We start from the raw sequence: 69,074 nt of genomic DNA, 5'->3' as shown, positions 1-69,074 counted from the left end.
GCTAAGATTTTCAGGAAAGGAGTGAAAGGGAGGGGAGGGATGATATGGACAACTGTCTTCACTAAGACCAGAACCACACTACATTTCACAAAGTGCTTCCAGACAAAATGAGCGAGATTGGGCAGGGATTGCTATGTGTGGCTATGTGTGGTCCCAGGGGAAGAGTGGGAAAGAGCAGAGATTTGCCACTATACAGAAACGCGTTTGTACTTTGGCTTTGAGGTTTTCTAGTTGTGTGATCTAGACAAACCCCACAGACTCCAAGTCCTCATCTATAAGCTGGAGTTAATGGTATTCAAGTATGCTGTGGGGCGTGAATGAACACGGGGCACGAAACGTTTTGTAAAACTGGAGCGATCTGAGGCATTTCCGCACACGATCCCGGTCAGATCCTCGAGATCCCGGGAAGATGCCATCACCTTCCACGCGGTTCACTGTCTCTTTCCTAAAAGTCGCGGAGCTCTAGGGGAGCAGGGACCGCCCTGCGGGCAGCAGCCCAGAGCCTACGACGTGCCAGGCACAGGCAGCCGCTCCGTGGACGTGCTGGGCACACGAACCACCACCTGCGTCCCGGTGGGCAGCGGCGCTGGGCAGTCTCGGCCAGGAGACGCTCGGGCGCCCTCCCGGCTCCTCCTGGGCCCCAGGGCTCGCGCGTCGCCACCCGAATGCACGCGGGGAACGTGCGCCGTGGCTCGCGGCCTTACCCCGGCCCTGCTCCCGGCTCCGCCTCGCGGGGCCCACACCGGTGTGCGGACCCTGGGTCACAGAGGCCCGGCCCACCCCGCGTCTTCGCGACGCGGTTGCCAAGCGACGAGCACCCTCGCCAATGGGGCAGTGGGCCTCCGCCCTGAGAAGAAAGAGAGCCGCGATTGGTGGAATGGAGGGCAGCGCGCGGCGAAGGGGGCGGGGCCAGGGAGGCGGGTCCGCCTCCGAAAGAACATCCACCGGAAGTTCCGCTCCCGGGGAAGTGGAAACCGGGCGACCGGCATCGTGGCGGCGGGTTTCTGTTACGTGGGCTTTCTCGTCAGGTGAGGCCCGGTCACGGCGAACTGCGTAGGGCCGTGTGGCCTGGGGTAGCGAGTTCCCGTCTCTGAGCTGCGGAGTCTTCGTCTGCTTCAACCGAAGCGCAGCCTCGTGGGGCAGAGGCGAGGCTCCCAGCGCCCGGTTCCTGCTCGTGGTCACGCGTGTCCCCCGCCGAGCGCCGTTGCCCTCCAGCACCCCGCTGTCACCCGGGGCCCCTGCGCCGCACAGTGAAGCCGCCCGCGTCCCCGCCCTGCCCCACTTCTGTTCCTGGCGTCCTCAGCGGCCACCGCCGCGTCCCCGCCTCCGGGCTTGCGGGGGCCCCATGTGGGCCGCGCGCCCCAGCTGCATCCGCGCTGTCCCGCTTTGAGGTCTTAGGACACGCTCGGACGGCCACCAGGACCGTTCTTGATGACCTCGCTGTCCTCCCGCGGTCGCTGTGGCCACGAAGCACGGAGCCAGCTTGAAGGCACCCAGCTGGCCAGCTCGGGCTGGTTTCTTCCCAGGCCTCTCTGGTTGGCTTGTCCACGGCCCCTGTGTTAGGACCTGCTCTTGTCCTGGCACCAGTCGTGCTGCATTAGGGCGACCCTAGTGACCTCTTGTTAATTTCCTCCTTACGGCTTTGTCTCTGAATATGGTTGCATGCTGAGACCGCCGGGTTAGGGCTCCAACGTGTGAATGGGAGATGGACGACACAGTTCAGCCCTTAAGGGCATACAGGTGTTGTGTACAAATCATATTCAAAATTTTTTTGGAAAGTTTGAAATTATTTCCAAATTTTAAAAAAGCATAAAAAATCTGTGGGTTTTCCTCGTAGCAAGTATTTATTTTGTTTATAGATTTTCTGTCGTAGTCCAATATCATATTGTCTTAATTACTATTATAGGAATAATATTATCTTGGGTCGTCTCTACATTTCTCTCTATATTTTAAAATAATTTGAGATGACTGATATGAAGGAAGAGATTTAGACTTGCATGTCCCCAGAAACAGGAGGCATAGCATGCTACACAAGGCCACCTGGAGTCAGGAGGCAGAGGGGTGAGGAGAGATGTGGAAAGGAAGCTGGCAGGTTAGCCTTGGCTGGTTAAAGAGAGCTCTGGAGCACTGGGGCAGGAACCTGGCCTTAGAGAGAGAGTGGCAGCCCTGAGGGTAAGAGCTCCAGAAAGGAGGTAGTCTGGGTGTGCACTGGGATGGGGTAGTTTTCATATGAAAACAGGACTTTCTAGGATTTGGCCAAGCCCGGGAGGGGCAGCTGCTCCTTTGTTAACAAGGCCCCAGATGTCAGAGTTTACCAGAAAATACAGAAAGTTAAAGCCTTGGGGAGTAACACATGCTATTTATCCATTCATTTCTTGATAGATGGTTGGGTTGTTTCCACCTTTTGGCTGCAGTCAATAATGCCACTATGAACACCAGCTCACAAGAATCTGAGTTCCTCTTTGGAGTTCTGTATGACTAAGTGGAATCGCTGGGTCCTGTAATCCTAAACGTTCCCCTTTGAGGACCCACTAGACAGTTCTCTACAGCAGCTGTATCCCTTCACATTCCCACCAGCAACCGATGAGGGTTCCAATTTCTCTACTTTCTTTCAGTTTGGGCTTTGAGGTTTTGGTTAGTATGAAGTGGTATTTCAGTGTGGTTTGATTTGCATTCCGCAATGACCAATGATGTTGAACATCTGTCTTTTCATTTGCTTATTGGTCATTTAAATGTCTATTCAAGTCTTTTATCCATTTTTAAATGAGGCTGTTTGTCCTTCTGCTAAGTTGCAGGAGTTCTTTATATAATCTGGATATTAAATCCTTATCAACTATATAATTTGCAAACATTTTCTTCCATTCTTTTCACTTTCCAGTTTTTTGGAGGTTTTTGTTTTTTTTTTTTTTTTTGGTCCCAGGGATTGAACCCAGCGGTGCTTAGTCACTGAGCCACATCCACAGCCTGTTTTTAAGTATTAGAGACAGGGTCTCACTGAGTTGCATAAGGCCTTGATAAGCTGCTGAGACTAGCTTTGAACTCACCATCCTCCTGCCTCAGTTTCTCGAGCTACTGGGATTACAGGTGTGCCACTGCACCTGGCTCCCTCTCCTAGTTTTTATGTTCATGAAGTGTATTGATTTTTTTAAAATTCCTATTCCAATTAGGCATTGCTAGCATATAGATATGTGATTGATTTTGTATGCTGATTTTATATCCCATGATTGATAAATTCATTAATTTTAATTAATAAGCTTTGTACTTTCAGACTTACCCAGTCTTGTCATCTGCAAATAATAACTTTTATTTTTTATTTTATAATCTTTATATTTTTAGAAAGCCTTGTTGCACTAGATCTCCAGCACAGTGTGAGTGGTGATAGGGCAGACACCATTCTCTCCTCAGCTGCTTCAAATATTTCACCACATGATATGTTGTTTCCTTTGGGGTATAGGAGTTTTTGTTTGATGTTTTTATAGATATCTCTCATCAAATTCAGAAAGTTCCCTTCCAGTCTTAGTTTACTTAGAATTTTTATTTATAACTGGGCATGGTGGTGCACACCTGTAATATCAGTTACTTGGGACCCTGAGGCAGGAGTATTGCAAGTTTAGGGCCAGCCTCAGCAACATAGAGAGACCCTGACTCAAAATAAAAAATAAAAAGGGCTTGGATGTGGCTCAGTGGTAAAGTGCCTTTGGGTTTGATCCCTAGTACCAAAAAAAAAAAGAAAAATTGTAAAAACTGTTTGAATTTTACCAATTTTTCTACATTTGCTGAAATGACCCAATGTTTTTTCTTCTTCATTCTGTTAATGTGATGATTTTTTATCATTGAGATGACTTTGAATTCCTAGAATAACTATTTTATATACCACTGGATTAAATTAGCTAATATTGTTTTGGCCATTTGTCCATTTATTGGTCCCAAAGTCTTGTTAGACACTCAGCCATGCTCACACATTCATGTTGTGCCTATAGCTGCTTCTGCATCACAGCGACAGAGCTGAGTTGTCACAGAGATCAAATGACCTACAAGGACAAAAATTTTACTCTCAGGTCCTTTTACAGAAGAGGTTTGCGTCCTAGGTTTTCTCATAGGAGAGACTGACCAGCATTTTCCTTTTTTGTAATGTCCTTGTCAAGCTTTAGCACTGAGGTTATCCTCACCGCACAGGGCACACTGAGGAGTGCTTTCTTTCTTTCTTTCTTTTCTTTTTTTTTTGTTCTCTCAGTTTTTATAATATTTGTGTTAATTTGTTTTGTTTAAATGTTTAGAAATTTTGACTGGCAAAGGCATTTGGTCCTAGGGTCTTCTTTGTATGAAGTGCCAAAAAATTGATTCAAGTTCTGTTTGTGTCTCCTTGTGTCTCCCTGGATAACTTGTGCTTTCCAGAGAATCTGTCCGCTTCATCTCAGTTGTCAAGCATGTTGGCCTAACACTGTTTTCAGCACCCTCTTAGCACCAGGTCTGGTGGATCTGGGTGACCAACTGTTCTGTTTGCCAGGAAATGAAGGGTTTCCTAGTCATAGTCTTTAGTGCCAAAACCAGGACTGTCGGTCACCCTGGATCTGCAGTGACATTGCTTCCTGCCTTCCTGTTAATGGTTTGTCTATAGATTTTCAAATAGATCTCCTTCTCATTTTCCTCTCATTGATTTTTTTGCTCTTTATCACTTCCTTATTTCTTTTGGGCATAATCTGCTCTTTTCTTCCTGCCATTATGATATGAATATTGAAATCACTGACTTTCAGCCTCTTTTCTTTTCTAAGTCAGGTATCCCACGCACTGTTGTGGCTGCATTGTCATAGTCTGATTTGGAGCATTCAGTTAAATACCTTGTTTTAATTTCCATCTTTTTGGCCTATGGCTATATAGAACTGTCTTAATTTATTCACATTTGGGGGGTTTTCCGGCCATATTTTTGTTGTCAATTTTTTAGCTCATGTCCATTGTGGTCAGAGAACTATAAGATTTTTATCTGCTGAAATTTGTTGAGACTCATTTATGGTTCACCATATGATCAGTTCTAGGAACTATTTGACGTGCACTTGAAAATAGTGTGCATTTTGGAGTTGTTTGTCAAGTTGTTGGGTCAGGTTTGTATGACTGTTGAAATTCTCCATCTCTTCTTTCTGTTGTTGTTCCAGTTCGTTCTTTCCCGGAGAGAGGACACAGTAAAAGTTGTTTAGTTGTGAATCTGCTGCCAGGGAATCAATTCAGTTTTTATTCATCTGAAAATGCATTAGTCACTGTCCTTGTTAAAAGATGTTTTTGCTGAGTATAGATTCTAGGTTGGCAGTTATTCTCATTCAGCATTTTAATGATGCTGTTTAGTTATAGGTGGCTTTTGTCCTTGAGTTTGCCAAGTCTTCTGTCTTTGGAAAGAATGTGTCTTTCTTTTTTCTGGAGTTTTAAAGGTGGGCCTATGTGTGGTTTTGTCTTTATTTTGCTTAGGTTTGAATATGTGGCCTCATGTCTTTCATCAGTTTTAGAAAGTTCTTGACCATTATCTCTTAAAATGTTGCTTCTGTCTCATATTCTCCTCTTCTGTGACTGTCATTTATAAGGACTATTCACATAACATTGGAACAGTTGTGTTTAAAAAAAAAAATCCTGTGGCTATTTATAATCTCAAGGGTTATCTCCACTGTATTTTTTTTAGCTTTTTTTAAATTTTATTTTTTAGTTAGCTGCAATACCTTGATTTTATTTATTTTTATATGGTGCTGAGGATTGCACCGAGGACCTTGTACATGCTAGGCAAGCGCTCTACCACTGAGCCACAACCCCAGCCCCACTATATTGTTTTTTAAAGTTCACTTTAGAAGAGCTATTTAAAATAACATCTAATATATCCAACATCAGAAAAAAAAAATGACATGGCACTAGGAATTCACTGAGTCTGTGTTAAATCAGTCCCTTCCTCCCCCTCTGCCCTTCTTCTGTCTCCTCCGCAAGGTGTACTCCAATTCATATCCAGATAGTTAAAACAAATACACAAACAAAAAAAGTCAGGGTTATTTGTTGAATAAATAAAAAATAAAGTAAGTATGAGAACAGGCCTTTATGTGGGAGTCTTTGAAAGGATTCTAGTTTTAACAGTATTCTTCTGAGAGAATTTTAGATGAAAACTCTGATAATCTGGCTATGTGAGCAAATAATATTTTAGTAGGGACTTAGTGTCTTTTGAACTGACCTGAAATCAGCAGGGAAGCAGAGCAGTGTACATCTGGGCCAGTGTAGCTACCAATCAGGAAACTCGAAATCCTTCCTTATTTCCTTGAATCCATATACAGTAGTCCTCCCTTGCTAGCAATTCTGCTTTCTCTGATTTCAGTTACATTAGGGTCAACCTTGGTCCAAAAATATTACATGGAAAATATCAGAAATAAACAATTCATGAATTTTAAACTGCACCCTATTCTGGGTAGGGTCATGAAATCATGTGCCATTCTGCCCCACCCTGTCCAGGATGTGAATCATCTTGTCCAGGGTATCCACACTGTATATACCATCCACTACATACATTAGTAGCCAACTACATACTGGTCTCAGTTATCAGATTAACAGTCTCTCAGTGCTTGTGTCCAGCTAACCTTCACATAGTAGCCTAACACTACATCACAGCACCTACGTCATTCACTTCATCACAGGCATAGTAATAACAAGGATGAGGACAGTACAATAAGGTGTTCTGGGCCGGGTGCACCCCTGTAATCCCAGATATGCTAAGGCAGGAGGATCTCAAGTTCAAGGCCAGCCTGGGCAGCTGAGCACGACCCTGTCTCAATATTTTTATAAAAGGTTGAGGTGCAGCTCAGGGCTAGAGTGTTTCCCTAGCGTGTACAAGACCCTGGGTTCAATTCCCAGTACCATTAAAAAATTAAAGATACTCTGAGACTGAGAGCATACTTACATAACTTTTATAATTATTCTGTTTTATTATTAGTGATTGTCATTAATTCCTTTACTGTGTATATTTTTTAAATTGAACTTTTCCCATGGGTACATATGTTAGGGAAAAAAAGAAAACTATAGGCACATATAGGGTTCAGTCCAATCCTCAGTTTCCAGCATCATGGGGGTCTTAGGGTGCAACCCCAGAGTGAAAAGGCAGATGACTATATTCAAAGGACTGACAAGGCTGTCACAAGGGTTACCAGGGGTGCTTTTGTGTGTTTGAAGAGCGTCTTCACTCTGAAGGATTTCCTTGCTCCTGGGAATTTCTCACTTCCATGAGAAGAGTTAGTTTTGTTGTTTTTTTTTTTAACAAGATCCTAAATCCATCTCACTTGTATCTTGGTGAAACCATAATCTCTATTAAAGTAGGTTTGATCTTTGTTCAAACAGCCCAGAGTTCTGTAATGTGACAGTGGCTGCAAGGGACAGTCTTCAGGGATTGATGCTTTGAAGGAACAGCTTTCGCAGTGCCTTGGGTGCCCTGCAGTGGGTCTGCTTTCCCAGGGAGCCCTGGATCTTGGGGGTGCTTCCTGTCCTCTCCAGGATACCCATCTGCATCACTTAAATGAGCCAAGTGAGTCACACTCTCCACTCCTCCTACCCACTGCATAGATCTGCTGCCCAAGACCTTTGATGATGTTGAAAAGCAACTGTGAGGAACAGGAGAAAATATATTTACGCTTAGGATTGCCAACAGACAGCCCATTCCCTCATGGATGCAGACAAAGTTGGGATCTTGGAGAACTGCATGGCAGTGACCCTCTGTTCACTCCGAGGGGCTGAGTCCTGAGTGGGTTTTCACCACTGTTCTGTGCACCTGGGAGATGGGGCAATAAGGTGAAGCATGTGACTATCAGTCATCACTGCTGATGCTCCAAACAGAGGTTATGCCTGTGTGTGTGAGCAGCAGGGACAGACTGACCTGAGACCTGAGGGACCAGCCTCCCCCACATCTGTTAATAAAAAGGGACAGAAGAGCAGGCACTGGCCAGGTGCACGCTGCCCAGAGCGCCTGTGGGAATTCTGACTGCCATCCTTTCTGCTGCCTCATAAGAGCTGCCTAGCTATCCTCAGGGGAAGAGAAATTAAATAAAAATAAATGAGGTATAAGTAGCTGTCTTGGAAAAGCTATTGTTATTTTTTCTCTACTAAAATAGATGCTTCCTCCCTCTGATGTGTACCTTGACAGAGGCAGCTGCTCGCTTCCAGCCAGCCAGAAACAAAACTGCACTGTTCATTTGTCACTATAAGTAATTGATCACCATTTGTAAACAGGCCATTTCAGTGTCTATTCTAGGATCCCACGTTCAGAGAGACTCAACACCGGCTCGGTGCAGTCCCGTAGAAACTTCCACTCCTTTAATGCACTAATGTACTATTAAGCTCTTGATTTCCCTTATAGCTGCTAGTTGTCTCCTTTCATGGAAATGGAATAAAAAAATGCACTTACCTTGCTCCTGAACAAGATTCCACAGTGTAGAATACAGAAATTTTGAGTTTCAATGAGTCCTGCCCTCTCAACATTGTCTTGCAGCCATCTTAGAAGAATGGCCCTCCCTCTGAACAGAGAAGCAGTTAGAAAAGAACAATTTCATGTTTCATACACCTGGGCCACAAGCAAACCCCTGGCAATCACAAGTAATTCTCTTTGCTGAGAGCCAGGATCTTGCAACAGCTTGCAATTAGTGCTGTTTAGCATTTAATTTGCCTTTAGTTAGGTAACAAGCGTCTATTGATTACCTGACAGGAGCTGGGTGCTGCACTAAGCACAGAGTGGGGAGAATGACAAAGGAGGCGCTGCCCCTGTTTATGGTCTGCTGGGGCTGAAAACATCTACCCTGGAAAGGAAGACAGCTAACAAATGTAAAGCAATATCCCGTGACTGGGGACTCTCAGAATCCCAGGATCTAAGTCCTGGCACGCTACACAGAGAAAGGCGAGCTGCTGCGTCTCATCTCACAATGGGCGTGGGCATGCAGTCACCCTCTCTGGGGAAGGAAACCTCAGCCTCTCCCTCCTCTGGAGGGTCCCAAGTGTGGTGGGACCCAGGGCAGAGGTGGTCGCTAGCCACTGGAAATCGGCCAGTCTACCACATTTGGTGACTGCCTAAGGTCTTAGGTAAAACTGCAGCCTCAGTGTGAACTTTAAGGTGAACACAAGGTGGGGATGTGGACCTACAGCGCTGGGAATGCAGAGGCCAGGGATCTGCTCCAAGCAGAGCACATGCTTAGCATTCTTGAGGCCCTGGAGTAAATGCCAAGCAGCAAAAAACAGCAGCAGGGGACTCCAAGACAGTGTAGGAGCCACCAAAGTCAGGGCCTTGGCGTGGTCGGGGCCAAAGGGCAAGTACCAGATGAAGTGCTTTCAGGGTCAGGGACACTGGCATCCCAGTGCTACCAATACGACCCCACCGAGTGGATCCAGCAGGCATCAGGAATGTCCTGCCAAGACTCCACTGACCAAGGCCTCTGTGCCAACGTCTTGACCCCAGGGAAAGTGAAAGGCATGCTCATGGCCCTCCTCTGATGCTTTCTGCAGTCGGTCCCTGGGTCCCGGTTATGTGATGGGAGGTGCAGTATTGACCAAAAGTGGAGCTTGCAGCCCCCACACTTTGTACCCAGCTCAAAGCTGAATCAGTGGAAGCTGGGTTAAGTCAGGGAACAGTAGCCCAGGTGGGGCATGGTGGGCACAAGAGCACAGAGATGGACTCTGAGCCGCCAAAGGCATCTGAAGGATATACCCCCAACACCTGGAAACAGAATGTACTACAAAGTATAAAGGGGGGGCTGAGACAGGAGCACCAAGAATGGCGATTGGGCCATTCACTGAAGTCTTCTGAGGAGGTACAGACGAGTCAAGTCCCTGGTGACACGGAGGGAGTGGTCCTTCTGCAGAGATGGCCTTGCTCACAATATTCTCAGACTCCTGTTCCCAGCTGGTGCCCGATACCATGCATATATGTAAAGATGACAACTTCAAAAAAGATACAATGCATTTTCTGGTTGGTTTTTATTTTTTAGACACACTTAGCATTCTTTGGTTTAAAAAAAAACTGCTTTTAATAAGCACAGGCTCCTTTCCTCGTGGCAGGAGACAGATTTAAGGACTGCAGCTCAGACGCTCCATGCCAACCAGCACGCAGGAATCCAAGTGTGCGAATCAAATTGTCATTTGATGTGCAGATTTGGCAAGAGCTTAGCACGCCTTGGAGATGGGGACTGCAGGCCAATCTGTGGCAGGTGCTTCTGCGACTGATTCTCTTGCTGGCCCGTCCCTCCTCGGCTACAAAGTCACTGGCTTCATTAGCTCCTCTGTGGAGCTGGTCGGTAGGCAATCTGACCACACAAAGGAGTCTCCCAAGGCTCTGGGCTGAGACCTCTTCACCTTGGGATGAAAGGACCCTGCTTGAGTTCCTGGATGTGGACAGAGCTGGACCTGGCACTGCAGGGGGGACTGGGCGAGGCTGCCTGACCTGGCATGGCCTGCTGTATTTCTGTCCATGCTCCTGCACGCTCCCTCTGCTTCCTGCCCTGTTTTTAGACCCAGCTCCCACTGGGTTTCTCACACAAGCAGCTTTTCTGCAGCCCTGAGGTTGTCTGCTCCCAATCTCTGCAGAGGTCACTCTCCACCATTCCTGTTGCGGAGGTGGGGACAGTCCCTCAGCCATAAACAGACTACAAGACTACAGTGAACAAACGGAGGCCCAGGCTGGGAGGGCAGGCGCCTTGCCCAGTTCCAGCACCTAGACTTCAGAGCCACCTCTGCCCCCCACCAGGCCCTTTTCCATACTGATGGGGTGATGACTCAGAGCAGAGCCCATGGAATGGAATGGTGGGTCCCCAGCACCCAGCACCAGGCCTCACAGAGTAGGTGCTCGGTAAATGCCAAGAGATGAAGAAAGGAGACAGGCGTGACCAAGGAGGGACGCCGGCAGCTTCATAGGCACCACGTGCCTCAGCTTGAGGGCAGGGGCAGAGGAGAGGTGGGAAAGGGAGCACCAGGAACAGCCACCCTGCGATCCTGCCTGGATCCATACAGCCAGCGACTTCCAGGCTGCACCTCAGGAATAAGCAGGGTCCATGGCATGGACAGTAAAGGAACAGACACTCAGAACTGGGGCCAGGGCATGGGGTCATCAGGTGACGGCTCAGAAGATGCAGCCTCCACCAGCCAGCCAGTTGCAGTGGTACAGGGTGGGCAGCTTCCAGAAAGGAAAGCAGCGCTGGCAGTTGGAATGGCCTTTCACTCACTAGTCACTGACCATGTGCCCACCTCTGACCTAGGAAGACAGAACCTTTGCTGCTCTCAGAGCATGGCTGTTCATTGAGGGACACGGCCACAGGACACCGAGGTGGGCACAAAGAGAGGACAGTAGGGAGCATGAGGGATTGCAGACCAGGGAAGGAGAGGGTCTCGCCCCAGGCGGAGGCAGCAGGGCTGGGGGCCCAGGGTGAGGAAGTGAACATCCCAAGGTGCAGAGACACAGCTGGCAGGGACAGTGCCTCAAGGTCACTAGAGACTGCACAGCATCTGGAGGCAGCAAGCTTACCAGGGACCCCGCATCCGGCTGCTGGGGATGTCAGAGGCCGTTCCTTGCTGGGCAAGGCTGGACCCTGACCAAGGTGCCATCCCCGTACTGCAGTGCATGCTGTGCATGGAGGAGCTCAAGGTTCCGAGTGGGGAGGGAGAACTCCAGAGAACAGGGCTGGTGCCACAGAGCCCAGGCACCAAGACTCCTCCAACACTAGCTCCATCCCCAGCCCAGGAAGGTGGGGCCTGTGCGCAGTAGGGTCTGTAGCTGACTGGCGTCCCTCTGCAGTGCTGTGACCACCACTGTGCACTCCTCAACCACAGAACTGAGGCCATGAGCTGGCAACAGCACCCTGGCCACCAGGCGGAGCTGGCGCAGGGCAGCTGGGTAGGGGTTTGAGTGTTGTTTAAGGGCCATGGTGGTGTCATGACCATTCTGAAAGTGAATGGGACAAAGGTGACTGTCCTCCTGCACATGACGATGCTGGGTCAGAGGAGCATCCGGTGGAATGCCATGGAGCCCATGCTGGTCCCCACTCAGGTCAGTAACCGTGCCAGGAGGGAAAACAGGATAAGCTCCAAACACCTGGTGTCGGAGCAGGGCCCCAGCCTGGGGAGGCTGCGGTCACACACTCTGCCCAGGGCTGCAGCACCAACTCACAAGTACACATACACCTACGTCCACCCAGACGCATCCCAGCACCTTCCTGGCATGTGAAATAAAGGGCAACCACTGACGGACACGAGCTCCTAGTGGCCTGTTTTCACAGCAGCCACCTGGGCACCCTCACCCTCTGCCTGTCCAGGCTCCTCCCAGCAGGCCCTGCTGGACTCCAGCTGCGCTCAGCACACTAACTCCTCCAGCCACCCACGCCACCCTCACACCTGTTTCTACCTGTGTCCTCATGGTTCCTCATGGCCCAGCTGATAATCCCTCATCACAGCTCGGAGGCAGCAGGTAGGAACTGCAAATGACACTCAGGACCCATGAATGCCGAGACCAGACTTCCAGGTGGGGAGGGACCCTAGAGATGTCTTCATGCTGAGCCTGCCTGCGCCACAGTATGGGCGGCCCCACAGGTGACTCACAGGGCAGCCAGGGAAGCCTTGGAAGGTGCAAAGCAGGTGTCCTCTCCTATGAAACAAACCACCCACGACTTCTTTTTTAGTGCAAAACCCCTTCCAAAGCAAGCTCCTGCCATAGGAGTGCCTGGGGCCCGCGGGCACACTGCCGCCACCCAGCCTTTCCTCAGTGGCTCCCTGAGGGGGCGCCTCCCACTCCTCCACAGCCTGCTCCCCAGCTCTCTGCCAGCACTCTGGACCCTGACCTGGCCTCAGGTCTGGCTGACTTCTCTCCCCACTGGGACACACGTGCCTGGAGGCTGGGCTGTCTCACTATTCTGCTGCTGCTCTGCACATGGCCCAAGACAGAGCAGGTGCTCAAGTATCTAGTGGATAAAAGATACCCTGAAATGAGGGGACATCAGCAGAGCAGGTGTGGGGTGGAGCGAGCCCACCATGCACTGCCTTTGGACTCCACAAGCTCCCTGCGGTGTTTCAGGTGGGTGCATGCCCCAGGGCAGACAGCAGGGCAACGCAGGAGGGACATGCAATGAACCAACCAGACACGGGAGAGGGTTTCACCTGTGGCCTGGAGGGAGTCACTCACCTGACAGTAAACAAGATTCTCCAGGAAGCTTTTGCTTTCTCAAGAAAAAAAAATGTCACCTTCCCTTTGATAAGGACCCTGGAGAGGCCTTGGAATTCACGGGGGGCAGTGCAACCCTGACTGCTTAGAGCTGTCCCTGGCAAACCCCAGGACACAGTGCTGACTGGCAGGCTGCAGAGGCGGAGGCCCACCCCACAGGTGCATGGAAACCTCTCCTCCCTCCAGCCACCTCTTTATAAAAGGTGAAAGGGATCCTAATTATCCACACACGGGGTTGTACTCTGTGAATAAATAAAAATACACCAAAACACAGGGAGCCAAACCTTGGAAACTGTGAGTTAAACAGCCTGATTCTGGTCTCAAGGCAGCCAGTTCCCCTCTGTAATCAACCTCAAGGAATGGGACATTTATGTGGCTCACCCTCCTGTTGTCCCACAGTGCTGAGGACCCACAGGGACCGTCCTCCACCCCCAGCACACTCACGACAGAAGGCAGGGCAAGTGTCTTTATTCAAGATGCAGCAAGCACAGCAACACCAGGTGGCGCTCGGTGACACCACCCAGTGCAAAAAATAGAAAAATAGAAATGAAATTTCACAGAACGCAGCCTGTCCCGGACACACAAAAAAGGCGCCACCACCTCCGCGTAGCGCCAGGTGCCCCATCAGGAACAGAACCACCAGCCTCCCGCTGCACCTGCTTCAGACAGCCTCCGCTGCAGAGCCCCTTCCCCAGCAGCGACCCCATCGGGAGTCAGAAACCATGCAGCCCCCTGTAGTAGCAGGCTGCACGCCACCTGCAGCTGGCAGCAGCCCACCTCTGAGTCTCCATCGCCTCCAGCTGAGTGTGGGCCAGAAGATTCAGGTGGTGGGACAATGACACATCACCTTTGTTCCCTCAGATACCCCAAGGTGTGGGGTAGACAGACAAGGGCGGCTCGCCAAGCCCTCTGGTGAGGGAGCTCAACTTGCAGGCCAGCTCATGGCCCTTGGTTCACAGCTCAAGACCCTTGGCCCTGGGCCTCACGTACAGCTGGAACAAGCTGAATGCAAGTCAGGGGTTTTGGGAAACTGACTGCCAGCACAGGTGTGCCACTGCCCCAGGGACAAAAGGTTAGACTACAGTTCGAACGTGACTCCAGAGCATCCAGGTCTCTCTGGCAGACCCTCCACTCACTGCTCTCGAGCGCTGCTGACCTCGCAGCCACATTTCCCCACAGAAACTTCCATGGAATCCTCTGCTCTGGCCTGAGAACAGGATCTGCCCGGTGTCAGGAAGGGTCAAAGGACTCACCTCCACCCAAACCAGGCAGGTTCCCCCCACCCCACACTCTCACCATTGCAGGCCAGGCAAGAGCGGAACGGAATGGCTGTGGCTTAGGTGACCAGACTAGAGGCAACCCTGAGATCTTCCTGCCGTTTGGGAGTGGCTCACTCTTGCTTCCCCCCAAAAGTGAACTTCTATTTGGTTTACCGACATTTATTCAGACTTCCAGTGAAAAGCTCTATAAAACACAGTAAGTGGCACAGGGTGGTACAGGCAGCACTTGGCCACCCGTGGTGCAGGCGCCACACTTAGAGTGGCACAGCCACCAGGACTGCACTCCATGAGGTTTGTACACAGCAGAGACTGCAAATGCTGAGGGCGAGACGCCGCCTGGTGGGCATCCGCACCCTTCTCCGGGTTCTCCGCTGGGTTCTTCCCGTTGTTTACACGCTGCTTCCAGAGTGTGTCCAGCAAGGAATAAATGAATGCATACGGACTTTTAGCTAGCAGAGCGTCTGGGTACTGAGGGCATGCAAGTTTGCTGTTTCTGTTACTATAAATAAAAGTCAAAGGTGAGGTTGCACTTCCCCATCTTCTGTTTATACACAAGATCGAACTTCTCGTTCATGGAGACGGTGAAGATGTCCTTCCACAGCCCGACCCGCCCTGCAACAGAGCAGAGCAGAGCGTGTGTACCCACCTGTTGCTGGACCAGCTAGCAGACCAAAGGAAGCCTTGGAAATTGATCTGGAAGGCTCCAGATCTATTCCTGGACCCCTCTAAACTTGGCCTGTGGGGGCAGGATGGGCCATCTGAGCTACAGCCCAGCTGGGTCCCCTGTGTTTTTGAACTACTGTGTATGGCAGGACATACATGGAACCAAATCCCTCTGGGTCTGGGAGTGAAGTGGGCCCAGCCAGCTGCTGCCACGTACTGTGCTGGAGAGCCTCACGGACCTGAGGCCCGCCAGGAGGGACGCTACCTCTTGTTCCTGGCTGACTCCCCAGCACCTGTAGCAGCATGCGGCACAGAGGGGAGCTTAGTAAACACCCAGAGAGCAATGCCACCTGTGGGGTGCATGCGCTGTGGCGTCATGTGGAGTTGGGGTCCTCAGGACACCGTGACTCCTCAGAGCTCAACAGCACTTGCCTCTGGAGAACTTGAAAAAGAAGAAAAAAAAAAATCATTCAAAAGGCAGGAAATATCTTGGCAAGGAGCAAGCCCTCCTGGCGGTCCCAGGAGTTTCAGGAAGCACACTCAAGAGCCCTGGGGACTCAGAGGGAATGACACACTCACGGGCAGAGTGGCTTCTGAGATTAGACAGGATGCGAGAGGTCCTCAGCTCAAGCCTAAGTAGGTATCGCTCCACCTGGTGGTGGGAGCCAGACCTCTGCCGGGCAGCTGGGCGAGGCTGGGGTTGGACAGGCACTGGGCAGGCTGGGCACTAGCAGATGAAGGCTTGGTGAAAGTCTGCTAAAGACAACAGGCTGGGCAGGTCTAAACAGTTATGGGGGCTCTGAAGTGCCGAGTGGGGATTCGGAGCTGCCACCTGGGGGAACAGGGCCCTGGCTGAGTCACGCCGAAGGACTGGCCGAGAAGGACTGGCCGGCTCCGTCAGACCCTTCGGCTCTCCGCCCCTGACGTCTCCAGCAAAGCTCTGCTGTGAGCTCTGCCATGGGCAGCGCCCTTGCCCTGGCAGGACCTCAGGTGGGAAGATGCGGCCCGGCAGGTGCTGAGCAAAAGCCGCCCGGCAGTGTTCTCTTTGGGAATGAAAAACTATCAGCATTGGAGAGGAAAAAAATAAAAGAGAAATTGTTCGTGTTCCCTTCTAATTGCACCAAAAGGACACAATTAGAAGCTTCTAGACCAACCACTCTACAGTTACATTTTTCCGTGACTTATTTTCTCAGCCGAGGCAGCTGAGCTCTGGTTGAAGGATCACCCACCTGGTTTAGGATTTGGAATCAAGACAATTTATGCTGTGATATGAATCAAATTTAAGCAATGCGGCTGGCTACCCGAGCCCTGCGCTCTCACCAGCTCAAGGAGATCTTCTGAGCAAAGAGGCAATGTGCTAAAAGGAAACAAAACCACAGAACTGAAATAAAGCGAAACCAAGGCAGACAATGACCAAGCACACAGTCAGGAGGAGCCCAGGGCGCGGCGTCCCCACACGCTCACCACACACACACACACACACACACACACACACACACACACAGAGGGCCAGAACAAAACAGCAAATGCAAAACTGAAAACAGCAAACAAAGTTCAAATAATAGATACTCGTGAAGATGCAGCCAGGAATACATCAGGGTGCATTTGGTTTGGTTGGCTTCTTCCTGCAGGGCCAGCATGGCTAGAGGCGGGGGCACACCCGGCACCACACAGCCCACAACCTGCCTCCCCTGCCTCCTACTGGAGCCGCAGCCTTCCCGGGAGGCCCTTTGTGCTTGGCTCTCTGGCCTCCCCTGGTGGTGTCGACCCCTTTTAGACAAAGGACAAGGAGCTTTGGGTGCTGGAGGGCTGAGCCAGGTCTCTCTCCAGAGACAGCCGTGCTGGGACCCAGCCAGCTCTCATCTTCCCCACGGGCACCTCCCACACCACCTGAGGCTCTGTGTCCCCCTTGAACCTTCTTGCCCCCTGCAAGTTCCAGTTCACACTGCCACCAGCTTCAGGTCTACACCCCCACATGGATGAGAGTCATACTTACCAGTAAGGGGCTTGGGTGGCCATGGCCACCACCCCAGGATTCATCCTGGGGACTTTAGTGCCCAAACTCCCTACTGCCGAGCAGAGTCGGATGCCCATGGCCCTATGGATAGGGGGGCAACGCAGGCAGCCTTGGGGGGACTCCTGCCTGGACTACCTTCCCCATCTCCTGCTGCAAGGGCACACACCTGCCTATACACACTGCTCACCCCAGGGCTAGGTCACTCCTCACCTGTGCCACCTGTACCCCAAAGACCCTGGGACAGTGTCCCCTGGGTGAAGGAAGGAAGGCAGGGCCTCCTCCCTCGGGAATTGCTTCTGCATGACTTGGGGCTCCTCTAGCCAAGCAGAGGCTGCAGGGCCCGTCCACACCTTACATTTGTCCTTTCCCGGCACTGAAGCCATCCTGGGGGCTGCTCTGCAGGGCCCTGGATGCCAGCCCTCTGGAAGGCTCCCTGTCTGAAAGCATCTGGCCTCAACACCCCAGCAGCCGCCCTCCCATAAGCAACACGGCTCATGGTCCCAAGCAATGGTGGGCTCGGCACTGACTGCTCAAGCACCACGCCACCTGTGGGCACTGGCTGGCAAGTGAACATCTTGCCCTGGCAAAGCAGATGGCACAGCCAGAAAAGCACTGTTGTAAATGGTCCAGAGCCCGAGGGCAGCAACAGAGGGGGGCGGGGGTCCTGAGCAGGGAGGCGGGACACATACCCCGGCCCACAGGCAGGGCCTCCGCGTTGCAGCACTGGTCCACCAGCTGGTGGCAGTGCTCGCTCAGGGACTCCAGCTGGGCCTTGTCACAGGACACACCCAGGAATCTGGCCAGCTGCTCCACCATGGTCACCAGGTCCTGGAAGACAGGGCAAAGCAGAGCAGCCATCAGGGCAGCACCTTCTGCTGCAAGTGGCCCCGGACCAGTGACACTCAGGACTGTCCACTGTGTCCTCACTCAGTGCCCAGGTCCACCTCCTCTGGAAGGAAACAGGAGATCAGGAAGCCACCCGGGCACCCCACTCTCCCCTGGCAGGTGTGACTCAAACCCATGCCCACGGGGACCTGGGAAGCAAAAGGGAGTCCTTCAGATTGCTGAGCACCAAACACGTGTGACCTTCAGCTGCAAGAAGGAGCGAGTCCCTTCCGCCTGCCCCCAGACTGACCCTAAGAAGGACCAGAGGCCCCGTAGGCCCCCCCGCCAGCCTCCCCAGAGGAAGGCACTAGCAGGAGGCAGGACCTGCTGCCCCGCCCCACCCCACACACGGGGACACTGCTGACACGCGCCCTGCCCTCCTCTCACGGCCAGTCAGAACCCTGAGCATGGGCTCCTGGTGGAGACTGGGGGGCGCTGGAGGCAGCGTCCTCTCTCAAAGGCTCAGAGCAGATGAGCAGACGGGGCCTCGGGCAGGACTTGGCCCAGCCTGGAAGGGGAAAGTCCCTGAACGCCCCAGGGGCGCTCGCGCCTCTGGAGTCCCATAGCACTGGCACCCACCCAGCGGCCTCACAGGGCCGGGTGGGCTCCCTGCCCTGCCACCTGCACTGTATGTAAAAGGAAAATCGGGGACTGCAGTGTGGCTCAGAGTGGGGCACCTGCCTGGCCCCTGGGGTCCTGGCTCCACCCCAGCTCCATCCCAGCGAGCACCTACCCTTACCCAACCTGTGTGCATACCTCTCCCTCCCTCCCTCACTGTTCCTCTCCCTCCCTCACTGTCCCTCCCCCTCACTGTTCCTCTCCCTCCCTCACTGTCCCTCTCCCTCCCTCATACTGTCCCCCCCCTCTCACTTTCCTTCTTTCTGTCCCCCTCCCTCTCACTGTCCCTCTCCCTCTCACTGTCCCTCCCTCCCTCTCCCCGTCCCCCTCCCTCTCACTGTCCCCCTCCCTCTCACTGTCCCCCTCCCTCTCACTGTCCCCCTCCCTCTCACTGTCCCTCCCTCCCTCTCCCCGTCCCCCCCATAAGGAACAGAGCACTAGGGAGGAAGAAGAGATCCTGGGGAGGCTGCCCTGGCTCCGCCTGCTGGAGCATCAGCAGGAGCCTCGGCCACCGCACCCGTGTGGCCATCCGTCCACTCGGGGCACCTCTGCTGGCCTGCATCCAGCTAAGGCCGGCGGCTGCTCTGGTACAAAGCAGAGCGTGGGACAGTGGGGTCGGGCAGCCTCCGGCTGCAGCAGCCCCGACGCTCACCCCGCCAGCTGCACTCCCCACCCGAGACCAGGGATGGGAGCACCCGCCACCGTGGGCTGCAGGAAGAGGCCTGGCACCTGTCACAGCACCCTGTGTCGGGGTCACTCCCAGCACTGCTGGCACTAGCTCGCCACCTGATCCCCGTCCGGAGTGTCTGGCCACACCTGGTGAGAATACCCCGCAGAGTGACTGCATGGGTGGGGTGGGGTGACACCCTGGACACCTGTCCCAAATGCCAGGTACTCAAAGCCTAAAAATCATGAGGTGGTGGCGGCAGGCAGGGGACGTGGGGTCCTGGGCACACAGTGAGTGCTCTGGCACGACCTTACCACTGAACACACGGGAGAAAGGCCAGTCTCGGGTTCGTGGAGTAAGAAGTGAGCAGCGCTGACCCTGACGTGTGACCACGGACTCCCAGACCACGACTCGGCTCTGGGAGAGGCACCACCACACGCCAACCGGTGGCTGCAAGTGCCACCTGCGGTGGCCTGAGGGCATCCTCCGGGGGCCTGTGTGGGGAGCTTGGGGCTCAGTGAGTGCTGGGGGCTACGAGGTGGGCTCAGGAGGAAGTAACCAGGTCACGAGGGTGCTCTCCCCAGAAGGAACCGAAGCAGCTCTGGCAGAACTCCCGTCAGTCCTAGCAAAGGGGTCACTGCCCACGAGCAGGCCAGAGCCCTAACTCTTGGGCCTCCTGTCCTCCCACATGCGCCCTTCCTCTCACCGCTGCCACGAGGCCTTCAGAGCCACACCAATGCAGGCGCTTCACCCTTGAACCGCCAAAACTGAGCTAGGCTGAGCTAGGAGCTGAATGGCGCCCACCCATGATCCCAGCTACTCGGAGCTGAGGCAAGAGGACTTCGAGTTCACAGCCAGCCTCGGCAATTTAGTGAGATCTCAAAAAAGTAAACAGAAACAAGTAAACAAACCATGAGCTAAATAAACTTTTTTAAGACAAAATCCCCAGTCTCGGGTATTTCATGACAGCAACTGAAACCCAGCTGACAGACGGACCCTCAAGACCAGAGGAGGGCACTGGCTCTGCCAGAACACCCTGCCCGTCAAGCACAGGCAGGAGGTCTCAACCCTGATGGGCTCAGAGTGGCACTGAGATGCCCGGGAAAGGGGTATTTGAGCAGCCTCGGGCAAGGTCTGCATTTAGACTTCAGTTCAAAAGAACTTGCACTGTTCTCCCTGGGGGTCTGCGGCTAAGGGGCTTTCAGTGCTCACCTCTGAGGAGCAAAATCTTCAGGAAGAATCTGCCGGCCACAGCCACCCCGCAGATGTGTGTGCAGCTGGCCGAGCTGGGGCTCTCCCTGCACCAGGAGGGAGTCCTCTCTCCCCAGCCTGGGTGTGTCCCCAGTGGCACTGGGAGAAGCAGCTGGCAGACACAGGCCCAGCTCCCCACGAACCCTTCCCTAGGAACAGGCCCCATGACAGGAGCACTGAAGAGCAGCAGCCACACCTCAGCCTGTCAGCCTCCCCAGAAAGGAAGCGCTACAACGCTGGGCCAGGCTGAATGGTAGGACACGGAGTGTCCACACCGACTCGGACACCGCGGGGGTGACGGGATGAACGCCTGCCACTCACACAGGGCCCAAGAACCAGACGCTGCAGGGGTTCAGAGGCAGGAAGCCAGGGTGAGGAAGGCCAGATGGTGCTCTCTCTGGAAACACTGGGCAGTGACACCGAGGTCACATGCAGAAGCTGGCAAGCTGTGAGCCAGGATCTGTAGATCTGCTGTACCCAAGTTACTCCTCAGGAAAGGCACTCGGAACAGTGGACATTACCTGAGTGGCTGACGGCTGCCAGGCAGGCCCTGCAGCACCCTGCACGGAGATGAGGCCACACACCATGCCACAGGGGTGACGGGGCCACGACCCGGGCCTGAGCAATCCGTGTCCTGTGTCCAGGCCAGTAGTGGGGTGGCGCTTGGTCCTCGCTGCCCACCACCACCCCATCCTCACCCCAAGAGGGAGGGCGCTTCAGACTCCTCGGCTCAGCTAGACCCAGCGGCCGGCCTGCTCACCAGGACTCGGGAGGTGTGCGGGATTCCGTGAGGGGACCTGAGGGCAGCCCCAGCAGCAGCAGACGCACCACGGGCTCCTCCCTGCCAGCCAAGCGAGCCTCAAAGGCCATCTGGACCACGGGCCTCAGTGCCCAGGGGCACGTGCGCTGAGGACCCGGGGCTGCGGTGCTGATGCACGGTACGCTCCCCTCCCACGCCCACTGTGCTCTCCCACGGTTCTGTTCACAAGCAGCTCCTGATCCACCTGGAACCTTCCCGTAAGTAGGCGGTAAGGCCTGGTCTGGCCCAGTGCCCTGGGATTCCAGACCTGGCCCTCGTCACTGTCCCTCACGCTGGTTCAGCCCTCAGACTTGGCTCTCCTCTCTTGGCGCCCAGTGGCCTGCCCTCCTCCCTGGCCCCAGCCTACTGCCCCTCACCCTAGACCTGTCTATGGGTCCTGTCAGCTGTTGTCACGAGTAGGCCCTACAGCCTGGCCCTGTCTGTCCACTGCACCGACATCATGCCCAGCCTTGGCTCAGGCTGCGGCCCACACCTGCACCCTGTCCTTCCTCTGCTCTCCCAGGTGACGGTGTCTCCTGCCTGTCCTGCCCCAGACAAGGGACATCCCCCTGCACAGTCCTTCTCCACCCCTTCCTCTCCTCCTGCCTCTCCTGACACCTGGACTGGAGTACAGCATATGACAGACACCCCTGACCCAGGCTCCACACAGGCCATCAGCCGCCCTCCTCCATGCCTGTCACCACCACGGCCAAGTGCCCAGGCCCCAGTCACCAAGCCACACCCTCCGCACACACCACTTCCTGGTTCCCAACTGCACCGCTAACCTTGCTCTCCCCTGGCTTCACGAGGCTGCTCCTTCCAGAACTGTCCAGCTCCTGACCACACCTTCTCTGCACACACCAGGGTCACAAGTAGGCCCTACAGCAGTACATACTACTGCCTCACAAACCTGTCCCACTCAGATCCTACCACTGGCTCACAACTCTGCAGCGTGGGCTCACAACTCTGCAGCGTGGGCTCACAACTCTGCAGCGTGGGGCCTTCTGCTGGTCTCTGCAGCCCCTGGCTGGGGTGCAGTTGTCCAGCAGGGAGTGAGGGCTGTCAGCCTGGTGCCCTGCTCTGCGGCCTTCCCAGGACAGGCTGGTGGCCCTCTGTAGGGGCAGACCCCAGCACCCAGACACCGACCCCACTTCTGCAGCAGCCTGGTTCTTGACGCCCAATGACCCCAAATTCATAGGGCCCAGGCCAGAGTCACTGGGGAAAAGGACAGGTGAGGGCAGGGGCTCTGGGAGGCAGACGGACACATCACTGGTCCCGCCAATTCTCAATCTCTGCCCAACCTCTTCCCAAGCCAAGAAGCCACCTGCAGTGCCATCTAGTGGGGTCCCACAATCCTCCAAACTCAACACAGCCCAAAGTGACAGCCTCACCTTCACCCAGGGCCCCTCCTCCTCCTCAGTGTTTCCTTCCAGAACTGCCAGGTCGGGTCCAGTTCCACACAGGCCTCTCTAGTCCAGCCTCCTCCTGCTCCAATCCCCACCACTAACCATGGGGACCCTTCTGAACACAACAGGAAACGCACCCCTCTGCTCAGCCTGGTCGCCTGGCCCTGCGCACCCCGCCCAGATTCTCCGCCAGCCCCAGGGGCAGCCGCGTCCACTGGAACACACTGGGCTGTGGGGCAGAGGTCAGGAGCACACAGGTCAGGCCGGGCAGCACAGCCCACCCTCATATAGCCCCTCGCCCCAGGAGCCCAGGGTGAAAGGATGAGAGCCGTCCACCTGGGAGGGCCACGCGCTGGCTCCAGATACCTTAGAGAGCTGCCATGTCAGATGACGCGAAGACCCACAGAACCCCTCCCCACCTCCAACTGTAACAGACACTGGGGAAACTGCAGGGGACCAGGAGGGTCTGGGAGGGAGGGGCAGAAGAGCAGCGCCTGTCAGAGGTGAGCGTGTGGCACGTGAGTATCTGAAGAACGTTCTGGAGGGGCTAGAGCCACATAAAGACCTCAGAATGGCAGCTGGCGGAACAGGTTGGAAGAACAGCAAGGAGTCGGTGTAGTTAGACATGCAGGCAGGGGCCTGGCGAGCATCCAAGGGGACAGAGCTGAGGGACATGACGCTGGCCGTGGCAGGCTGGGGAGAGCTGGCCGCATGAGGGCAACGGTCCGAAAGAAACAGACGCAGGGAGACGGACCTGGAGGGCGGCCCGGTGCAGACTCCTATCCCACAGGTAGCCAGGGCCAGCTCCGCACACCCCACAGCCCCCGCGGGCTGCGGCCCCCCCCCAGCACTCACCCGGTGCATGTCTTCGTACTTGAGGAAGAGCACGTTGGCGTCCATGCGGTGCTCCCAGAACTCCTGCACGTGCTCAAACCAGGAGCCGTAGCCCACTGTGGACACAGGACATGTGAGCTCAGCTGGAGGGGATGCAGGCCACGCCCCCCACACCACACAGACTAGCAAGGGCAGAGCAAACTCTAGGGGTGACAGTCACCCGCGGGCAAGCCACCAGGAGCCCCTGGGCCCCATGTTCTAGGCAGGCTTCTCCTGCCACACCTGTGCCTGCGCTGCCTCTGTAGGCTGGGGACCTGGCTGGGAGTGGGGACTTGGGACAGGGACTCCAGCCTGGGAGCCTCGGCAGGAACCCTGACCCCACCAAACACATGTCAGAAAGAGGACGATGCCAGGAAAGGAAAGAGAGCCGGTCAGAGTCGCTGGTAGGGTAGAGCAGAGAGGGCTCAGACACAGGACACAGACCATGCCGCAGGCTGAGTGCGAGGGAACACAGGAGTCCTCAAGGGGTCCTCGAGGACTGAAGAGGCAGAAGCCCCAGCCAGCCCACACCGTGGTTCCGCTCAGGGGCCGAGCACTTCTGGGCTGGGCAGGGCAGGGCAGGGCACCAGAGGGGTGAGGGATGCACCACTGTGCACCAGCCACGGTACATCCCCGTGTGCACAGAACCTGAACGCTGCCCCACCCGTCCCTCCCGGGGTTTCTGCAGTACACTTCCAAGGGCACTGATGTCGGAGCTCAGCCTGGGAGCCTCGGCAGGAACCCTGACCCCACCAAGCAGTAGGAAGCAGCTGCAGAGGGAGGGTCTGTAGAGATCCCTCCTAGCTGACCCCGGCCTCCAGGCCACCTGCGGTGGGGCAGCTGCCCCGGGCCCAGCACACGCTGGCAGACACACAGGGCCCACCGCTGCTCCTTCTACAGAAAAAGAGGTGAGTCCTGGAAAAGGGCAGTGACATCACTGTCACAGGAGACAGGATGCAGGAACCTGGTCACCTAATCTAGGCCACTAGCTGGAACTGAGTCAAGGCTGAGCAGGTGCTGGGTGGAAGGAACGGCCAAATGACTGTGAAAAGGGCAGATGGAGGAGACCCTCTTCTGTCCAGGAGAGAAGGTGTGTGAACTCTGAAGAGCCCACATCCGCTGCACAGAAGCCCCGGAGAGGCCAGCACAGTTGACTGGGACCGGCAGCCACGGGGCAGCCGAGAGCTCGTCCTGCTACTCCACGCTGCTCCAGGAGAGGGAGCTCCGCCACACAGGGCCTCCCAGCTCCCCTCCCTCTGCAGTGCAGAGAGCCAAGACTGGCGGGAAGTCACCATGCACCACTGTCTCCACCCAGGAAAATGTCCCCACTGCCCCTCAGTGACCCTGCCAGCGTCTCCACATTGCACCTCACAGTGACCCATCCAGAGCATTCTCTACACTGCATGTGTCATGGTGGCCGTGTCCTGTGTCCCCAAGCAGGTGTCCCTGTCCAGCATGTTCCCCAGAATGTCAGTGACCCGGTCCACAGTGTCCCCCAGAACATGTGTCACGGCAACTGCAACCACAGATCCCCGCCTTGTGAAACAGGGAGCCCATCAACAGAGCCTCCACACTGCACACCCCCCGGCCGGGACCCTCACCCCTGGAATCTCAGGCCACAAATCCCTCGTGTGGGGCCTTTCTCAGGGACTGTCTTACCCTCACACGATGCTTGACCTCTGCCATCTGTCTACCAGGGAATGGTGTCATTTTAATGCCCCGCACATGTGTTTCCAGCTTGTTTAGAGCCCAGGGGAAACCTGTGTGCCCTTGTCTGCGTACCATCTGGGGATCCGAGTCACTCGATGGCGTGCAGCACCAAGCGTGGCCTCGAGCTGGGTGCGTGGGGCAGCCACCTGATATGGGAGGTCTGCATCGGGACAGCCTCTGCCTGCTCTGCTGGGCAGTGGCCTGAACTTGGCAGGCTGTCACTGGGGCACTGTCCCCAGGCTTCTACAGGACAGGGCTACGTGCTGAGACCAAAGCGCGTGTTGCTGGGGTGGCCACTCAGCGAGCAGCTACTCAGATGCTGGGCAGGCTGGGCCCAGGAAAGCTAAAGGAGGCCCTGTGGCATGCTCAGGTGGCCTTGGGGCGCAGGGGCTGCCACCTCCTACCCTGTCGGGCAGGGACCCTGCTACACAGGCGTAGTTGAAGCAAAGATTCATTGGGAAGAAACAAAACCACTCTACACTTTCAGGCTCCAGCTGCTGTATGCTGAGCAGCAGGCTCAGAGGGACTCGCCCTCGGCCAGGCCTGGGGACGATCCAGGCCTGCTGCCCCAGGCTCCAGGCCCGCTGGGCTCCGTGTTCCTGGATTCTGTCACATGCTTCATCCTGATCTCGTCAGAACCCCCACATGGGGCTCCCAGGTACTTCTGCTGGAAACAAAGAGAGAGGGTGCTCTCTGCCTGGGGTCCAGCACCCCAGTGTGAGTGAATCCAGTGGGAGCTGGCCCGGCTCCAGACTTCCAGGTACACAGTCCCAGGTGGCCACCTGCTGGCCCCCAACACCCAAAGAAGCTGCCCGTGCTATGGAGGCCTGGGCAGGAGGGAGCGCATCTGTACCAGGAGCTGCTGCTACCACCCCAGGGGACAGGTGGCCCGACAGCAAAGGGAAGCGAGGTCAGGGAGGGGCAGAGGAAGACAGTGAAGACAGGGCTGCTTCCTCCCTGTGCTCAGCCGTGGTGGGGTCACAGCCCCACTCCCCTAGCCCTGCACACCTGCTCCCTGGGGACACCAGCTTTCCACACAGGGCACTGTCCCACCACGGGGCCTACTCCATCACCTGCCTGTCCCTGAGGTCCAGCCGAAGGCCACATGAAGGTCACATCTAGCTGCAGCCTTCTCCAGGGCCCACGGCCAGCAGCAGGGACACTGTAGCCTCTGGGTTTGCTGTTTCTGTTCCCGCCCGTCTGGTTCCCACGCAGGAAGAAGGGGTTTTGAGCTGGGGCTCCCGGAAGCGCCAACAGGGTGGTGGGGAGCAGGGCTCTAGTCCCAGGACCCGCTGCCACATCCCAGCCCCGGCATCTCAGCAGGCGGCCGGCGGCCCACCCGGCAGCTCCACCACCATCGGGAGACAGGCCACCTAAGGTTACCAGGGAGCTGTGAGCACTGGCACCCTCCAGGGTGACCGACCCCAGGCACTGCACCCCGATGGGGACACGTACGCTTGTCGTTCATGAACCTCCGGCAGAACTCCTGGAAAGTGCCCCGGTAGCTCATGGTCCGCAGCGAGCGGTGGAACTGGTAGTAAGACACCACCAGATCCTTGGGGTTCCGAGCCATGTAGATGACCTGTGGGCAGAGGAACATGGTGAGCGGAGGCCCCTCCCAGGCCGACAGCACGTTCTGAACCGACACCACTCCGCCGGCCAGGGTGGGGTCCTGCCCGCGAAGTGCTTGCCGGGTAAGTACCGAGCACCGAGCACCGGCTGCCCTTTTGTCCTCCAGACCACTTTAAAACAGAGGACAGGAAAGTTACAATGTGAGGCTGGCCTCGGAATGCAGTGCGCTAGGGAGACTGGAGGCAGGGAAGGGCGCAGGGCGGCAGCCGCCATGGGACACGCACTGCTCCGCTGTGAAGGCAGAGCCAGCTAAAACGGGTGAAGGGCTGTGTCCCCGGATGCAGGTGGCTGAGGTTCCGAGGGGAGCCCAGGCCAGTGGGTGGCGTGGCTATGGCATGACCCACAAGGAGGGCATGGCGGGTTACCTTGGAGTCACCGTTGTGGAGGTCGGAGGGCAGGAAGCGGTAGGGGAGGTGGCTCTTAATGAGGCGTGGAGATGTCAGTTCCTGCGGGCAGAGGAGAGGTTCTGGGGGAGGCACAGCTGTCGTTTGTCTTTTTTAAGGGCCCTTCCAAGGGGACCAGGAGGAAGGGGTCTCCAACAGAGCAGGCCCCACCACATCACCTGGCCAACTTCCCTCCCAGACATGGCCCCCATCAGGCTGGACCCTGCGGGCATAGATGAGGGCCCCCACCTCAGCCTGATGACTTCTCACAGCCACAGAGGTCACGCAGAGACCCAGGAGCGGCCCACCCAGCCCGGAGGGGCCACCGACACCCCACCAAGGAAGGGCATAGGACAGGCCAACAGGGCCAGCGCCAGCTCAGGCAGCAGCTCCCGAGACCGGAGCCTCCAGCCAACAGCCCGGCGAGGCCACCTGCCCCCAGCCCTTCTCCACACAGTGGGCAGGTCAATCCTGGAAGCATCTCCAGCTCCCGTGCCCATGCAGGGACCCCTTCCCTGTCACCCCAGGAACAAGACCAACCCCCTACAGGCTCTCAGACCTGGGATCTGGCACCCACAGCCCCCCAGCCTCTCCCTGCTCAGGAGCCAGGCTCCTGGGGCCATGGGGTCTCTGTGCCCCTGGTCCCTCTGCTCCTCTCTTTCTGGACCATTCTAAGCAGCCCCCAAGGAGACGCCAGGCCTGTCCCTTCCTGACCCACTGCCCTCTAGTGCTGATGACCATGGTAACTACTAAGACTTCCTGTCCCTTCCTGCATGAGGCCGTGAGCTGATCCAGCCAGCTCCCAGCCACAGCCCAGTGCCGGGCAGGGCTGGCTCCCAGCACGGCCACCTCCCAGCACAGCCGCCTCCCAGCACAGACGCACTGCGCGCCTCCTGGACCAGTCAGGGAGAAGCCCACGCGGCCAGGCCCACGCCACAGGGCACAGAGGGATCTGCGCGCAGTGGGGTTTCTCTGAGAGCTGTGTTCCACCCAGCAGGGGGCAGAAGGTCCACCCAGCAGGGGGCAGAAGGTCCACCCAGCAGGGGGCGGGCAGGCGAGACCAAAGCTGCTGCTGTAGTGCTCAGGGGATGGCGCCGGAATTCAAAGGTGGCTGAGAGGTGGCGTGAGGAAGACCCAGACCCGTGGGAGGACAGAGGCACAGGGACTGGAAATGCATACACAGACACACTACAGACGTGTACACAGTCGGACATACACCTCAGGTTCCCCCCCAGAAGCACTGGGGGTTGAACCCAGGGGCCGACTACACCAATTTCATACCCAGTCCTTTATTTCTTGTTTTTTATTTTGAGACAGGGTCTCACTAAGCTGCTGAGGCTGGCCTCCTCGTGCCTCAGCCTCCCAAGTCACTGGGACTCCAGGCTTGTGTTGCCACCCGCTGGCTTATTTCATTTTCAAAACAACACATTTGATGCAAACCCATCCTCCTGGCTCCCTTCACAGACGGGGCAGTCGGGGGAGGCCAGAGCCTGCTTTCCGCTGGTGGCCCCATATCCACACCCTCCCTGCCCCCCTTGGCATCTGCTTCCGTCTCTCTCGCGCACTCCCTGACCTCAGGGGACAGACACCCTGCTCCGGTGCAGGGTCACAGTAATGGGCTCAGACCTATGGGTTCTCTCCTGGCCATCTGGGGCCACCTGGGCTCTCTCCTCTCCTCCATCCAGAGCCCTCTGAACCCCCTCAGCATCCACTGCCACCAAGCAGGTGTGACTGCAAAGCACTGGACGTGGTCGCGAGGGGCTGGGGCCGCCAGCGCAGGCGGTACCTTGATGATGTCCAGGCCTGGCTGGGGGTACTCCAGGACCGGGAGCTGCTCGTCGATGTTCATCAGGCCGATCTCATCGGGGTCAGCCCCTTGGCTCACCAGGTAGACAACCTCCTGCAGCAGGCTCGTGCCTGGGGAGAGAGGCCAGAGGGGCACTCAGGCAAGTCCGGGCCAGCCCCGCAGGCGGGCAGCCCCTCGGCCCAGGGAGCGAGCTGAGTCTGAGGGGGCAGCACTCCAGCCCGAGCCCCACGGCTGCGGGGGACCTGGGCGTCGCCGCTCCCTTGGAGTTCAGAGGGGAAGGGTGCTCCTGCCTCTGGATGCGGAGCCTCCAGGGTGGACTCTCAGCTGATGCAGGAGTGCCCAGGGTCGGGGAGCGCTGCCAGCCAGGGTCTTCACACCCGCCGCGTGGCCACCATGACCTGGCGCCCATGGGCCACAGACTGCTGACGGACTCCCCTCACAAAGCAGCGACCCAGCATGGACAGTCCCCTGCTGGATCTGGGGACCTTCCCTCTGGGATGAACAGCACACCTCAGGTTCAGTGTCCCCGACCTAGAACCTCTCCAGCTTCCCGGTGTCCACTACCCAGGCCAGGGACCTCCTTTGCCAAGGTCCCCAGGGGCCTGGCTCCTCCACCCTGACGGGCCCCCAAGCTCCCCACCCTGGGGCCCTGGCCTCTGGCTGCTCCACTCCTGCCTCAGGCACCTCTGGGAGTGCGGCCGCAGGGACCCCGCACAGCCGCACCTACAGGCCACGCAGGCCCCCCCATGGAGCCCGGGGCAGCAGGTCCCCATGTAACCCACTTCTGGACCAGCTACGCCCACAGGCCACCGAGCAGCTCAGGGCTGGGTAGAGCAGGAAGAGGTGGAGGCCAGCCTGCCCACGTGGTGGATGAGCCCCTACTCTGGGCACAGTCCTGCTCTGGCCTCCAGGGACGGGGGACACCCAGGAGCCAGCAGAGGGCCCAGAGCCTGCCAGGGAGGAGACCGCATGTTTTCTCCAGCCTGTGTCCTCACTCCTGGCACCCTGGTCCCGTGGGCCAGGCCACCCACTGCCACCACCCCCAGGACCCGCGGAACAGATGGAGCTAGCTCAGCACTCGGTCCCTTCACTCTGGGGGTCTCAGTGCTGTCCCTTGTGCCTCCCCACCTCTGGCCCAGACCATGGCCCTAGGCACTCTCCACGATGGCCTTACCCCACCCCACTCCTGCAGGCCAGTCTCGGGCGGACCCTGCTTCCTAGAGCAGCACCAGGTGCCTGGCCACAGCCCACACTGCCCACCTCAGCAAATGGCCACCCGGTGGCAACGCTGGCAGTGCTGCTACCCACCTGCCTCTGGCCTCAACCAAGTCCACTGGGGCTGAGTTGACCCCTCCTCTCCCATGTGAACTGCTTCCTGCATGAGCCACGTGGCTCCATACCGCTGCCAGTGCGCCCTCCTTCACGCCTGCCTTCAGCACAGCAACAGACCCATGGAAGTGAGGGCACCTGCCAGGCTGTGAGCCCTGGAGACTGCACACTCCCCGAGCCAAGGTCCCGAGCTGCAAGCCTGTCTCTGCCCAAGCCCCATCCTCCTGTGGGGCTGTCTGCGTTTGGTGGTACCTGCCCGAGCCCAGTCAGCACCTCTGCCCCCTCTACGTGTCTACTGAAATGTCACCTCCCAGCAAGGGCTCCCCGACCCATCCTGCACCCCATCACAACAGCTGCAAATTCCTTCCTGTTCCCCACCCCGCCCCACAAAGGGAGGGGCCTCTGTCCAGCTCCTGGCTGCAGCAAGAGAGGTGGGACCAGGCAGGGTGGGACACGGGTCAAGTGCAGGGTACAGGCCCTGGCCTCCTGAGGACACAAAGCCAGCTGACCTGACAAAAATGACCAGAGAAAAGGAGGACTGGAGCCCGGGGGTGTCCACTGACTGATCACCTGCCCACCCCAGGTGTGTGCCTAAGCACCTGCACCCGGGGCCAGGCCCAGAGCCCAGGCGAGCCCTGCGGGGCCTGCCCAGGGCCACGCCGCAGTCCCCGCACTGCCCTCACCACCCCAGTCCCTCACCCAGCCGCAGCCGTGGGGGCTGCACAGGCTGCCCACCCCTGACCACGGTCCCTCCGGGGCCTGGGAGGCCACCGGCGCCCGGGGAGGCCTCTGAGCTCCAGCAGCCCAAGGCCCTCAGCAGGCTGCCCTCTGCCTGGCCACAGGGACTGGACCCGTGGGTCCCTGTCCTCAAGAAGGCCTCCCAGGTCTCACCAGGGGCCTGCCCTGTCCCAGAGCCCAGCACTTCCTGTCCTACCTGTCCCACGGGGTCTGACGGGGGCCCTCCAGGAGGACAACTCAATCCACTGGACAGTCCCAGGGAGAGCCACAGGCAGCTTCGGGACCAGGACAGTGGGGCAGAGGAGCGGTGGCTGCAGCCACGTGGGAACAGCTGAGGCCGACCAAACCAACGCACAGGAGGGAGCCGCAAGGGAGCTGGGCATGTGAGCAGGACCCGGTGACCTGTGTGTATGTGTGTGTGTGTGGGGGGGGTGACAGGCAGGGCTAGTCAGTGACAGAAGCCACGCACTCCCCTGGGGGTTGGCCAGGAATTGTTGGCCAGGCTGAAGTCACTCTGAGGGTGACCAGGTGGACACTCCCGGGGTGGCAGGCAGCACATTCTGACCCTGGGACCTGGCAGACCACAGGGAGTCCCTGGGATTCAGGGGCAGAAGCTCCCAGGCCCAGGGCGGGCAGCCTGTCAGCAGAGCCCAGCAGAACCTCCCGGGAAGGACGCTTGTCCTGGGGTCAGACCATCAGAGCAGGGACCTGGGGCCGGAGCCTGACCGGCACCCGCCTCTTCCCCAGGTGTCAGCGGGGGCTGTGAGCCGCTCTCTGCAGGAGGCCCGGTGTCCGAGGCCCCCACTCCTCAGGGCCACCAAGGCCCAGGTGAGCCTGTCCTTAGGGTCAACTTCTCCAGGGAGGACGCCGTCAACCCCAGGGTGGGCGCACCTGGGAGCAGGAGAGGAGGGCCGGGCCCCACCGCGCTCACAGGTCGCCCGCACCCCGCCCTCACCTGTGCTCAAGGTGCCCATGCCCACAGCCTCTGTACCTGGTCCCCAGAAGAGGAACCTCCCCCCCGACCGGCAGGCACCCCTCATGGCTACCACCCACCTGAATCCCAGAGCTCTGCGGTCAGAACTGGTCCCTGCTCTGGTCCCTGCCGGTCACCCTCCTCCTGGCAGCCATTTAGGCGCTCTGCCACCACGTCCTGGACAAACCTCATCCCTCCGGCCCCCTCCAGCTCCCTCCTGCTCAGGTGCAGGTGCTGTAGGTCCAGACCCTCCTGCGGGTCAGGGAGGCTGCCAGGCAGCTGGTCAGAGGTGAGGCCACACCCCCGTGGGGACCTGGAGGCCCACGTTTGCCAGGTGCTCCCTGTCAGCAGCAGCCCGAGGGGCGCAAGGAGGTCCCTGCAGACGCTGCCCACCCTGCTCTCCCTCCCTCAGGGGACAGCCCGCTCCTGGAGGAGGAGGCACACTGCCCACCGTCCCCAGCTCTGCAGAGTCGGCCACACAGAGGAGGATGGGGAGTGGAGGAGCAGGCAGCTCAGTGACCCTACTGCCCACCAGAGTCCGCTCACAGGCCCACCCCGGCCCGTGCCTCCCACGGGGCCCACAGCCATCCCAGCAACCTCCAGGGGCCCCCAGGACACACTAACGATGCCCGAGTCCTGCTGCTGGGGGGACGGCGCCCCACAGGTGAGGGCTGCTGACCTACAGCAGCTGGCCCCCAGGCAGCGCTAGCACCCAGGGCCAGAGCAGGACGCCTGGCCTTCCGGCCCTCAAGGGGAGGCTTCAGAGCCAGCCCCTTGTCTCGTGGTCGGGACACCAGGAGGGACCTAGGGACACTTGATGCAGGGTGCAGAAAGCCGAACACACCTGCTCCCCGTGAGCCACGAGGGGCCAGGCAGGCCACAGAAGCCAGCTCCACTCTGCAGGGCAGCAGGACTGGGAAGGGCGGAGCCTCCCGGGGAGGCGGAGGGGAGAGGCAGCTGCAGCCTCAAACAGCCTGGGGTGCACGAGGCTGGAACCCCCACAAGGGAGGTGGGGGTAGAGAAGTATTCGAAAAGATAAGAATCTTTCCAAAACAACAAGAAGCCTCCACAGATATGAAACATCCAGAGAACCACAAGCAAGACAGCTGATCAAAATCAAAATCAAACCAACAAGAGTCACATTCAAAGCACGAAGACCAGAGGTCCGGAGGAGATGTCTGCCACCAGGGAGGCACTGCAGCCCCAGCATCCCCAGGGCCCCCAGGGCCCAAGCACCTGGGCGCCAGGGCAAGGGGCATCTGGGCAGCGTGGAGCTGCGAGCAGAGAGCTCTGAGGACAGGTCCTCTGCAGGTGACGGAGGAGACAGGGAGGAGAAGGGAGGGGGGAGGAGTCCAGAGACCAGAGACACCGCGCGCTGTGGGGCCAGGGGCTGGCAAGCATGGAGGGGGCCAGATCAGGGGGGCTGGCCAAAGACCAAGCCAAGGCAGCACAGGGCCAGGGAGAGGCCAGGCAAGGAGAGGCCAGCCAGCTGTTTCCAGAAGGTCGTGCTGGCCACGGGCTAGAGAGGAACCGGGGGTCCAGGAGGAGGGCGCTGAGGAACTGAGGGGAGGGGCAGCCGGGGCGGCAGAGCTGCGGTCCCCAGATCTGCACTCCCTAAAAAAAGACCGGGGAGCCCAGGAAGGGAGGCCAGGAAGGGAGCCCAGGAAGGGAGGGCGGGGAGCGGCCACTGTCTGGGAGGAATGACGGGTGGGGAGCCAGCACCAGGCCCTGGAGCGCAGACAGGGGCCCGGGGTCTCTCCCAGAGACAACAGGGCCACAGGATGCTGCCCGAGGCCCTACCCTTCCCTCTGGAACCCGTGAGCTCTCCGGACTTTGACTCCGCAGCCCATCCAGCAATGGGGAGAAACCTCCAGGGGCCCAGAGATCTGGTCACTGCTCCCCCCCAGCGCAGGCTCCCCACTGTGTGAAGCTGGGATGGGGAAGGTACGCTGGGAGGGCAGGGGAGAGGGCAGGAGCAGCGGCATCTCCCACGGCAGCAGGCTCCTCGCCACAGCACACCCTGCGACCTGGTGCCACGCTGAAAGGCCTGACCAGGACCTCAGAGGGAGCCTCCACCGGAGACCTACTGGGGGCCAGGGGAGGCCCTCAGCCTCTGCTTGGCTTCCTAATCCATGGAGGTGTGAGGCGACTCCTCCAGGAGAGCCAGCCACGCCTCCGCCTCGGCCTGTGCCTCTCCATGCCCACTCAGCTGCCCACGCCAGCTGGCCCGTGGCCCTCACCCGGGCTTCACTTTTATGTCAGGGAAAAGGAAACAGTCACAGGGTGCATCTGCGCTGGGGACAGTGCAGGTGGGGAGTGGGCGGGGCCTGGGCAGCCCCGCCCACCCAGCCTCCCCCGGCCCACAGTGCCCCCTGGTGAGCCTCCCCGGCAGGGGAACAGGAGTGAGCCGCTGTCCGGCCTGGGCCCAGCAGGGAGCCTCCGGGCTCCTGACCCAGTAGGGAAGGTGGAGACTCAGTGACCCCGTGGACTGCAGACCCCCACTCCGCAGGGGCAACAGGCCCAGAGAAGGCCAGGGGCCCACCACGGCCACACAGCGGCCAGGCAAGGCCAGGACTCCGCCAGCAGCAGTGCTCCTCTCCCGTCACTGGAGAACAGCCCTCCAGGACCAGGGGAGGTGACGCCAGCGAGCTAGCCGCCCGCTGAACCAGGAGCTCATTCTAGACCCTGGACGCACCACCACGAGGACCAGGAAGCCCCAGAGCAACCTGCTGGCGAGATGACGGCAGTGACGACCACAGCCAGCAGCCTACGATGGCAAGGGACTCCCAGACACGAGCGGACACGACACCGCGGCAATCCTGGGCCGTGAACAGGGGGTGACCTCCCTGAGGCTCTGGGCTGCCAGGCTAGGTCAGTTTCACCTGGACATCATCCTCGGGCTGCCCAAGGTGGGAGGCGCCAGCCACAGGGCCACCTGAAGGGGTCAGCTCAGTCTGATTGTGAATCAAACAGCCACCTGTGGCTAGCGGCACCTGGGTGGCCAACCGTCCCCACTGTCACCTGAGCCACCCAGTCAGAAACACACTCTTGCCAGTGCTGTCACCGAGGGGAAGGCCTGGTCAGGAGGCAGAGGCCAGCACCTGGTGACCACAGCCTTCTCCATAGAAGCCCTTCTTGAGAATGCCACTGATCCCCTGGGGAGCTGGGGACCCAGGAAAGGACTCTGCAGGGCCTGGGCCCTGACCACCTGGGAGCTAGGGTCTCCTAGACTCGGGCGCTGGAAACCGGGGTGCCCACCCCCTGGGAAGGGGCAGCTGGTCCCGGCTACCTGCCCCGATCCTAGCGCCAACTGGGTCCCACTCCCCCGGCAGTGTGTGCCAAGGGTGGCCAACAGTGCATCTGGCATGGTGGGCACAGAGGACAGCAAGCGGCCACTGACGGCTGCGGGGGTGAGTGACCACTCGGAGCCCTCCACCCCCGCAGGCCTGCCCCAGTGGCCACCAGGGGTCAGGAGACAGAGGCTCCCCCTGGTACGCCACAGCGCAAGGTCCTGGCACTGGCTCAGGGCCACCCACGGGTGAGCAGCAACGCTGGGCTGAACCCAGGATGCGCGGGCAAAGCAGGTCAATGCGGGATCGGTGCCCCGTGGTCAGGAGGGGGAAGAGGGCAGGGGAGGGGAGGACGTGGCAAGGACATACGAACAGGCACCGAAGTCCACCTGAGAGGGCTCAGCACTGACGAAAACCTCCAACGCCTCAACGCCCCGAGACCCCCAGGGTCAATCACACTTGAGAGAAGGCCACCCCCAGGGCCAGTGCCCTAGGGCCTCCACGACTGTCCAAAGGCACTGACCCTGGCAGGGGAGAAGCTGCCACGGACCGGGAGACCTGGACAGAGCTCGCCTCTGTCCCTTGGCGGCTGTGTGACTCTGAGCCAGCCTCCACGGAGGTCCTAAAATCAAGGTAGAGGCCCCCGGCAGACTGCCCCGGCCTCACCCAGCACTCAGACCTGCACCCTTCCCCCAGGGTCTAGGCCCCGCGGTAAGAGCCAGCGCCTGCTGAGGACGACTGCTGAGGCCCCTGAGCTGGCACCGCCTCCGCCCCGAACATGTGAAGGGTGACTCTGAGTGAGAGCACCCAAAAACTCCGGCTCCTCGCTAGCACCCAGACCTGGCCCCAAGCTGCCCTGCTGCTCCACTGGCCACAGGGAGGGCGTCCCTGGTCCTCTGCCGGGTGCACCTCGTGCTTGCTCAGTGCACGTCACCAGCTCTATGCACACACAGCAGGACGGGGGTATGACACCGTCCCTGGACTCGAGGCCGGCGTGACCCCCTCTCCTGAGGGCTTTTCCCTGATGCCACCGGCCACAAGAGGTGGTGGAAAGGAGCTGGGCGGGACAGAGCGGGGCGTGGGGACAGGTCAGGGAGCAGAGCCAGCACAGTCCTGCGCAGGCGGCTCTTCCTCCCAGGGGGGTCCCAGGCCCGTGAGCTGGGCTCCGAGGGTCACTCACCCCCGCAGCCTCCAACTCCACCTGTGAAATGGGGCCCCACTGGGACAGACCCCTGAGATGATGGCACCAGGGCTTTGAAGCTACGGAGCTGAGCTGCCTGGTGGCCGGTGTCACCCCTGGCTGACCCAGGTCAGGGTGCAGGGAGCCGCGGGCCGGGGAGGGGGCCCGGGGCTGCAGACAGCTGCTGCCCACTCAAGACGGGGCTCTCTGGTGCAGCATGAAGGGACCTCGCGCGGGGCCTGCAGGCCTCACCTAGGGACAGAGAAGGCGGGCTCCCCTCCTGGCTGGAGTCTCCGATGTGCTTCTGTGTGACCCCGGTCATCTGTCCTCCTCAGGAACCCAGGAAGCCCCCAGCAGAGCCCGCCAGGCCCCAGCGCAGGGTCCTTGGAGTGCAGGGCTCCGCGGGCACGGACACCCAGTCACAGGGCCTGCCCTGCCCCAGGGGCTGCTCCGCAGCCCCCCCTCCTCCCCCCACGGAACAGGTAAGGCAGGACCATGGTGCCCACCAGCAACCCAGGATCCTAGGACTCCCGATGCCAAGGACACCGCCACTTGGTCCCAGGCAGATCCTGTCCCAAGCCAACGCGAGACTGTTCTTAACCCTCCCCGCAGGACTTCAGGTGGACTCATCCACCCGCAAAGCAAAACTGCTGCAGCCCAGCCCACCCCCGGGGCCAGCCCACCCGGCCCTACACACCTGCTCCCAAGGGCCACACCCTCCCCCACGGGGACCCAAGGTTGGAGTGGAAGCGCTGGGCGGGCGGTGGAGGCCTGCCCCTGGCCACAGCAAGCTGCCGGTGCCCATCTCTGTCCATTTCCTCTTCCCAAGAAGGGCCAGGAGGGCCTGCAGGCTGTGGTCAGGCCGAGGGAACAGGGACACTCTGCCACCTGACTGCCGGGGGCCCTCGGAGCCCCGGCCACCAGCCCTCCACCGAAAGGCCCCTCCTGGCCTTCCCAGTGGAGCCTGGGGCGCCCGCCACGGCAGGACGCCAAGACCCCAGCTCGCCCAGCTCCTGGTCCCAGGCAACCCCCAGGCCCGCCACCGGCTAAACCACACAGTGGCCCCGACTCAGACGTCTCCCCCAAACAGTGACAGCAAGGGAACCCCGGGGGTCCCCCTCTTCCCCACTCCAGCGGCCCTAGGCAAGCACCTCTTCCGCAGGCCCGGAGGCCCCCAGCCTGGCTCTCCGGCCGGCGTCTGCCACGCACAGCTGTGTGACCTTGCACAAGCCACCTCCCCTCTCTGAGCCTCAGTGCCCAGATTGAAAAGGTGGGGGTGACCGTCTCCGCCCTCCAGACTGCTCGTGTCCACATGGGTTAACGCTGGGAACGTGACTGCCCCGGGTCCTGCGTGGGCGATGCAGGCGGTCCTGCAGCACGGGGACGCGAGGGGCACACTCCGGACACGGCTGGCCCCATCCCCCAGTGGGGCCCAGGCTGCCAAGGAGCCCGCGTCACCCGCCTCCCCAGATGGCCACCGACACTCCGGAGACTCCGCGCTCATCCCAGGCCGGCTGGATCCGGGACCAGAGAGGTTGGGTGACCCGCCCAAGGTCACACAGCCGAGCAGGAACCGGGCGGGAAGGGGCATGGGTGGCGGCGCCGCACGGGGCTGGGTGGCGGACGCGCCGTCCAGCGGTCCCCGCCCGCCCCGGCCCCGCGGCCCTCACCCGACTTGGGGTAGGTGACGATCCACACGTCGCTGGGCCGCACCGGGAAGTTGGCGATCTCCTCCATCTTCCCGCGGCAGAAGGGCGGCAGCCGCACGCCGTGGAACTCGAAGTACTTGCTCTCGAACTCCCCCGGGGTGCTGGGGGTCTCGGCCTCGCTCTCCGCCATGCCGCCGCCGCCCGCGCCCCGCCCGCGCCCGCGCGCCCGCCGCCCGCGCCGCAGCGTGACGTCACGGCGCCGCCGCGCGGGCCGCTCCGCGGGCATGACGTCATGGCCGCGCCCGACGCACGGCGCCACTCGCCGGCGTGACGTCACGGCGCCGCCGCGCGCCCACCGCCCCGGCGCCCGCACGCTCGGCGGCCCGCGGAGCGCGGAGGGCGGCCGCGCGCACCTGCCCGGCTCCCGGAGCTGCGTCCGCGGGGGGACGGGGGTCGCCGGGCGGTGACACGGCGACGGCGCGGTGCGGGTGCCAGCCCGCAGCCCACAGCTCGTGCGTGAGGCGCCTACTGTGTGCCGAGATGAAGGCAGCCCTGGTCCCGACGCTGAGGCTCGGCCTCCTCGGGGAGAGGAGGATGTTCATGGTGCCCAGGTGCCGCCGCTGGGCGCCGGGACAGTCCACGCTGCAGGTGCGCCAGGCCCGGCTCGGCTCGGCTCGGTGGCCCGCGGTGTGTCGCCCTGCGCCGCGGACTTGGGGAAGGACGTGGAGAGCCACTGGCCTCGTGGCAGAGGGCCTCTGGTTCAGGCTAGAGGGACGCTCTGCGCAAGTGAGTGCCCTGGTGCTGCAGAGCCGGCCTGGGCGAGCCGGGGGAGGCAGGGAGACCCCCAGGGTATGGGTGGGAACTAGAGGTGTCAGCGTGAAGTCGAGAATTTTAAAAAAATGTGTTCCCCAGCTTTGCTGGAAAGACCTCAGGTGGTGACATGACGGCACTCCTCTGGAGCCACGGTCGGGTCATTTCTGAGGAACCCCCCACCCAGAGGAGCCAAGGGTTTTTGGAGAAAGGCCAGTTCCAGGGCTGGGCCAGGAGAGTACAAGATGAGCCTACCACGTCTTGCTGACCTAGAAGAGAAGTCAGTGTTCAGAATGATAGGAGTTGGTCAAAGTTCACAGGACACAGATGAAAGAGCTCCTGCAGGCCAATTCGGGGACCGTTGAGCAGGCTGGACAAAAGTGGGGACAACTGAAATTTCCTTCAGGAGTAGAATGGTAACTTGTGGTCCGGTGCAGTCCTACAGCGGAGGACTGGCCCCAGGGCAAAAGAGAAGAATTCCTTGGTATATGAGACAACAGGCACATCTCACAGTCAAATGACAAATAAACCCGCCACAAAAGACATGTGTTGTAGGATTTGACTTATGTGCAGTTCAAGGACAAGCAAGACCATCGATAGTGACAGAGGTCAGAATAGTACTTACTCGGGACCCCAGGGGACCCTCCAGAGAGGAGGAAACACCCTCTGTTGTTACCTGACAGTACAGACAGAAGGACAGACATGGACATGGGTGCAGGCCCACTTCATGGGTGTGCACAGGGTCCAGTGCTCAGAAGGGCCCCACACTTGAGTGAGTTCCTGATGCCCACTCTTCTGTCCTCTAAGAGTTCCAGCCTCCCTCAGCCTCTGCCCCACCCCCACCCAAAGACTATCAGGATCTGGGCACAGCCAGGAAGAGGGTCAGGTTGGACACTCATGTCAATGTCATAAAGACCCCCCCACACACACAAAAAAAAAAAGGACTGAAAGAACTGTTCTTTTAGATAAAGGAGATGAGAGAGATTTGATGACTAAACACAACACGGGATTCTGGATTGAACTCTGCATCATTAAAGAAAGCCAGAGAAGACGTCACTGAGACAATCTGCAATGTTTGAAGGTGGACCATATTGGACGATAATGTGGTAGTGACTGTGAGTTTCCTGAATTTGAGAACGGTACTGTGATTGTGTGAAGGAACCTGCTTTGGTTCATATGGCTCACGCTGAGGCATTCGAGGGTGAAGAACTATGTCTGCAACTTGTTTTCAGATGATTTTACCAAAAACACCACACAGCATAACACTACCGCAAACGCACAGTCTGTACCCACCAGGGGAGAAAACGTGGCAGAGGCCACGGTAGGTGCGTGTAGGTGACGGTGCATGCTTATTCGTTTCCATTGCTGCCGTGACAGAGGGTCACAGGCTCAGGCCTACAGGTCGCTGGACTGAAATGAAGGAGGGGACCAAGCTGTGTCCCTTTCCAGAGCCTCCAGCTCTGGGAAATCTATGTCCCCACTTTCTCCAGCCCTACTATTTGCTTTTGGCTCTTTCTAGAGGGACCCATGACCTTCAGCTCATGGTCCTGGTCCATCTTCAGACGCAGCGTGGCGAGGGAACCCTTCCTCACAACGTATCCCTCTGACATGGACTCTTCTGCCTCCTCCTTCCACTTTTACGGACCCTTTGATTACATTGGAAAAATCACAGTAATCCCCGTTTCAAGGTCAGCTGATTAGAACCTTAGTTTCCCTCTGACATATAACATAGTCACAGGTTCTGGGGATCAAACATGGACATCTTGCTGGGCGCAATGGGACGTGCCTGTGATCCCAGCCACTCCGGAGGGAGGCTGCAGCAAGAGGATCACAAGCTTGAGGCCCGCCTGGGCAACTTAGTGAGACCCTATCTCAAAATTTAAAGTGCTGTGGATGTAGCTTGGTGGTAGAGCACCCTGGGTTTAATCCAAAAAACCAAAAAATAAGTGGACATTTTGGAGAGTCATGATCCTACCACCACAATTGTAGCAAGCTTTTCAATAAGTTCATTTTTCCCCCCCAGAAGAAAAAACTCGTAAATCTGCAAAAAGGCCACTAAAGCCTGTGAGTTTAGCAAGCTGGTAGGATACAAAGGCCAAGAAACAAACAGAAAGAGACAATTGGAAGTTAAATTTTTCAATGGCATCAAAAAAAAAACAAAAACAGGAAGTACTTAGAACAAATCTAAGAGAATCTAAGCAAGGTTTTATACCATAAGCTACAACACATTGATGAGAGAAATTAAACGGGGGTGTACCAGGATTGTGGACTTGGAGCCCCAACATTGTTAGGAAGCCCCTCCCCTGAGCAGCAGTCAGAGGCAGAACAACCCCAGCCCAAAACCTCACTGGACCCAGAAATTGATGGGCTGGTTCTAAGATTTGGAAATGCAAAGAGCCTAGAAGACTCAAAAGAATTCTAAGAACAGAAGTTGGAGGGTTCGAACCTCCTGATTTTAAGGCTCATTCAAAAGCTCCTTAGCTTACAGCTGTAAATAGGGACTGTGTGGCATCCGCATCCCATAGAAATGCAGGTAAGTGGAGTCCATCAGCAGTCCCGGGAATAGAAGCAAGCCCAAGGTCAAGCGCTCTCTTAAAAGAAACCCCCAAAGAGCAGAATGAAAAAGGTCCACCAGCGCCGGCTTCCATTTCAGACACCTGTCCCCAGGTGTGGGAGAGTCTACAAGGTCCTTGGTCTCGCGGTCTCCGAGGCCGGCCAGAGACTGGCCCGCAGGTCGCTGTCCGAGGTGCTGAACGCTCGCGGCCGCGGCTGATCTCCTGCCCTCCCATAGGCCCTGGGTAAACTCACTCTGGGAACCCTGGGTTTGTCTACATTCTGTCTTGAGGCACATTCTCCTGTTTGTGTGCACTGTTAAGTTTTTTAAGGTTAATTACTTGTTGGTTATGAAAATGTCAAACATACACAAAACCAGAATGGTGTCATGACTCACCTGTCCCCATCACCCTATGCCCACAATCATCCAGCCCTGTTACATCCCCGTCCACCCCTAAACACACGCACAGTATCCTGAAACTAACCAGATGTGTCTTATCATGTAACTCATAAATGCCTGGTTGATGGGTCACTAAGAGACAAGAACTCCAACCACATTCCCCGGGGCCGACCACTGGAAGGCAGCGGTGCCCTTTAACCTGGCTGAACACCAGCTGCTGTCGTGATCCCATCTGCAGTTGGGATGCGAGTCCTGGGGGCTGAGACACTGCTGGGGGGCCTAATCCAGCCATGGCAGTGCGAGGACAGAGGTCACCCCAACTGCAGCCCTGTTGCTACAGAGGACATTGTGCAAGTCTGGAACCCAAGACGCTGACTCAGGTGGCCACACCCCCGTGGTGGCCCCTGAAACCACTAGTGTCCAGGGACTACAGGATTCAGGCACACGCCCGCCAGGGCAGGTCTAGGTGAAGACTAATTGCATCAGAATCGCTGTAGAAGAACCTGAGCATGTTCCTGCCCAGCATTCCACTGTCCCGACAGGGCACAGCCACAGCTGGCCTGGCTGCACTGCCGCTCTCGCCTCTGGCTGGCTGTGTGGCCCACAGTTCTCTAACCCCAGACTCCTCCTCGTTTGAGATTACACCGGGTTACCCCAATCTACTGTGCACCTGCAGTCCCCCCAGGAATGGTTTTCCTGCCAGCCCAGTTCTAGCGTCCATGAAGAGCGAGGCCAGAGGCCAGCTCCTGAAGTCCTCTCTCCCCCTCTTGGCACAGGGACATTGATCAACTGTGTTGGGGCTCGGGTGTGGCTGGAGGTGCCTCAGAAAGCAGCTCATCTTAAAAACAAGGGGCTGATCAAGGAGGGACTTGCTCAGTGCCTCGGAGCAGGTCGCAGTGCAGCTGTGGTGGCCTGGGAGCTTCCTGCTGCCCGAGCACAGACTTGGTGCTGCCAGCCTGCCCCCTTTCCTCCTGAACGTGGTCTCCCTCCCGGGAGAAGCGGTGCCAACCTCCCAGGCTTGCTCTGAGAATCAAGAGGCTGCTGGGCTCCCAGGCTTGAGGGGTGTCCCCTTGGGGTGGGGTTCCCTGTTGCCTCCACGGAGGCGGCAAAGGAGCAGGGGCGCCCTGGGGCAGGCGTCTGCCTGGGTGTCAGGAGACATCCACCAGGTGGCCCTCATCTTCAGCACTCAGCCTGGCAGGGAGGCTGGACGCCAGTCCGGGAGGTGGCCCAGGACTGGAAGCCACAGCTGCCTGCAGGCCACAGAGGCCCCTGGTGGGCTAGTGGGGAAGAGGGAGGCCATGACCTCGGCACACCTGCAGGAGGCCACGGCTCGGGGCCAGAGGGGGCTCCAGCACCCACAGACGGGTCCCTCACAGCTCCCTGCACCTCATCCAGCACCACCCCCCCCAGGCTGCTGTGAGGCTCAGGGGAAGCGGGGGCCGTGCCTCCATGTCCCCCGGGGCCTTTCTGGGCACTGACTCCATGTTTGACAGGGACTGTGAGGAGCATTCAATTGTTTCAAGTAAATACCCCGAGGAGCGAGGGCGCGGGTCCACTTATACAGGGAAATGGCTCTGAGAGGTGAGGGCTTCCCTGGTCACAACCATGCCAGTCGCAGAGAAGGGACTCAAAGCCCAGTAGGCCTGAATTCAGAGCCCAGATGTGTCCTCTGCTCTGGAGCCTCTCAGGGTCCCGTGTCGGGGGAGCACAGGTAACACGGGAGCACAGGGCAGGGGATGCTGACTCGGATCAGCTCTGGGGCTGCGAGTGCCGCCACCCCAGGCCAAGGAAGGCACAGCCGTCTGATGCACCCGCTGCAGGGAGGCTTGGGCAAGCTCATTCATCCTGAGGCTACATTCATAGAGACAGTGAGGGGAGGTGGGAGGTGAGAGTCAACTTAGGTCCAGTGCTGGTCCCACCATCCTGGGGCTGCTGGACCCCTTGTTCTTAGAGGGACGTGGACAAACCAGGACTGAGGGGCTGCAGGGGTGAGGGGTTGGGGCTGACTGAGCAGCATCCCAGGTCAGGGATGTCCCCGAAGAGTGGTCACAAGGCACAGCTGCTTGCCATGCAAAGCAGCCTTGGAGTGACCAAGGGACCTGCCAGAGAGTCCCCAGATGAGGGGGGCAGGCAGGGCGTGTGACAGAATACAGAGCAGGGATCCGTGTCCCAATACAGGACAGGAACCAGAAAAGCACTACAAGCTGTGGGGTGTGGGCCCTGGGGGGCTGGGAAATGGCCTGTGCGGTTGTCAAGCTGCAGGCGCACGACCTCGGCCGAGCCTCGGGTGACAGAATCCCAGGGAGGTCTGAGAGCAGAGGGTCAGCGCAAGGGCAGCATTCCCCTCTGAGAGCATGCTGCTGGGCACGGGGGGGGTGGACAGGGAGGCAGGTGGACGGGGTGAGGGTGGACAGGGGAGAGGGTGGACGGGGAGGAGGGTAGCCTGCTGCCTGTCCCCATCTATGGTGCAGAACAGCAATGGGACAAAGAGGGCACTGAGTAAAGAGATGATGGGGGCAGGGTAACGAGGGAGGCCGGGTGCCGGTGGCCATGGTACTCCCGTCTATCTGTGACCAGGACAAAGGACCAGGGGCAAGAATGTCCTCCAAGGCCTCCTGGGATCTAGACCCTCAGCCTGGAGTCCCTGGTGGCCAGGCCTCCCCTGCTCTGGAGGACCCCACACCCAGCATCTGTGCAGGCCGCAGGCCATGGAGCTGGGGACCACGTGCCCCAAGTGGGACAGCCCCCTCCTGCTGCAGGGGGTGGGTCTGTGCCCCACCCAGGAGACCACAAGTGGGACAGAGGCCAGCTCAGCCTGGTGGTGCTGGAATGTCCCCTTGCCCTCTCTCACCCCGGCGCATCCCAGGCTCCCATGCCCAAGGCCAGTCCTCCCTGGCCTCACGGCTCCAGGCCTGAGGAGCACCCCGGCCCTCTGTTCCTCTGCTTCCAACTCTTGGCCTTTCTGAGTGGCCTGGCTGCTCCCTGCGCTCCCCACCCTGTGGGGTACCCGCAGCTGCCACCCCTGGGAGCAGTGTCCGTTGGCTGCCCAGTGCCCGCTCGCCCTCCCCCTCGCCCTGGCCAGGGAGTGGAAGTTCTGTTCGCAGCTGGTCCCCAGAGCCCAGCACTCACTGGGCAGAAGCTGAACAGTGAGTGACTCCTTCTCTTTTGTTCTTGTTTATTCCTTGGTCCCTTCTCCCCAGGCCTCATCTCCCGCCCTCCCCATGCCCAGGGGGAGCTGTGCACCCCTTCCAGCCCCTGGCCGGGGGAGGGGGGGTCTGCTGGGGCAGGAAGTGCAGGGACTCCCAGGAGAGCGCGGGCGCCTGAGGCCCAGCCTGTCTGCCCACAGCGGACAGGGAGGATGGAGGCCTGCTCTGCCTGCCAGGAGCTCTCCCAAGGAATAGGCTGCGGGGTGGCAGGGCCTCAGGGCCCAGCAGAAGCCCTGCAGCTGGGGTCCCAAAGACTCGGCCAGCGCTCCCTCCTTCATCTCCCCCGGGGCCCCCCACGGGCTGGACCAAGGGCCAGCAGAGAGGGAGGCTCCCTGGGTGAGGCAGGTCCCTGGGTCCCCCACACCCGCACAGCACCCCGCCAGCTCTGGTCAGAGAAGGGCAGACAGGATGTGAAGGGAGCCCCCCGTCTTTCACTGTGCTCCCTGAGCTGGGCATTCGGTGGCCCCGACTTCTGGACAGCGTGCTGCCAACAGCTCCTGGCCGGGCACCCCACGTTCGGCTCCGCTCGGGCACCCTCCACGGCCCGGTGGACACTCCAGAGCTGGGCCGGGTGCTGGCCCCTGCCATCCTCTCACCCCTGATGGAGCGGGTGGCCAGGAGGACAGGGTGACCAAGAGGCAGGGCCTCTTCCAAACAGGAAGTTCCAGCGACAGGCTCCCAGGAGCAGGGGCTGCTGAGGGGCAGGGGCCCTTGGCCACCAGGGAGATAACTGCCCACAGGTCCGCAGCAAGGCTCCAGGGGAGTGTACCTCCAGAGCACAAAGCAAAAGCAGGGGGCGGTCTCATGAAAATGGGGGACCAGGGGAGGGGAAGGGAGCACACAGGGGCCAGAGGATATTGCCACCTGGGTGCAGGACGAGTGTGTGACGTCGCGTCCCGCCACTGTGTACAGCCATAAAGCACCCACAAAAATACATGGAAAACCCAAAGGCCCAGCAGTCCAGCGTCCTCCCTGGGCCAGCGGCGGGCTCCAGCTCCTGGAGGTGAGCCAAACCCAGGTCCACCCGCATGGCAGATCCTGGGGCGGACAAGGCAGGACATGTTGGGGGCGTCACAGGCTGACCCTGCCCTGCACTACAGACCTGAGGGTGGACCACAACTCTGTGGACAGGGCCATGGAAGGAGCTTCCCTGGGCTGGAGGGGGCCGTGTCCTCGACCACGGTGACAGGCAGACTGCGGAGGGAACCGGTGATGACTCTAAGTTTCAGGGCTTGTGGGTTGACGAAGGGCGGGGCCACTCGGGCAGCGTGAAGCCCCTGGGGCACCCTGGGGCACGGTGCCCAGGCTGACTTCGGGGTCCTGCCCAAGGCCCTCAGTGAACCAGGCTGGCCACTCCCGCTGGTCTCCAGGACAAGGAAACGGCTGTGGTGGAGGAAGGGGGAGGGCAGGGGTCTCTGCAGCAGGAGACAGGCTCAGGGAGGAGCCAGGCAGCTCGCTGGGCACACGGGCCAACCTGGCACAAGGCCTCACGGGGACATCTGGAGCAACACAGGACTGGCAGAGATGGCAAAGCAGGGGATCCTCCTGTCCTCCATATCGGGCATAGTGGCTGCCCTTGCAGGTCACGTGGACCCACCAGGGAACTGGCCCCAGAGAAGTCAACACAGGTCCTCCTCATAGCACGGGCCCAGGACAGCGGTGTGGACTGCCTGTCCAGGGTCCTAGGAAGCAGCTGGTGCCCCCCAGGCCCCTGTCCACTCACCTGACCAGCCTGAGGAGCCGGGCCTTGGTCCTGGAGTGGATCTCCAGAGCCGTGCTCTTCACCAGGCCCCACATCCACCACAGGTCTGCGGGCGCGTCCGGCAGCCAGATCACCACCCTGGACGGGGGACAGCATCAGCCTCGCCCAGCAGCCAGCCCAGAGGCCACCTCCCCTCAGACCCTGAGGGAGCTACCAGCCCACAGGAAGGGGCTACCCAGATCGGTACGAAGAGTCCCGAGGTGTGGGCCACCATGGCAGAGCAGAGCAGGGCCCCAGGGCACCCGCAGGGCACCACGATCCACCATGGGCTCTGAATGCGCAGAGGTGGCGGGCCTTAGGTCACCAGGAGGGCACAGGTGGGGCACAGGGCACAGCCCAAGGTGGAAAGGGCGGGGCTTTAAGGCCAGGCAGGGGCCGCCCACCTCTCCTGCTCATTAGCTACGTGACCTGAGAAGCTCGGAACCTCTCTGCCGCTTTACTCCCCTGTCACACGAGGACAGTCAGCCTGCCCGAAGCTCCTGGCCTCCTCCTCCTCTCCCCTCGTCCACTCTCCTCTCCAGGTTCCTGAAACGTCACCTGACAAGGCCCCGGGGCTCCTGGCTGCTGACGTGGCTCAGCCAGCACCAGGTGCAGGGTGCGCAGAGCCGGGGACCCCACAGGGCCAGCAGCCCATCCTCTACCTGTCTCTGAAAAGCACTGGCTGGACACCTCCGCCCACTCACCAGCTGCCGCAGGTCCTCACCTACCACCACGCCCCCTGGGAGGGCCTGAGCAGGGGCTGCAGGGGGGCAGACGGTCAGAGGAGGCCAGGTAGCAAGCAAAACGGAAGCCGGACCGTCCCCTCCCTCATTCCGGGCCCTCTGCCCCTGTTAATGCAAACTAACTACTCGTGGAGCGTGGGGTGATGGGAAAAACTACGGGGGCATTTCCCGCGTTCTGGGAAGACCCCGTAGCGCTCACATAATGGATCTTTTTTTTTTAACTGAAAAGGTTAGATTTTACTTTTTTTTTTTTTTTTAATTTCAGCTTGTAGTTTCAGTAAACAGCTCAGCAGGAGGAGAATCTGTAGGTAGAAAGCGTTCTCCTGGCTTTGGGCTGACCCAGTCATCAGCTTCACGTGGAACAGGACAGAGGCTGTGACTCACTGTCATGGACCTGGCATGGGACACAGACCTCCCTGTGTCACCTCCCTGCTTGAACCCCCGTCTAACACCAGGATGAAGAGCACTGCAGAGCCCTGGGTGTGGCCCCTTGTCAGCTTCTCGCTCCAGCTGGCCTTGCTCTCTGCTCCTTGAATGTGCCCTACTCTCTTCTGCCCCAGGACCTTTGCAGATGTTGTCCCTTATGCCTGGCATGCTTTTCCCTTCCCCTGTGCCTAGCAAACTCTTATCCATCCTTAAGATTAGCTCCAAAGTCATCTCCTCTGGGCAGCCTTCCAGGCCAAATAGCTACTAGTATGAGCTGTGCCAGCTCAGAGCCAGTGCAGACCTCTCCCAGGACTCTCCAGGAAGAGCTGAAGTTGCACAGCAATGATTAATTAGTGGGTGGTGAGCTCCACAGGAGCTGCTGCCCCCTCACCCCAGACCCTTAAGGGCTAGTGGCAGAGTGAATGGAGGAGTCACTCAGCACATCACAAGGACTGACGAGGGCCGAATCTCAGCCAGACTGCCCTGGAAGGGTCTTGCTTTAGAGAAGAGTTAACGTGGCCCAGAGTAGTCAAGAGAGCTGGCCCAGGCCACACAGCTAATCTGAGCTGGACCAGCTCTGAGAGTCACCCAGGAACATCGTCTCTGAGACTCTAATGAGCAGAGCAGGGGCCAGAGGACCTAGGCGCAGGGCAGGGCCAGGAGCTGACCTGGGCTCCCGATCCAGCTGCTGCCTGCCTCCCACCTGTCCTCCCCTGTGGAGGAGCCCACCAAGGCCCTGGGCCACTTGCCAGCGCCTAGCCCACCGTGGACACTGGTCTCCCCACCACGCTGCCTGCAAGCCAGGTCCCTCCCAGCACCGCACTGCGCCTCACCTTCTGCTGCGGAAGTACACATACTCAAAGGGCAGCGTGCAGGGCAGGAGCAGGTACGTGAGCACCTGCCCGGGCCCAGACCGGCGGAAACGGGCCCAGGCACTGAGGTCCCTCCTGACAGCCTTCCTCAGTGCTGCAAGAGAGTCACCTCGTGGCTGTGGCCGTTTGGAATCGTGGGCTGGCAAGCCCACCTCCAGCCAGCCCTCCCAGGCACCCTGAGAGCTGGCAGCCCAAGCCCCTCTCTTATCTCGTGAGGGTCACAGATGGTGCCCCACCCCACCCCTTTCTGCACAGATGGACACAACACCGTTGGAGCCCAGCCATGTGCCAGCAGGGTGCCAAGCCCTTCACACAAGCCCTCTCACGGATGTCCTGGAGATGGGCATGGTGTGCCTCTTTCATAGACGAGGAGACTGAGGTTCAGAGTGGAAAAGTGACTTAACGAAGGATCATCACCAGATGGTACTTGTCAGCACCCTACACCTCTCCCGGCCCTCTGGGTAGTCTGTCGTGGCCCCTTGGGTCCCCACCACACCCCCTCCAGAGCAGTAGCACATGGCATATTAACCTCAGCAACAGCTGTGAACACAGCAACCATTTCCTAAGTCCCCTCTTCACTGACCAGAGCCAGAGCCTAGATCCCAGCCTCCAGACTGCAGTGTGGGCCTGGGGGCACCTCCACGCCAGCTAGGGCCAGGTCAACACAGCCCCAAGACCCGCTCCACCCAGGACGAGTCCTTTTCCTTCCCTGAGCCCAGATAAAACCAGGACACGGGCACAACCTTCCTCCCGGGGCAGGTGGGTGACGATCGAGGGAGTGGACAGGGGCCTGCGCTGCCATTTCCCTCTCGGCTGGCTGCCCTGTGTGGCTGCAGGGACACTGTGAGGCCTGCAGATCCCAGGCTTGGACCTCAGAAGCTCAGCACAGAACCAGCACCATCCGGAACCAGGAAGAGGCACTTCCTCCCCGGCATCCCGTCCCTGCCCAGGCCTGGACCACCACCTCTCCTCCCAGCTCCCAGCCCTCTCCTGCACAGCTGGGCAGCCACTCACCTGGCCTCCCGGCCCCTTATCTCAGCTGCCCCCCCAACACTGTGCTGGTGCCCCGGGGGCCTCCCAGGCCTCCCTGACCCTCGGGATCTCCTGGGTGTCTGCTGCTCGCACCTTTGGAACCTCGGACTCACCCTCACCATCTGTGCCTACAGGCTGTGTCCCTTCCTGCTGCTGAGATCCAGACGCTTAGTTAAACCAAAGGTGGGACTAAAAGGCTCAGAGCAGAGCCTCCCCCTGCCAGGGGCTGGCTGTGTCACCCGACAGGTCCCTCCCTCGCTGCCCACCGCCCCCAGGGTGGCCAGGAGAGGCTCGAAAGCCGGCTTCCTCACGGGAGCCCAGTGTCTCTCATATCCGTTGCCCTGCCCTTTCTCAAGCACAGACCTGAATTCGAATTCCCCCTCAGGCTCTGTGACCTCGCCCGGTCCCTGTCCCCGAGCTTCAGTTTCCTCATCAGAGAAATGGGGTAAGAATGATGTGGAAGCCGGGGCGGGGCGGGGGCTTGTGGAGGAATGAGTGACGCAGCCCGTAAAAGGCCCACCGCACACTTGGCACTTAGCAGGTGCTCATTAAATAAGTGCTGACCCCGTGGATCACGCTACTTCACGGCAGGGTCCCTGGCCCCAACCCCAGGGCAGGAAGGGGCAGTACCAGCCTCCAGTTCTGGCGAGAGCTGCTCCAAGCTGGGCACGTCCTTGACCAACACGGTGGGCACATGGCAGTTGAAAGACGTGCCATCATCCGGGGTCCTAGCAGGGGGTGCTGGGGTGTCCCTAGAGACCAATGTCCACAGCACAGGCTCCTTGGTGAGTCCTGGCCAGGGGAAGAAAGAGGACCGACAAGTCGCCCCCGCCCACACCCAGCTGCTTGCCCTCTCCAGTGGCTCTCCAGAGCCCTGACCCTGAAGACATGACAGGTCAAATGCTGGCTCCACCCCCTGCCAGCTGCGTGGCCCTGCGGGCCTCAGTTTCCCTCTCTGTGACAGTGAAACGAAGACAGTCGGATGATAGGGTGGTTCTGAGAACTAGGTGCAATCAGGACACGACGCAGGCTGTGCTCGGCCGACATCCACCTCCCCTCCCCCTCCGTGTGGGACACAGCACGGGCCTCGGGGACCTGTGCAGGGGTGACACCCCAGCTCTCTAGCCCAGGAGACCTTTCCCGCCTGCAGTCGGTCCGAGCGCACCACCCTCTCCATCCCAGGCTGAGTCCACGTCTCCCCTGGGTTCCCACAGCCTGGAGCTTCCCTCCCTCTGCCACCACACCCCCTCCCTGGGGTGTCTCTCTGCACCCATTACTGTCACCCTGCACCAGGGACCTGCGTGATTCCTCTCTGGTCCCCAGGTGTCGCTGAGAGAGGATGAGAGAGCCCAGGTCCCTAGTGGCTCAGAGGCCTGGAAGGCAGGGTCTGCCTGGCACCTGTGGGACACGAGGCCCACCACCACCCCCTGCCGCTCACCACGTGCCTCCAGGAACCTCAGGGCGTCCAGGTACCCTTGTCTGCAGCTGTCGGCCACCACCTGCGACACACAGGGCAGGGCAGGTGGGCCAGGCCTGGGCTCACACCGGACAGCCCGTCCCAGACTGGAGACTGGAGTTCAGTGGGTGGTCTCCGTCCTGCCTACTCTCCTCGAGCAAACCCTGGGCAGGGCACAGGGACCTGGGGGACCCTGAGGAACTGAGGGACCTTGGCAGACCCTGGCGCCAGGTAGGGAGGCAGATAGGGCTGAAGGCAGAACAGGTCTGCTCGGTCCCTCCTGCCCTGGCCCCACATCCTGCCCTCCTTGGGGACTCTCAGCTGCCAGTCCTGGCCCCAGCCTGCCCCTGGGCCTCAGGGCCCTCCCCTGGAAGATGGGGGAGCAGAGAGCCCTTCCCTTCGGCCCTTGGATGTTCATTTCCAGACGAGTCTGAGTGGGCAGAGGAACCAGGGCCCACACTGGCCTGCTCAGAGTGCCACGGGCAGGGAGACGGACCTGCAGGTGGGGACGGAGGCCTGCCCGCTCCCCTGCTTGCTGTGTGACCTTGGACCACAGTGCCGTCTCTCTGAGAGCCTCTATCTCCTGGTCTATACTCGGGAGCCGAGAGTTTCTGCCCACTCAGTGGTGTGGAAAGGACCTCGTGAGTGAGTTTTTTTTTATCTTTGCTTTTTGTTTTATTTGTTTGCTTAATTCTGGGGATGGGACAGCTACCTCTCCAGATGTTTTTATTTTTTAAGACTGGGTTTCACTAAGTTGTCTAGGCTGACCTTGAACTTGAACCTGTGGTCCTCCTGCCTCAGCCTCCCCAGTTGCTGGGAGTACAAATGTGCACCACGGCACCCAGCCAGAGGACACAGCCAACGGACATGACCTTGTTGCACAAATCATGGAGCATGTGGCAGCAGGAGGGTGGGCGAGCGGGGCGTGGTTGGGGGAGGAGCTTGTTGCAAAGATCAACTGTTTGTTGTCAAATTATTCATTTCCCAGAAAATGCAAGGGTAAAAAGCAGGAAATGTAGGTTGGTTGTCCACTTTGTTGTGCTTCCCTAGAGGACAGATGGCCAATATGGGCACAGTCCAGGGCAGCCGTGGAGACATGAGTCCAGACTGGCTGAGAGTCTAAATCTTAGCTGTGTGACTTTGAGCAAGCTGCTTCCGGTGTCTGAGCCTTTGTGTCCTCTGAGAAATGGAAATGATAGCAGCACCTGCTCCCAGCGCCTGGCCAGGGGGAACAAGGCCAAGGCCCCTCTGCAAACCAGCTCAGCAGCACTGTGTCCTCACCCAACCTGGGCCCCGTCCTAACTCAACAGCCCCTTGGGGGGGAAGGAAGGGTGCGAACCCTGGCTTCGGACCGGAGGCTTGGTGTGAGATGGGGCATGTGCTGCAACTGCCCTGAGTGGGGTGGAGGAGACGTGGCACAGAGTCTGAGGCCCGGGGCCTCGGCCACCACCTTGGGGGACCCAGACCTACCTCAGGTTTGGGGGGTATGAGTGATATGAACCCCAGGAAGAAGTTCTTGGTGGAGATTTGGAAGCTGGCATTGAAAGCATTCAGCTCGTGCAGGCTGGCCGAAGTGCTCCGGGGACAGATGTCCACTGTCCCATGGAAGGGGGACACGGTGATGGTGGAAGGGCAGTCGGCGAAGGGCAGATTGTTGCTCAGAGCCCCATCGAAGTAGCGCTGCAGTTTGGGCGGGCAGGTGGCTGTGCTGCCCTCTCAGGACGCCCGCCCTCCTCCCACACCCAAGAACCTGCAGCAAGCGACCCTCCTGCTCCCGAGGGCCCGGCAGTGGGGAGGGCTGGGCACGCAGCAGGGGCTCAAGGAGAAAGAGGGGGCGTGTACCCAGCTGCCCAGAGCTGTGGACACTCACCCTCAAGAGGCACTCACCTGCCCTCTGAACTCAGGGGGGATTGTCCCACAGTAGAAGGGGAAGTACAAGGTACAGACCAAGGCCTGGGGACAAGAGCCACGGGAATGTGACTTCTGCTCCTGGGCAGGAACCTCCGGCACAGAGGAGGCGACTCCTGTCCTGTGTGCAGGTGCGGAGGGGCCACCAAGCCCTCAAGGGAAGAAGGAGGGAAGAGTCCCCCTCCTTTCTGCTGGGGGACCTCTGCCCACCATGGCTGCTGCTGGGACCCCACCCTCAACCGCACAGACAAGCAGCCGCACCAAGGCCACGTCCTCACCCGCCCTGAAGGAATGCCCCCCTGGACAGTCCCACAGACTGTCCCCTGGGCATTGATCAACAGGTGCACCTGCCACAGGTCCTGTGCACTCACCCACCAGGAAAACACCATCTACTCTCTCCTGGAAAGGAGATGCCTACAGAAGACCAAACCCCCTGGGCATAGACTGAGACATTGTCACGGGGAGATGGAAATGTCTGTGCACCGCAGGACATGTGGCCACGGCGATAAGCTGGGCAAACCCACTCCTGGTTGGGCACCGCTGACTGGTGCTTCCACTCACCAGGAGCAGAGACCCTGCCTGAGAGGGAACCCCTGACCCTCTCTGGGAGACGCAGAGCCTGTCCTGGCCTGACCAGCCGGAATGCAGGCGAGAGCCTCCTTTCTGTACATTAACTTTGGTGACAACAGTGACGTCTGCTGAGCACCTATGATGTGCCAAGTCTGTACTCTGCACCATCCAGGAGAGGAGGCTGGGACACACTATGGGGTCCCCAGCTGGCTTCCTCAGGAACTGAGGGACCTGAGCCTACAGCAAGTGACTGGTCCCCCTCTCGGCTTGCTAACATCAGACACCTAGGACTTGGCCATCTCAGAACTGAGATGGTCCCAGTGCTGGGGACGGGGAGCACCAAGATGAAGCACCCTATATGGGGTGGGTGGCAGACAAAGCCCATGATGGGAAAGATGGGCACAGCTGCAGTGGGGGGGCGGGGGGGGGCAGGACTCCCCACCTCAGCCGCTGCCTCCCAGGAGACCTGTCCCCCTACCTGTCTGCGCTCCCCCAGGGTCCAGCCCCACTCAGCCCTCCCTACCACCCCACGGCCATGCCTGAGGGCCTCTCCCTGCTGGTCTTCCCTGTGTCTGCCTCCTGCTCTGTTCCAATACTGGCTCCTTTCCTAACTTGTCCAATCCACATTAGCCTCAGGGGGACAAGGATGTTTTCCCTAGTAATCACAATGCCAAGGGCTGGACCTGGTGCAGAAGAGATGCTCAATAAAGCCTTGCTCACTGACTCAAAAGTGCCTGGGGCTCTAGCTCAGTGGCACAACCCCTGTCTAGTGTGTGGGAAGCCCTGGTTCGATCCAGCACTGTGGCAGGGGAATGCACCTGGAGGATGGGTGGGTGGGGCTGGGCAGAAAGAGCAGCCCCTGTAGGTCCTGACTGAAGAAGCCTGACTCTGCCCCCTCCCCAGCCTGGTCCTCTGAGGGCAGCCCAGGGGGCCTCCCCAGCAAGCACACACCCCTGCCATCCACTCTGCCCCGACTCTGCATTTGGAAACAGACTTTGCAGCCTCCTTTTCCTCTCCTGGACACCCACCAGGCTCCCACACCTGCCTCTGCCCCTGGGAAGCACCTCAGAGTCACTCTTGTTCTACCCGCCTGCCTCCAAGCCCCGGGTCCCTGACCTGCCCACCTGAATGAGCTCATCTCTGGTGGCAAAGTCAGTGACTATGAAGTTGTGGCCATCGGGCCAGCGGGTCAGCGAGATGCCCAGCCGCTGGGAGGCCAGGATGTGGCTGTTCTCTGGCAGTTCGTCCTGCAGCTGCTGCTTGATGTGTTCGATGGGTGCGTAGGCAGGGTGGAAGATGCCCAGGCTCAGCCCCTCCACGTGCTTGACCAAGTCCAGGAGATGGGAGCAGCAGAAGTCTTCAGGGAGGAAGGGAGAGGAGTCCTGAGCCCTGGAGAGGGGACAGCTGCACTCCCCAGCGGCCAATCCCCCTGCTGGAGCTCCACCAGAGAGGAGGGCCCGCCCCTCTGCAGAATTCCTATGCCAAGCTCTGGGTTCAAAAGCTCCATCTGCCTCTTGCCCTCAAGTGACCTGGGGAAGTCTTCCTGTCTCTGAGCCCAGATTCCCCCCTCTGCAAATAGGGGCAAATGTAATCCCCAGATTAAACAGACCCAAGCAGGGTCTCTCTGGACTCCCCCGCCCCCATCAAGAGTCCACCGGCCTTGGGATGGATGGGGCTGGGGTTGCCGCCTTCCTCCCCACTCCCCGCCCTGGGCAGCCTGGGCCGCACGCACCGGTCGACTTGCTGCAGACAATGGCGAGGGCATTGAGCGCCCCTGACGAGGAGCCATAGAAGCGGCGGGCGCCCTGGAGGAGGCGCGGGGCACGCTCGCTCAGGCAATGGGTCACGCCCACGTGGTAGAGACCCAGGAAGCCGGCTCCCGCGAAGGACAGGCTCCAGCTGCCCTCCTCCAAGAAGTCCATAGCTGGCCGGGCCCGGGACGCGACCGAAGTTGCGCCAGGAAGGGGCGTCGGTGGCGAATGGGGACTGGATGCGGCGCCCAGCGGGGGAGGAGGACGCGCGGGGTCCAAGCAGGGATGGGCGCTGGTCAGGGATGGAGCCCACAAGTGGCGCTCTGGCGGGAGCCCGCCCTCGGTGTGGACGTCCCCTGCCCTGCCCCTCCCCAGACTGAGTCAGCCGCAGTCCGGGCCAATGAGGTTCCGTGGCCGCGATCACTCCGCTAGGTGCCCCAGGTGCGCCCCAGGTGCGCCCCAGGTGCGCCCTAGAAGCGCAGGCAGGCTCTGCGCACGGAAGTTCCGCCCCCGCTCTCCCATTCTGGGCGCAGATCTCAGTCACCGATATCGAATGACACCGCAGGGAAGTGGTACCCAGTCCTCACCTGAGGCGGCCGACCTCGTTTTTCAAATGGGAGGAATCTGGGTGCGGTCAGAGAGAGGGGCAGCCAGGAAGTGGCAGAGGAGGACCCACAAGCCCTGGTTCTGGGGGTCCAATCGGACTGAATTCTACAGCTGTGCTGCCTCAGGGACAGGGAGAGGTGGGAGGCAGGAGGTCCGGGGTCCAGGCTGAGGCCCCACCAGCTCTAGGCTCCCCGGACTCCTCGCTGCCTCAGGTGTGGGCTTGGGTGTGAGATCTACAGAGCCCTTCATGCTGATCCCTACACCCCAAACTCAGAGCCACCTGAACTGCCCAGCACTCGGGGGCGGGGCTGACAGCAGGGGACAGCAGGCTCTGGGTGGCCAAAAGCAGATCCCCCATCAGCCTGCTAGGTGCTTCCTTTGCAGTCACCCTTACCAGCTGCAGGTGTGGGGACAAGGGTGCCACAGTTAGAGAAGGCTGAGTGCTGGAGAGGCAAGGAGCTCACGCAGCCAGTCACACCTCCCCTGGCGACCAGGGCAGTGAGACCCTCTGATGAGGCCACAGGCTGCTCAGAGGAGGAGGCAGCCTCCTGGGGTGGCCTGGGCCCTGCACCCCCACCAGGGGATGGGCGAGTCAGTCACCAGGGGGCTTGAAAGTGGCAGCTGACGGCAGCTGTTTGTGCACAGGGTTTAAATCCGCTCTAAACACGACTCGGAAACTGGGAGGTCCCTGGGGGCCAAGGAAGCCGAGGGGGAGCGAGGGGCAGGGAATAAAGTCATAAAATGAAACAGACGAAGTGCATGAGCGGGCTAGACAGGAGGGGCGGGGACACGGCAGAGCTGGACATGGACCAGCCAGCTGCATGGGAATGGGTGGACCCTCACGGACCACAGGAGGTCAAGATCACAACAGACAAAGAAACGAAAGGAGAGGAGAGCAGACTACTAAGCAGGGTACAGGTGTTCCTGTGACCTCCCCGAGACCCCTCAACATCGAAAATATCCTGAGTCAGATGTGGTTAATGCACCTGACCTGCTGAATGCCACAGCCCAGCAACGCAGCACGCCGGGCGGTGCCAGATCCTGCGGGGAGTGGGGGGCTGGCCAAGAGCTAAAGGACATTACCGGGACAGTTGGCAAAATTAAATATGAACCTGAGTTAAGTAACAGTGCCCTGTCAATGTGCCTTTTACCAAGTACATGTAAGAAAACGTCCTTGCTCTCAGGAACTCACAGATGCATGATGATCTGTGGACTAATCTCAAACGGCTCGGGAAAGAAACTTTTTCTGTAGTCTACGTCTCTCTGTGTCTGTGGAGAGAGACGGGACAGGTGCAGGCCACAAGGAAAGGAAAACCAAGGCATGTCAGAGGGAACCTGCCAAGGGGTGGGGGCAGGAAGAGGACTGGACCTTCGTGAACCCAGCAGGCCAGGCAGGCTGGCCATCAGCAGGTGGGGGCGGTGATCTGGAAATCTTGGGGTCTAAGGAAAGTATGTGGTTCCAACATATGAGGTCAGAGGTCAGTAAGCCACAGGGCCCAGGCCATTGACAGAGAAGGAGGAGGAGGAGGCCGGCGCTCGCTTGGTCAGCCAGACCTTGGAGGATGTGGGACCCACTTCCTGATGACTCACACTTCTGTCCTGACTGCTGCACCTGGCTGCTGATTGGCAGGGTTTCCCAAAGCATTTCTGCCCAGGACCCAAGATCCAGGGGTTTAAGAACTAGATCCCAGGGGTTGTGGGTCTTCAACTTTATCACTGAGTCTTGGGCCAAGCTGCAGCCTCTCTGGGCCCCAGACCCTGCCCCCCAGCATCTAAAGATCCCAACCTTTCCAAAAATGGGGGTCCTGCTTAAAACACACAAAACTCCCCCAGGGTGCCAAGGGACAGCAGTTGCTGTTTCAGCAGCCATTGGTTGAGAAAATACTGTGACTTTGGGACACAGCTGTGACTTTGGAAAAAGTGGGCAGTTTGCACTCACTGTAACAAGCATTGCCCAAATATCTGTGCACAAAGCATTCTCTCCACCAGCAGCAGGGATTCTCACCACGTGGACACAGACCCCAGGGCACACTGGCCCCTCTGCAAGTCTGGTGCCCAGCACAGAACCTGGGCACCACAGGTGTGTGCCAAGGGACCACATTGTCCAGATGAACAGCAGGAGAAGCAGACAGGCCCTGGGCCCAGGTGGCATGTCCACCCACTGGCCCCATCCATGGGATGTGGGTGGGGGAAGCAGAGGGTAGGTCCAGGTTCCAGAGCAAGAAGCCCAGGAGTTGGTGGGGAATGCCGCTGAGCGCTGCCATCTTGGGAAACCGTATGGAGGGCCCTCAAAAAACTGAAAAGAGAACCACCCAGGACCCAGAGAGCGCACTCCGGGGCTTCTACCCAAGACTGAGATCAGAGTCTCGAGGAGACGTCTGCAGTTCTATGTCAACACCACGTGACCATGACGGCCAGTGACTGAACCAACCTCGTGTCCCCCGCAGATGACTAGGGAGAGAAGTTGGGACCCAGAGAAGACACAGTGGAACACCACCCAGCCTCGGAAGAAAGGTGTCACTCGTGACAACACAAACGGGACTGGAGAACACCGTGCTGCAGGAGAAAGGCCAGGCTCGGGGACAGTGTTCTCGCCTCATTTTATTTGATTTGAAGGTGCTGGGCTGGGAACCCAGGGGTGCTCTCCCACTGAGCTGCATCTCCAGCCCTTTTTATTTTTTATTTTAAGATAGGTTCTCAAAGTTGCTGAGCCTGGCCTTGAACTTGAGATCCTTCTGCCTCAGCCTTCACAGTCACTGGGAGCAAGTTCTCACTCAAACATGTGGAGGCTAAAACCATCGGATTCAAACCAGCAGAGAGTGGAAGAGTGTTACCAGAGGCTACAGGGGGGAGAGCGATGGCCCAGGGCCATGAAGCCCAGTTAGAGAGGTGGGAGGTACTGGGGATTAACCCACTTACCCATACCCCCAGCCCTTTTTATATTTTATTTTGAGACCGGGTCTCATGAAGCCTAGGAGTTAGCCTCAAACATGCCATCCTCCTGCCTCAGCCTCCCGAGCTGCTGGGATTACAGGGGTGCGCCATCACACCCAGCTGGGTTTTCCTTTGAGATAATATTCCATGGTGTGGTGGGGTGAAGATAGTAAATAATCATGTACAGTGTTACCCATTTCAAAATTGCTAAGAAAGCAAATTTAACATGTTTTCATGTAAAAAAGGTAAGTATCTGAGGTGATGGGTATTAACTAAATGTGTTAGCTAGCTTGATTTAATCACTCCTCTTCATAACCATGGATCACACCACCTTGTACCCCTAAACCAAACAACTAGAATATGTCCATTTAAACTCAGTCAAGGAGAACGATTTCCCACGGGCCCTTACAGAAAGCTTTGGGGCGCCAGCTCAGAGCCTTTGCCCCAGGCAGCTGGCTGAACCGGGCTGCCGCCTCCTCCTCCGGGCATGGGGTAATAGTCCTGCTCACAGGTCAGGAGGGCAGGGCGAGGGGGAGCACCCTCGGCTCAGTCCCCCCAGGGCAGGGAGTGTTCCTCACAGAGTCACCCAGACTCAGTGGCAGGAGGGAAGGTCCCTCCCAGGTGTCCCTGTTCACACTGCACTGAGTCCTGAGGCCTGGGCTTAGCCAGCTCCCTGGGGACACGGGGCAGTGCAGGTGACGGGGCTGAACGCCAGCATGACTGACCGTGGGGACTCGGGGCCACTGTCCTCACTCCTGTGTCCGGCCATCCTGCCCCTGGAACGTGCCGCAGCAGACCTGGGGCACTGGGAGGACAGAAACCTTCCTGCCTTCTCTATGAGACCCACCTTGACCCAGAAGACACTGGAGGGGACCACAGAATCTGCCCTTCAGGCATTCTGTTTGGTCTTTTTTTTTTTTCCAAAAGAAAAGAAGTGGGGGACAAGGGGAAGTACCCGCAGGAAAATGAGATCAGGCTGGGCGAGGCGGCCACCCCTGTAATCCCAGCCACTTGGGAGGCTGAGTCGGGACTGTTAGACATGGAAAATGACAAACCCCCAATGATGTAGCCGGGAAGAGGGATTGCGAGCAGAGCAGCACATGGGTGGCATCGATTCTCCCCCAGGGACAGGACAGTCTCTAGAGGGGAAGCCAACGCACTGATCCTTCCTCAAATAAACCTTTTCCCAGTGACCGTGCCATGAGACCATGAAGGGACCCTGCACACTGACCCCAGACCCTCATTTCTTACCCAAGTAAAAACATGGCCCAGTAGAAACAAGCTTTCAAATTCTCGGAACCTGCTTCCTGAGTGCCCCAAACTGACCACTGACCCTAGACCCCTCCCCATCTCACCCAGTAAGACCGACACCAAATTCCCAAGTCACCTCTCAGGAGGAAGCCCAGTCCCTTCCTTTGTCCAGTGGCTCATTTTCCACCAGCATCTCCCTGTGCCTGCATGAAACTCGTCCCTGAATGAAAGCTGGTCTGTGAAGTTGGCCTCCATCGCCGTCGTTTGGTGCTAACAAGGAGGGTCACAGTCTGAGGCCAACTTTCCTTTTTGTTGGTACTAGGGCTCGAGCCCAGAGGGTCTTTACCACTGACCCATGTCCCCAGCCCTTTTTATTTTTAATTTGAAGACATGGTCCCACTAAGTTGCTTAGGGCTTTGCTAAATTGCTGAAAATGGCCTCAAACTTCTGATCCTCCTGCCTCAGCCTCCTGATTACAGGCCACATGCTCAGCCAGCCTCAGCAAGTTAGCCGAGCCCGTCCCAAAATTTTAAAAAGTTAAAGGCCTGGGGATGTAGGTCTGTGTAGAGCGCCCCGGGCTGGATTCCCAGAGCAAAGGAAAGGAGGAAGAAGAGGAGATGAGGAAAGAAAAGAAAAATGAAGTGGATGCACAGAAACTGCGGCACCGCACACGTGGCCATGGGCTTCACGAGGGAGCCTGGCCCATGGGTGTCCCAGCTTGGTCTTGGCGGTCCTGGGAGATCTGCCGCTGTGAACACTGAGCTTCGGTTTAGGGAACTGCTGGTCTCTTGGGGGAGCCCAGGCTGACCCCAGAGCCAGCAACCTTTCCCCACATCACAGTGTCCCCAGAGGGGCTGAGCCCCTTCCCTTGAGGTGCTCAGTCCCCAGAGACACAGGGTGTGGAGCTGTGAGGTGAGGCCTCCAGGGAAGGTGGCCTGGAGGTGGAGCTGGGCAGGGCCCCAAAGAAAGGGAGGAACAGGAGGCGGAGCTGAGCCTCCAGATCTGGGGCTCGGGCAGCCCTGGGGTTACAGGAAGGACGCTGGCCAGAGGAGAGGACTCCAGAGCAAGCTCGTTGGGTTGGCCAGGACCAGCAAGTCTGAGCAGGGTGCACAGGGTGGGCAGCTGGCCTGGGGCCACATGGGGCCTGGGTGCCCAGTCTATCAGCCCTGCCTGGTCTGCCCTCGGGGATGCAGGGCCAAACCTCAAGAAGGACGATAGGAGTCCCGCCCCCGCAGGGCAGAGCCCGGCCTCTGTGTGTCCCCACCAGGATGGCCTCGTGCGCCCCACAGTCAGCCGTTTCTGTGGCACGGGTTGTGAAACTGTGGGCGTTGCCAGGGGCGACTGAGCTGCTGTCAATCACCACCGCCCTCCCCAGGTGTGAGCCCTCTTAAGAGGGCCCTGGATAAAGAGGTCTGAACTCACCAGGTGACAGGGTCAGTGTTGGGGGAGGGGGGGGTGTGTGGGGGTGAAGCGGCCTCCTCTGTGGGGCACCCTTTCCTGGAAGGCCCATTACGGAGTGTGGGACCCTCCCTCGTACCCTGACTGGCCCCAGGCGGTGCCCACCAGGTTTCCTTGAAGGAACTCCAGGGGCGAGTGGCAGGTCTGGAGACTGGGGCCACCATGGGACCCAGGGGGTGAGGCTCCAGAGAGGCACGTCCTCCCCTGGCCCGGCTCTCTCAGCTGTCCCTCCCGCAGCCCCCCAGCCCTGACCCGCCTGCTCTGGCCCTCTCAGCCCTGAGCCCCAGCTGGAGTCCCCCAGCCCTACAGCAATATGGGCCTCTCACCTCCCAGTGCCGGCTCTCCCAGACCCGCCTGGAGCTCCGCTGCCACCCGCTCACCCCATCTGCCACCTCGCTGCCTCCTGCCGTCCCATGCCGCATGCCACACGGTGGCTGTCATCCTGTCCACCCCAGCCCCCCCTCGTCATTGCCGCTCTGCCACCTCATGGACACACCCACGAAACAGAATGCGGCCAGCCCTGGTCTCAGTAGTCCACCGCAGCCGGCCTGGCTGGGGACAGAGGGCATCTGCACACGCACACAAGGCCATTGTCGGGGGAAGCCCCACACAGCGCCTGCCTGAGCTCCAGCCCTGGGGGGTTGCGCTCTGTCTTGAGGATTATGCAGAGTCAAACTCCTGGGCATTCAGGACAGACCACCTCCAGGAGGTCCCCAGACACCCGTGCCACTGGGACAAGGGGCGGCTGGAGCAAGACGCCCGTCCCCTCCGAGCCCCTTCATTCAGTCTCGAATCGAGCGCTGCCTCTCCTTAAGGAATTGAAACAGACCCCGGAGCAGCACCCTTGACCCAGGGCCCCAGGGAGACCGGGAGCCTGGGAGAGGACAGACCCAGGCCCCAGCCACCCTCCCATGGCCCACACACCCTGAGGTGCTTCCTGAACTGTGAAGCCTGTGCCCTGGGGTTCCTGTCTGGGTTCTGAGCTGGTTCCAGCATGTACTGAAGGTGACCTTGGGGACTCTAATTGACCCTGCCTCCATGCTCACCTGAGCCATGGGAGTGACAGCGTTCCCTCCACCCTCCCTTCCAGGGGTGGCAAGGGAGAAGGGGGTCACACGGGTGGGGTGCTGGGCAGCACTGGGCATGTGCCAAGCACAGAGTCGATGGTCACTACCATGTTACTGCTCCCGTGACGGGCACATGCCTTCCCACCCGAGCCCTGGGGTGGGGTGCACTCCTCCTCCTGGGTGGACTGAATGCCCCACCCGCAGCCTGGGTGGGCTCTTTGCAGAGGAGGAGTGGGAGGTCCTGCTCCCCTGGGGGAGGCTCACCCTTCACCTGGCCCAGAAGCCAGGTCAGGTGCGTGCGTGGGCAGGGGAAGCTGAAGGCCCCAGGGGACAGGCCACCCGGCCTCCCTCCCACAGAGTGGGCGGCACCGTCTTTCCTGGTCCTGTGGGAGACTGCAGAGTAGAGCCCACTGACTCACCAGGTGGCGGGATCCCTGGCCGCTGGGCTGGCTCCTCTGTGTCTCTCCAGTCCTCCCTCCAGGGGCAGGTGGCCGGCGGCTCTGGGGGCTTTCTGGCCACGGGACACACTCCCCAGCTAGACCTGAGTGCACCTGACCGCCAGGGTCCACCCGGCTGAGCGCTCAGGGTCAGCGCTCTTCACCAGTGTGTGATGGAACAATTCTTAACAGCTTAAAACGTTGGCCTCTTAAGTGGGGACAAGTGGCACTCACCCGTAGTCCCAGCACTCGGGAGGCTGAGGCAGGAGGGTCACTTGAGCCCGGGGATCAAGACCAGCCTGGGCAACATAGCAGGACCCACCTCAAACACAAAGATCCTCTCAAAGAAAGCCTATTTATCAATATAATTTTTAATACTATAATTATAAATCATATATAATTTTGAGAGGATTTTTATTTGTAAAGATTTTAATACACACACCCACGAAAAAATAAAGAAAAGGAATCCTCTCCCCGCAGTCACATGACCCTAGTTTGTCCTCTGAGCCCCTGGGACCCCACCTCTCTCCCTGGTCACCTCTGTGCCCCTCTTATTTGCCTCATTACCCCCCAGCAGGACCTGGGTCGGCTCCAGGGAGTCATCTGACAGCTACTCTGGGACCCCGCTTCACATTCCGACTCCACAGCTGCTTGCTGGCCGCCCTGGCTGGACCTGCACATCAAATTCCTCGGTTTCTTCCACCTAGAAACGGGGATGAGACAGGACATCCCTCCTAGGCTATGGCTGGGATTGGGGAGCTCGACATCCCTAAAGCACTTCCTGGCGGATTTAGCCTTCAATCTCTCGGGGGTTCCTGCTGCAGTGCGGAGGGGTTCTATGCCCTGCCCTGGCCAGAGGCGGGAACTGCAGGTGAACAGGATTCAGTCCCAGCCCTGGAAAGCCCCCTCACCCAATCTGGGGGACAGGTGATTGCAGGTAACTGGCTTAATCCCTGCTCCGAATCAGCCAGGCATCAGCACCGGACCTGAGACCCCTGGCCGAGCACCAGGGCGCTGGAGCCTCAGCCCCACTCCAGTCCCCTGGCCCCCAAGAGCAGGTCTGGGCAGGTGGGAGCTGGGGGGGCAGGGGGAGCAGGGCATCGTGATCCGGGGAAGGCTGAGGACAGGTGTGCCACCCTGCAGGAGGCCTGAGGACCCTGTCCGGCAAGGCCCGGCCAGCTCACAGGGCAGCAGAGGTCGAGAGTCTCAGGGGACAGTGGTGGTTTTGGAGGGGCAGCAGGGGTGTGGCCGTGAACCTTGGTGAGCCCTGATGAAGTTGGTGCTGGCACCTGTTAACCAAGACAGGTGAGGAGAAGGTGGGGCCAGAGGTCCCCAAAGGCCCCCATCGGCCACCCCTGCTAACAGGTGGAGACACTGAGGCACGGAGGGGCACTGCCAGCCCAGGCCACGCCTCGACTTCCAGCTTCCCTCCCACCCTTGTGCCCCCACCCCCCAGAGCAAAGACCACCTCCTGGGTGCCCGGGTTTGCCCTGACGCGCGAGGCCCAGGGCTGGGCCCGTGCTGGAGCCAACTCGCTGCTGTAGGCGGGGTCTGTGACGGTGGAGGCAGGGCCGCTGGAGTCCCAGGGCCCAAGGTGGGGTGGGTCTCTCAGTCTGCCAAACTGGCGTGGTCCCCACAGTCCCGTCCTTACTCACGCTGGGACCTGGGCATCTGATCCCTGCCCCCTCGTATGAGTCCATAGTGTCTCCTGACCGCTTTGAGCCTGGGGCAGTCTCCTCCTCCGACCAGCCTGGGTCTGCAGGTGGCCAGCTAGCTCCAGGGTGCATGCCACCCAGTCTCATGACAGCTCTTCTGACCATGGTGCCATGCCAGGACATGGGCCAGGAAGCCCAGAGCAGGGCATGCCAGGTCACGCTTGCCCTGAGAGGCTGGGAACTGACCTTGGCTCAGTCCTTCCTTTCCAGGTGCCCCGTTTCCTCCCACAGGGATCTGGAATGCCTGGTGCCCTGTGGGACCTGCACGCAGACAGGCGCCCCCTGACAACGCCTGTGCGTCCTCCTGCAGGGACAAGAAGAGCTTCCTGGCTCTGAAGATGGGGATGGCAAGGGGGGGCGCTGAGACCCCTGCAAGTCCATGCTCAGGGGCTGGGCGGCCGACCCCATACAGCAGGAGGAAGAGAAGGTCACTTTGGAGTTTTGTCCCTTGGGGTATGCACTGTGGGTGAGGGCGGCCTGGGGTTCCTGATGACCTCTCTGTCAATAGTCCTCCCTGGGAGCCTGGGCTGCCAAGTGGCACAGTGCCCTGGCCAGGAGATGCCAGTACTCACACTGACCAGGTTGCTGGTCAAGCCAGTGTGGCCAGATGGCCCAGAGAGCAGGCAGAGCAGGCCATGCAGGGAGCAGCGAGGAGTGTGGGCAGGGACCTGGCCTCTTCACCTGTGAGGCCACAAGGGCTTGTCACCTCCCAGGCCAGTCACCTGAGACAGGCCCTGGTGCCTCCCCCTGCACCTTGCCCAGCTGGCCACCGGTCCTCCTGCTTCTCTCCACTCAGTCTTATTTATTTATTTGTTTGTAGCAGGGATTGAACCGGGGCGCTCACCCACGGAGCCTCATCCCCAGCCCTTTTCATATTTTATCAGACACAGGGTCCCTCAGTAGCTTAGGGCCTTGCTAAGTTGCAGAGGCTGGCTTTGAACTCACGATAATGCTGCCTCAGCCTCCCCAGCCGCTGGGATTTACAGGCGTGGGCCACTGGGCCTGGCTTCTCTCCCCAGTCTTGATGTCCCCTCCCTCACCCACGTCTGCGGGTGCTGTGCCTCCAGCTGTCTTCGCCCATTCTCAGTGCAGTATGGGGGTCCAGCCCCCCGAGGAGAACCCTGTCCTCCTGCGTGTCTGGCTTTCTCTCGCGTCTTTAAGAAGTGAGCCCTTCCTTCTGGAGCAGCGATCCCGGGCTCTGAAGTCACGAGAACACGCGGCCGGTCCTGGCCTGGCTTCGGAAGTCCCCGAGCTTCAGCGACCCCTGCCCCAGCTCGCAGGCTGTGGGCCGGCACACAGTAGGCTGGCTGCCTCTGCCTCTCTGGTGGCAAGGCACAGCCACGTCACCTGAGGGCTATTTCTGGATGCAGAGGCCAGCCAGAAAGTCCAAGCCAGCAACCTGGTGTCACCTGTTGCTCTTTCCCTGAGGACAGCTATTTGTGTCCTGGCACATGCAGTGGCCCTGGACCTCACATCTGCACCGCCCACTGGGTCACCTCAGCGCTCTGCCAGAAAGCCGGCCAGTCCTCTCCTCCTGCCTGGGAGGGGGCCACCCGCTCTCCCCATTTGACTGCTCTGAGGCTGCAGGGGTCCACCCTGCCCCCCCCGTTCTTTTCTACACTCCTGGGGAGCCCAGTACACCCCAACCCACACACGGATTCTCATAGATCCCCTACCCGGGCCACGGCCCTGTGGTCTGTCAGGGCTGCTGATCACCACCAAGGTGAGCCTGCAGCAGCTCCGGGGACCTGCTTGCCCCCAACGGCACTGTGGAGGCAGACTCTCCAAGGAGCAGGAGCATGAGCCAGGCTGTGGGTGGCCATCGGGACAGAGACAGAGGGAGAAACGGGGCTGATCTGGGGAGGGAGAGGATGTGCTGGGGACTCGTGGTTGAGAGGCTGATATGGACACTGATGGCAAGGGCAGTCACTTTTGTAGACTGGACTCCTGTCCTGACGGGGCCGAGGCACTTTCTGGTCAAAGGTCAGCTGCCTCTGACCAGTGCCTCCAGTCACAGCTCTGGCTGCCAGGTCCAGCCCGGTCACGGGGCTTGGTGCCCAGAGAGGGGACCTCGTGGGACCTGGTGCTAGAGCTGCCAGGGCAACCATGAGGGCAGTGTGTGGCCCTGTTAGCAACACGGGGGCTGCAACGGGCAAGCAGTGGGCAGTACCAGATGCTCATGTGGACAAGGTGGGGCAGAAATGACCGCCCCAGACGGGGAGTGTGGCGTGTGCCTGCAGTCCCAGCTACTTGGGAGGCTGAGACAGGAGGATCCCTTGAGCCCAGGAGTTTGAGGCCAGCCTGAGCCATGTGTGAGACCCTGGGTCCCAAACAGAACGGACACAAGAACAGACGCTGCCCCACGCGTGCGCTGCCCCACGCTGCGTCCCCTCATCAGCACCAGTGGCCAGGGCCTTCGCTGGCTGCTGGGAACAGAGACCCAGACTGGCCTGCCGCTGCCCCAGAGGGAGGTGCAGGTCCACGAGGCGTCACCTCCTCTGAGAGGCCTCCCTGCCGTCCTCCCTCCCACCGAGGTGGCTGTTCTGTGGAGGTCCTTGGCCCACTAGAGGCCACTTCTGGACGCCTTGGATGGAAAAACGGGAAACTGCTGATCCACGGGGGAAGGTTCTGGAGACGGACGCTCTGCCAAGGCTGCCCGAGGGCACCTGGGAGGGACAGCAAGCACCGCCTGCTCCCTCGCCGTTTGCAGGAGCGCCACGTCTGTGCCTTTGAACCTGACCCCGAGTTCCTGCCTGCTGATGGGATAAAACCAAGCCGCTCGGCGTCACGGTCACTTTCCATCCTATCTCTGGTTCCATGTTCCGGAGGACACACACCCATGTTCATTCCTCCTAATAAAAGAAGGAGCCGGTCAGCCTGGGACGTCACTTCATCTTGGGTGAGGTCCCCTGACCCCCAGCTTCAAGCACCGTTGTCTCTGCGTCACTCATTCTCGGCGTCCGGGGTTCAGCTGGTCCGGCCTGGCACGGTTCTCTTGGTGCAGAGGGAATCAGACTGCCCGGTTCCAGCACTAGTTCCACCTCTGGGCCAGCTGTGGGCCAGCTGTGCATCCTGGGGGAGCCACTCAGCTTCTTCACTGTAGAAGAGTTAGAGGCTTCACAGAGTTGCTGTGAGCGCTGAACAAAAGCCAGGCAGGACAGGGCATAGCTTGGTGCTGGAGCACTTGCCCAGCACGCATGCGGCCCTGGTTCCACCCCAGCACCACACACACACACACACACACACACACACACACACACCAGGCACACCTCCTGGCGTGCCTTCAGTAGCAAACTAATCGTACTGGTGGCACACTGCTAATCCCAGCCACTCAGGTGGAGGCAGGAAGACTGCAAGTTCAAAGCCAGCTTCAGCCACTTAGCAAGACCCTCAGCAACTTAGCAAAACCCTGTTTCAAAATAAAAACTGAAAAGGACTGGAGATATAGCTCAGTTGGTGAAGTATCCCTGGGTTCAAAACATTTAAAAATTTTTTTAAATAAAAAAATTTAACATTTTGGAAAAAAATATGTTAACCTGTGTTTCCGTTGGAGTTTCCATTTGGGATTTTATATTGATGTGTCTCAAGCACCAGCCTATGGCTTCTGGGAGGCAGGGATCACAAACCATTCGTCTCTGTATTCCCCGCTCACCGTGGCAAACAGCGTTAAAAACAGCAACAATGATAATCGGGACGCCACCAGTCACCACTGCTTGGAGATCTGCTCTGTGCCAGACACTGCCCCCTGCCACCCCTGGAGACCTTCAGTTAGTTGTCTTGGTGGCCT

At 59.2% G+C, this 69,074-nt stretch overlaps 2 protein-coding genes across 3 annotated transcripts; both read right to left on the bottom strand.

Moving 5' to 3' along the window:
• Nucleotides 1–14,980: 14,980 nt before the first annotated feature.
• Nucleotides 14,981–38,541, bottom strand: Sult4a1 (sulfotransferase family 4A member 1). 2 transcript variants are annotated; one of them, XM_026394354.2, is made up of 7 exons: nucleotides 38,373–38,541; nucleotides 29,172–29,302; nucleotides 27,368–27,448; nucleotides 26,826–26,952; nucleotides 23,643–23,737; nucleotides 17,851–17,989; nucleotides 14,981–15,093 (listed from the first exon to the last, which is right to left on the bottom strand). In XM_026394354.2, exons 1-7 carry the CDS (start codon nucleotides 38,539–38,541, stop codon nucleotides 14,981–14,983), a joined length of 855 nt encoding a protein of 284 aa, XP_026250139.1. The 2 variants fall into 2 exon arrangements, with proteins under 2 accessions (XP_026250139.1, XP_026250140.1); XM_026394355.1 differs by lacking the exon at nucleotides 14,981–15,093 and adding an exon at nucleotides 16,461–16,501.
• Nucleotides 38,542–46,305: 7,764 nt separating this feature from the next.
• Pnpla5 (patatin like domain 5, triacylglycerol lipase) lies at nucleotides 46,306–55,990 on the bottom strand. The gene is made up of 9 exons (XM_026394357.2): nucleotides 55,801–55,990; nucleotides 55,193–55,425; nucleotides 53,478–53,543; nucleotides 53,061–53,270; nucleotides 51,573–51,633; nucleotides 50,765–50,926; nucleotides 49,064–49,196; nucleotides 47,044–47,160; nucleotides 46,306–46,514 (listed from the first exon to the last, which is right to left on the bottom strand). Exons 1-9 carry the CDS (start codon nucleotides 55,988–55,990, stop codon nucleotides 46,415–46,417), a joined length of 1,272 nt encoding a protein of 423 aa, XP_026250142.1. The 3' UTR covers nucleotides 46,306–46,414.
• Nucleotides 55,991–69,074: the final 13,084 nt, after the last annotated feature.

Source organism: Urocitellus parryii, chromosome 5 (genome assembly GCF_045843805.1).
Source record: "Urocitellus parryii isolate mUroPar1 chromosome 5, mUroPar1.hap1, whole genome shotgun sequence".
NCBI lineage: Eukaryota > Metazoa > Chordata > Mammalia > Rodentia > Sciuridae > Urocitellus > Urocitellus parryii.
The sequence above is the reverse complement of the archived record's forward strand: the minus strand, read 5'-3'. Positions and strand labels throughout refer to the sequence as shown.

What these genes read in the sequence shown, in the direction of transcription:
- Sult4a1 (XM_026394354.2), bottom strand. Translation starts at nt 38,541, where the DNA reads ATGGCGGAGAGCGAGGCCGAGACCCCCAGCACCCCGGGGGAGTTCGAG. An exon ending in AGTACGAAGACATGCACCGG is followed by an intron (nt 17,990 to 23,642) that starts GTGAGTGCTGGG and finishes CCTGTCTTCCAG; the next exon opens with GACCTGGTGACCATGGTGGA. An exon ending in GGCCCTGCCTGTGGGCCGGG is followed by an intron (nt 15,094 to 17,850) that starts GTATGTGTCCCG and finishes GCTCTGTTGCAG; the next exon opens with GGCGGGTCGGGCTGTGGAAG.
- Pnpla5 (XM_026394357.2), bottom strand. Translation starts at nt 55,990, where the DNA reads ATGGACTTCTTGGAGGAGGGCAGCTGGAGCCTGTCCTTCGCGGGAGCC. An exon ending in CCAGAGATGAGCTCATTCAG is followed by an intron (nt 53,544 to 55,192) that starts GTGGGCAGGTCA and finishes TCTTGTCCCCAG; the next exon opens with GCCTTGGTCTGTACCTTGTA. An exon ending in CTCGCCAGAACTGGAGGCTG is followed by an intron (nt 49,197 to 50,764) that starts GTACTGCCCCTT and finishes ACTCTCTTGCAG; the next exon opens with CACTGAGGAAGGCTGTCAGG.